The following is a 71,098-nucleotide window of genomic DNA, read 5'->3' on the forward strand; positions in this document are numbered from 1 at the left end:
CTGGCATTGAATGGACCCCACAGGGGGTGGTACAGAATGGAAAAGGAATAAAACAATCAAAGTAAAGGAGTTGAATTTCCGTCTCTGGCATTGTGATGGATTTTTTTTGTGCGATTACTTGTTTGCTATGTTATAAAGTGGTAGGCACAATTCGTTCGGACTCTCGTAAATGTAGTTGGTGTCAGAATATGGGATCCACCGAGGTTCTTGGAAACCATATATATCTAGAAGGTAGTTGATGTTCAGTCATTGGCTTTCCAAGAACTCGTTTTAGATTACGTTCTAGATATATATGGTTTGATGTATTATACAACTTCTGATAACCCTTGTTAAGATTTTTCATATGCTCTTCCTTGATTTTGTTTTCCTTTCTATTTTCAGTGCTCGAGACGAGAAGAGGCTGCTTTATGCATTAAAGACTTGAACTCACCAAGCTTCCATCCGTCGATGATATCTCTTTGGGTCACAGACTCTTTTGAGAGGAAGGACGCTGAAAGAGATCTCTTGGCAAAGCTTCTAGTCAACCTTACAAAGACCCATGATGGAACTTTGAGTCAATCTCAGCTCATCAAAGGGTAAGGGAAAGTTTACATCTGCATTTGGTTATTGAAACTGACGGTCTTCTGGGTATTGTGCGTTTTTCTATTATTTAATTTCTTCTTTTATCTGCCCAGGTTTGAAACTGTTCTGTCGACCTTAGAGGATACGGTGATTGATGCCCCGAGAGCACCAGAGTTTCTTGGCCTTATCTTTGCCAAGGTCATTTTAGAGAATGTCGTTTCCTTGAATCAGATCAGTCAATTAATACACGAAGATGGAGAGGAGCTTGCAGGCAACATTCTTGGGAACGTCTTGGAGATTATCAAGTCGGAGAAGGGAGATAACGGTTTGAACGAGGTCCGTGCGTCCTCCAACTTGCTGTTGGAGACTTTTTGACCCCCAGATACTCTCAACTCACGGATTCTAGAGAAATTTATTTAGAGATTAGTGATGCTCATTGTAATCGTGATAGAAGGAATTCGTGACTGGTAGCGTTCAGAAACTCATAATAATTTGCCTGCAATGAAGAACTTTTGTACCGAAACTATGATTGCACTATGCATAATATCGTGTATGTATTCTATTATATCCCAAAAAAATGTAACTATACTGCAAATTCATATGTATTTGTAAATTATTAAGACCTTCAAAACTTTGCATTTTCTTTTTGTATTTATTTCGAGTAAGTGTATTTTTTTTTTTTTTTTTTTTTTTTTTTTTTTTTTGAAATTATTGTGAATATAGCAATTGGTTGAATGGTTCGGATATGTATTTAGGATAGTTTATGATGAAACAAATGCTTCCTCCCATCCTTTCAATGAATATGTTGTTTTTGTTGCAAGAGAAAAGTAACGAGTTAATTGTATAGATCTATAGAGTTGATAATTTGATACTCTACCTTTTTTTACGATATATACAACGATAAATTTGTACTAAATGAAATGATGAAGGATAAATTTATACTCTACTTTAAATTAAACTAAATTATAAGATGATTGAAACTCAAGTGACATACGTATTACATGTGCAATTTTGATGATTAAACTTGGGTCAACAATTGCTTGCAAGAGCCTAACACAAAAACAAATCCAACTACCAGAGGCTTTTTTCTAGTTTATTTTTTTGGTATATTTGTTTTTTCTTCTAGTTAGTGGACACTAATTAATCAGAGTAAATACGCATTGATTCTGCTACGGTGCTATTCTCGTCAAGTGGAGGGGTTTCTTAAAAAGGTGGTCACGTGATCGTTTACGTGACAATTTAACGAATTTATTGACAAATTTTTCACGGAATGACCAAAATGATTTACAGTAGACAATAATGTAGGACAAGATTGGGGTGAATTTTTGTGAAGAAAAGTAAAGAAAATGAAGCGCTTTAAAACTGACAAGGAATGACGCATTAAAGAAAATCTCCATTCAAATACCAAATATGGCGTTCAAATAGGAAGAAGAATATTGTGTTGGGATTTTTTGGTTGCTTGAGAAATGGACTGAAGGAAGACAAAAGGACTCGGTGGGAATTTATATATTTGGCGTACGAGCTCCGTTTTGAGCCGATGATACCTTTTTGAAAAGAGCGCGACATCCCAATTCAAACTCACTACTTTGTTGCAATGTATGATTAATTTTAGCCATCCGGGATTGTTTAGAAGTCCAAAACTGCAAAATAGACTTTGTAATAAATTTTGAACTTTTCAATTTCTGTTGGAATTCATGTCATTTTAATTCCCTAAGACCCTTGAGCTTCCCTAAGGCTGTGTTTATGTCTTTTTAAGTTGTTTGGCTTCCAATGTAATTCATCAATTTAAGAATTAATCAAACAACCTTTTCGGTTTTCTTTCAAAATCTAGTGGACTCCAGAATCCTTTGTTCTTCAAGATTTACGTTTGTAATCCTTCACGCTCGTGATGCGTCAATTAGTATCAAAGCAAGGATTTGCCCTGTTCTTTGGCAATTGATTATGGGAGAAGCAAAACCCTAAGCGGCGTTGTTCATAAGGAAATGACAATAGATGCGGTGTGTGCAAAGAGAATTACCCCAAGCCACCCTCATCTAGTTGATGTTGAAGATATTCCTATTTTCTTGGGAAGTGATTGCATTGAAGGTTTTCTCTTGTGGGTTGAGGACGTAGAGAAACTTTTCAAGATACAATCAATTCCGGAAAGGAAGATAGTGAAGATCGTTGCTTCTTGTTTTGATGGTGATGTGCATTTATGGTGGGATCAAATGCAAGAGTCTAGGCAAAAACAAGGTAAAATCCTATCACTTGGCGTTGGTTGAAGTGACTAATTGTTAAGCAATCCTTTTTTTTTATTTATACAAATTGTATTTGGCAAGTAAGGGTCAAGCAATCATTAGAAAATAAGCTAAAGTGATGAAGAATGACATTTCATTATGCCAAGAAACGGTGGAGGTCAAGGTGGAAGAAATGAACAAGTAATTTTGGTTATTGAGAATCTTGTTGAAGAATATCTCCTAAAACATGACAACAAGTGCAGACTCAAGAAATTCAAGGTATGGGTGATTATAAACTGCTATGACTTTTGGAGAATCAACAATCTACTAAATAGGGGTTAAATTCCATTGTTTACCAAACAAGAAAATTGGGAAAAGAAAATATTTTGATTATCGATGGCATATTTCAATTTGATGATTATTTCACCTACTTTCACTAAAAGTTGGGCTTCTCGAGTTGAAGAATTTATTTGCTTATTCTTTCTTAGGACTACACCCGCGGTTTGATTCTCCTTTTCAGAGATATGTAGACAGTCCTATTCGGGTTCAACCACACCCCCAATCAACACTATTCTCCCCTCACTGAAGATCATGGGCAAGTCCGACTTGATTTTGCCTCGATCCTTGGATGTGCGCAAATTTAATTCCAACAATTGGTGCTCTCGTTGACAGAGAACTCATATTTCCCAGACCAGCGTCCTTTGCCCTGAGTAATAACGAAAGCCGAAAGATCCTGGAAAATAAAGAACTTTGACCGATGTTCTAGAGACAACCATGAAATCCCAAAAGTCAATACGAAGATTAATTTTCTAGGAAGGAAATCGCAAAAAAGTTACAACGTCTTACACATATAATAAGGGAAGGATATCCTACATGACCTGCGCATTTTGATTAATTTTAGAGAGATGTATTTAATTGGAAATTTGAGAGATTTAAATAAATTTATAAATCCATGGATTTTTATAGATTTTAATTTATTTGTAGAGATTTTATTTAATATTTGGATTCAATTCCTTCGAAATCTATGAAATCTCTCCAATTCCTTCTAATTCCTTAACTTTTTCTAATTCTTTTTGTTTTTTTTATTTTTTATTTTTATGAAACAAACGAGAGAAGATAGGGTAAGCTTAGCCTCACAATAGGCTAGTAATAATGTGGTTCAAATTCGCTTTGGCGATAATCGAATCTAAGTCTTCTTACTTACAAGCTAAGAGGAATACCACTGGACTGTAGTACTCAATAGAAAAATCAAATTCTAAAATACATCAAGAATGCTATAAACTTCTTTAAAGTCCTAATTGAATACATCCGGATTTCTAAGAATTTTGATATACTGTCTTAAATTCATAATTGAATACACATTGAATTTCATAGAATCACTTAAATTCATGATTGAATACACCTAGATTCATTAAATGAATTAAAATCCCTCAAAATTCCAATTGAATACACCCATTTAAATGCCTTGTGCTATTTTTTATTTTATTCTTACAAGAACTGAACATAATCTTAGGTAGAACCATGATGATAGACTAAATTCACTCTCTCCTTCTTTTTTTTTTTTTTTTTTTTTTTCCGTCAATAGTTTTGTGAGTCATTGTAAAACTAGGCCTGGTAGACAGACTTTCATGGTGTAAAAACTACCTCATGGAAATCGAGAAAACGATATCAACTCCAATTCGGGATGAAGTTCATGCTAGTCATAGAAACGAACAGAAAAAGGAGGCATCGAGTCGATCCCTACTAAATCAAATTGCTCCGTCTGCAAGAACATCGCCAACCCTATAATCCTCGACGCCCATTCGTACGCAATTCGCCATTCAACCTGCAAGCTCAACCTGACTTAGAACAGTAACGTTTGACGAATTTAGGTACACTCCCTACTCTGCCGAACCCGCGATCCACATCGTCATCCTATTTCGCAAATCAAACTGGAGCCACATTGTGCTCTATCTCGGTCCAACAGGGCGACCCAGATGTTGGAAGCTAAACAGCTTTTGAAGTCAAGAGATCGAAAGCAACAAGGAATTTCTAAGCTTGGATTCGGTCTACATCGAAGAAGAAAGAAGAAATGAAGGGTTTTAGTCACCAACGGCTAGTTTCAATTTAAATGTATGTGTGAGTGTATGAATGACAAGTGTACACTCCAGATTAAATCACTTAAACCTAAATGAAGGGCTAGGATTCAATCTGGGGTAGTAATGCTAAAATGGTTGTTAAGCCTATTGTCAATCACTTTCTTAAACAAGTATAGGTCATGGCAATGCACTATACCCTACAAGATTTTCTTTACTTAATGAAATCAGTGATGCTGCATTTTGCACAGCCTTGAAGCCATCAGTACCAACTCCAAGTTCTCTCCATTCTCTGTTATTCTAACCCTAAGAAACCGATCCAAAACGATCAACCAAAAACATCAAAAACAAACAAACTTTATCATGGCCTCAAAGCCTAGTTTCTGATCTTACAACTTTCTGGGCGCAATATGTGCAAAGTTGAGATCTCTGGAAACACCTATGTAGTGTCCTTAACAACAACAACAACAACCAGCAAAACAGAAGGGATCCAGCAGTAGCAGTGAGCTAAAAACTCCAGTCTTTGATGGGGAGAACTATGATTTTTGGAGAATAAGAATGACAACCATTTTCAAGTCCTATGATTTATGGGATATGGTTCAATACGGGTATGAACTACCTAAGATAGAGGTTGATGCTCTAGAGGAGGATCTCACAGAAACACAACTCAAAACACCGAAGCAGAACCGAATTGAGGATGCCATAGCACTTGGAATCATCCAAGGTGTTGTCTCAGACACCATTTTCCCGAGAATAGCAAATGAAAATACTACAAAGGGAGCTTGAGAATTTTATAGCAAGAATACAGAGGAGACACTAAAGTCAGAAAGGTAAAACTTCAATCCCTTAGAAGAGATTTCGAGTATACAAGAATGACGGAAAATGAGCTCTTAAAAGACTACTTTACTAGGCTATTTGATGTTGTGAATAAGATGAGAACATATGGTGAGGAACTGCCTAATGAAGGAATTGTCCAGAAATTGTTGATTAGTTTGACTAAACCTTATGATTCAATAGTGAGTGTCATTGAAGAAACCAAAGACACTGAAACTCTTAGTGTGCAAGATGTGATGGCATCTTTAAGAGCTTTTGACCAAATGCTTGAGAGGCATGCTGATTTTGCACCTGAGAAAGCTTTTCAATCACTCAATGTTGGATCTAGTAGTCAAGCTAGTGCAAGCAAACAAAAACCACAGTGGAAGGGCAAGAACAAGAAATAGGAAGGAAAGGGGTATCAAAACCCTAAGCCTAACCAAGGCAACAACTCAAATGAAGGTCTAAGAACCAAGCAGCAATGCAAGCACTATGACAAATTCCATCTTGGAGAGTGTTGGTTCAAAGACAAGCCTAGATGCCACAAATGTAACAAGTTCGGGCACCTCATGAATGATTGCAGATCAAAGAATGTGCAGCAAGTGAACTGTACCAATCAAGTAGAAGAAGAAACAAATATGTTTTGTTTTTTCAGTGCAAAAGTGGAGAAAAACAATGAAGTATGGTACATTGACAATGGCTGCAGCAACTATATAACTGCACATGAGTCATTACTCATTGACCTTGACACAAACTTAACTGGAAAAGTGAAAATAGGAGATGGAAACATTGTCAAAGCCACTGGAAGAGGAACTCTGGTCATTAACACCAAGAAAGGAAGAAGATGCATAAGGGAAGTGATGTTAGTGCTTGGATTGGATGAGAATCTACTCAGTGTGGGTCAAATGATGGAGCATAGTTATTTCCTACTTTTTGGCAGAACTGTGGTTGAGATGTATAATGACAGGTCTCTATCAAACATAGTGACTAGAGTAAAAGTGAAAAACAAAAGCTTTCCATTTTTATTGAAGTATCTAGAGGAAGTGCAAGAAAAGCAAGTGTGACAGGTTCTATGAAGCTATGGCACAAGAGGCTTGGTCATTTAAACATGACAAGCTTACAAAATCTGCAAAAGCATGAAATGGTGCAAGGCATACCAAAGATGGATCAATGCAATGAAACTTGTGAAGGATGTGTGTTTGGCAAGCATCACAGAGATCCATTTGAAGCTGAAAAGGCTTGGAGGGCAACAAAGCCACTCAAATTGATTCACACAGATATGTGTGGACCAATGCAAACAACAACAATCAGTGGAAATAGGTATTTCCTAACCTTTATTGATGACTACTCACGGATGTGTTAGGTGTATTTCATAAGGTTCAAGTCTGAGGTATTCACGATATTTAAGAAATGATAGGGGAGGTGAGCACCTAACATGAGTTCAATGTATTTTGTGAAGATTTGGGATTGGAGAAACAACTCACAGTGGCATATTCACCACAACAAAATGCCATTGTAGAAAGGAAGAATAGGACTATAGTCGAAATGGTTAAGTCTATGATGCATGAGAAGAACATACCCTATACATTTTAGGGTGAAGCAGTAAATATTGTAGTATACCTATTAAATAGGTGTCCCACTAAAGCATTGAACAAGAAAACTCCATTTGGAGTGTTCAGTGGCAAAAAGCCTTATGTGAGGCATCTGAAAATGTTTGGCTCAGTATGATATACTCACATTCCTCAACAACTAAGGCATAAGTTGGAGAAATCAAGCAACAAGGGTGGTTTTATGGGTTATGGAACCAGTGAGAAAGGGTACAAAGTCTAAAATCTGTCAACTCAAAAGATAATCCTATCAAGGGATGTTATCTTTAATGAAGACTCAACATGGAACTGGGAAACAAGGGTAGAAAAGAATGACAGTGTCTTTCTACAACTTAATCTCAACGAAAGGCAAACAAGGGAGCCTATGGAGACCTCAATTCAAGAAGAAGTCACAGAGAATAATGACATATAAGGAACTCCACAGTAAGTAAGCATGAGTCCATAACCAACTCAATCATAGATCACAACACCAAGTTCAACTCTAGTGAGGTCGAGAAGTTTGGATGAGATCTATGCTACATGTAACTACTGTGTAGTGGAACCAGAATCATATGAAGAAGCTGAGAAAGACAAAGCTTGGAAGAAATCAATGAAGGAAGAAATTGAAATGATTGAGAAGAATGACACTTGGGAACTTGTAAATCGACTAAGTAACAAGCCTATGATAAAAGTGAAATGAGTGTACAAAACCAAGCTCAACCTAGATGGTTTTGTGCAAAAGAATAAGGCCAGGTTAGTGGCCAAAGGTTACTCACAGAAGCCTAGTGTAGACTTCAATGAAACCTTTGCTCCAGTAGCAAGGTTAGACACCATAAGGATCTTCATAGCCCTAGCAGCCAAGAAGGGTTGGAAATTGCATCAATTAGATGTCAAATCTGCATTTCTAAATGGAGTGCTAGAGGATGAGGTGTTTGTGGAACAACCTCAAGGGTTCACAAGTCAAGAGTTTCTAGCAAATGTGTACAAGCTAAGGAATGCTCTCTATGGCCTAAAGCAAGCTCCAAGAGCTTGGTACAGTAAGATTAATTCCTATTTCACTGAGAAAGGACTTCAGAAAAGTCCTACTGAAGCTACACTCTACACCAAGACAGAAAGCAACAACAAGACACTCATTGTCTCAATCTATGTGGATGATGTTGTCTACACTGGAAATGATACTGGAATGATTGAAGAGTTCAAGAGATGATAATGAGGTATGAAATGACTGATCTCGGCGTCTTGCATCATTTTCTTGGCATCGGGATAATTCAAGAAGCAACTAGCATTTTCATTCATCAAAGGAAGTATGCTGAAACTTTGCTTGAAAAGTTTGGGCTGAAGGGATGCAAACCAGTCTCTACACCCTTAATTGCAAATGAGAAGCTTAAGAATGATGATGAAAGTGAACCTGCAGATGCTAGCTCTACAAAAGCATTGTTGGCAGTCGATTGTATCTAACTGCAACAAGGCCGGATCTAATGTTCTCAGCAAGCCTACTTTCTAGGTTTATGCAGAATCCTAGCAAGATACACATGGGGACAGCAAAAAGAGTTCTAAGATATGTGCAAGGAACACTTGATTATGGCATCAAGTATGAAATGGGGAAGTCAACTATCTTAATTGGATTTTGTGACAGTGATTGGGGTGGCAATGAAGATGATAACAGAAGCACATCTAGCTATGCTTTCACTTTTGGTTCAGGTGTTTTCTTATGGGCCACTGTGAAGCAACAAAGTGTTGCACTATCCACAGCTAAGGCAGAGTATATGAATGCATTAGAAGTTACAGCTCAAGCTATTTGGCTAAGGTTCATACTTAAAGACTTTGGGGAATTACAGGTTGATGCCACACCACTTCTGTGTGACAACACCTCTACAATCACCATAACCAAAAACCCAGTATTTCATCAGAGCAGAAAGCACATCAAAAGGAGATATCATTTCATCAGAGAGGCATTACAGGATAACACAATCAAGCTACTCTATTGCAGCATAGAATATCAGATCGCAGACATTTTCACAAAAGCATTATCGAATGAGAGATTCAATTACCTGAGGGGATTGCTTAGATTGACTCCCAGAAGCAGTTTAGAAAGAAGTGTTGGAAGCTAAACAACTTCTGAAGTTGAGGGATCGAAGGCAGCAAGGAATTCTCAAGCTTGGATTCGGTCTGCATCGAAGAAAAAAAAATGAAGGGTTTTAGTCACCAACGGCTAGTTTCAATTTAATGTATGTATAAGTGTATGAATGACAAGTGTACACTCCAGATTAAATCACTTAAACCTAAATGAAGGGCTAGGATTCAATTTGGGGTAGTAAGGCTGAAATGGTTGTTAAGCCTCTTATCAATCACTCTCTTAAACAAGTATGGGTCATGGCAATGCACCATACCCTACAAAAGTTTCTCTACTTAATGAAATCAGTGTTGCTGCATTATGCACAGCCTTGAAGCCGTCAGTACCAACTCTAAGTTCTCTCCATTCTTTGTTATTCTAACCCTAAGAAACAGATCCAAAACGATCAACCAAAAACATCAAAAACAAACAAACTCTATCACAAATTACTCTGCGAAATCGACTCTATTATGACACACTGGATTTGCACTATCCGTTTCATAATCCACCTCATTTTCTCTATCCAATGCAGACAGTACAATCTGCAATGCTTAGTTAACTTGTGTGCTCTACTTCAGTGACGTCATTCGCCAAACTCATGGCTTACATCATAAACTGAAACATGCAACTCTCACCAGACCCGTGACAGAAATCTAGAGAATTCCGCTCACTCGACCCAATCTAACTATTGTAAGGCAAGTTCGATTTACAACAAACTTGGCTCTATGCAATAATTTTGAACAAATAACCCATGCACTAAGTCTAATGCAGTTTGGCTACTCCATTTATCCTATTATAGGGTGCTTAGCTGTTATCCATCCAGAAACCAAATTTTTATTTGAATAAAATGGTAAGGAGAAAGAACTCAACAGAGGGATAAGGAGAAATAACTCAAAAGAACAACATTTTTCTCCTTGTTCAAATCCCAATTCAATACGTGTGGACCGCCACCTCTTTCTCTTAAAATCCTAATTGGATGAGGAAGAAGTCCCAACCCAAGAAGAAGAAGAAGAAAAGCTTCGGCAAATGTATAGGATAAGGATTTCCCAATCTTAAGCGACTAAGTCATATGTCTTTCTCCATTGTGGTGGGATCCATTAAGTGACGCATGGGCTTGATGTACAACAAAATCCATATTGTGAAGGCACATGATCTGTGGTACACTATAACAGGTAATAAGGTTGGGAAAGTGAGCAGCTTCTACTCCGACAATGACACAACCATTTTGACAAGCATAGCAGAGTCTCAAAACGGAAATAAATTCATTGGTGGCAAGCCATTCCTAAAAGAAAGTTTAAGTTCAACTTTGAAACTAAGTCTCAAGTTCCATCAAAGTTCCGAACTCAAATATAAACCGTGATAGTTGTACAACGCAGCACAGTGATCTTGCTACGACACAAAGAATTACAAAAATAGAAGTCTCATTTCTCTACCATTATTATTACTTAATTTTCAATTACCGTCGCTTAACTTTTTTTGTTTGAGCTAGGACTAATTAGATTATTGGTATATTTTTGTTCACCACTCACCTTATGATTCCAAGATGTGATATTCCCAGGATTTAGGGAAAAGCATGTCCATACAAATTCGCCCAAAACAAACTTGGTTCGCTAATACTTGCAAGTAAGAAGCGAAGACAAGTTTAACTCTGTGCAGACCAACACCTCATCACAAGTCTAATTCGTAAAACTCTCGACTGAAGTATACATGCAACTCAATTCGAGTCCATCAACACTCCAACTGGGGCAAGTGCTCGCAAAGCTCTGGGGCAATGTAATCGTGCCTGAAACCAATTATGCACACTTAAATGATTTTTAATGGAAAGTTGATTTCCCGGATGAATTTCAATACAAGGCTAGTTAGAGACGAAAGCTAAGACATTGAAGATCGTTGTATCGAAATTTCATAATTTTCTACAAAACCAATCTTCCAGGTTTTGGAACAAAGACAGTGGAAGCTGCATTTCCGTAAGAACTGCACAGCTATGGGAAAACGAAGATTTCAAAGCCTTCCCGATTTTTTCTAGTAACATGCTATATATTCCTTAAAAGATAAGAAATAAAGCTATAATTTTCCACTAAGACAGAACAGTATCAAATATGGTATGCAAAGCAGCTGAACAGCAGACCAGCCCAACCAGCACATTACAGCTACATAACCAGTTTGCCAGGTTAAACTATACATGCTCGGAAAAAACTGAGTTTTATGCAATACATCGTCACGAAGATATGGATGTAAGCTTTATGTAGAATTTTGTAGAAGGCGTTATCGCATTTTTACCACCGATAGCATAAGCTGGAATTCTTTGAAGGATTTTCTAAGTTCTTCCTCTAAACTCATATCAAACGAGTTACAACGTGCCACAACAACATATGAGTTCAAGATGCACACAGTCATCAATGGCTAACCTAAGGGTTCCAACCAATACAAGTCAGCTCTGACAAGCTAAAACAAAAATCACCCGCAAAGCACTGCGTGACAACTCCACACTTGTCCACCTCTACTACTAGCTTGTAATGGAAAATGACAATGGGCATGCCAGAGTAAGAAGAAAAAAAATCTCATGAACCTGAATGACCCCTACACCACATGGAAATTATGGACCCGAATTCCCACACATGAAGAAGTCCGAACAACATATTATTCCTTTTTACTCTAAAACTATTTAGAGTCAAGTGGATCAGAGTAAGAATGCCCTTGTAGTTTGGTTAGGGACAAAATAACTTCAATCTCAAAGCTGCACAAATAGAGCCATGATGCTACCATCATTCTGTTTTGGAGCCTCGCTGATGTTGAAACTAAATTCGAGCAATGCCGTGTATGGATAAAGTGCTCAAACTCGACTACCTGTAAAACAATAAACAACCGTAAGCAGTCGACCAAAGGCTCTCCGACGGTCAAGTTAGTGAATAATTTTAAACTCAGGCAGTGGGCAAGAGAATTCAAGTGTTTAGGTTACGTCACTAAAGATAAACCTAGACGGATGTATTTACACCGTGGGGAGAGAAACCTTTTTAGGATAGAATCCTTGTTCTAAGCTGGGAGAATTCTAAAGGATATCTAAAAGTTTGCACCCTCTTAAGAGGTATGATTACTTGTGATGCACACCAATTCCTATATTGTAAGAACTTCAAGACTTAAAGATCTGATTGTGTCCATATCCAGATAGAATCCTTGTTCTAAACTAGGAAAATTCTAAAGAATTCAAGTGTTTAGGTTACGTTACCCAAGGTCATGCCTTTCGGAGTAAGCTTGAATACGTACTGTTTGGTCTTCTACATTTGTGTTAATCTGACCCTTGGCGTTAAAATGAGGTTATTGAGTCGCTTTGGTTTATGTCACGCAACCCCTAGAATCATGCAAAATCAACTATAATGATGATAGATGCCTCCATTTCGTGTGCACGTTTCACAAAAACCAATCACTTGTTTCTTTAAGTGGCTTCGATCTTATACCCATCAATCCCAAGACTAAAGACTTTTCACATTCAATGGCGAGATCCTTTAGTGACTTACTTTAAATAGTTGCTTCCCCTTTGAGATTTCTGGTCATTTTCACTTTCACACCATGGAACCTCTGCATTTTAACCAAAGCTTTCTTTCCACACTCATTTTCCTCTCTGATCTTTCGATGTTCGAAATCCTTCAACCAAAAACCTTCTTCTTTTTTTTCTCAACAATCTCTGCCAAACGAAGCTAAGTAATACCCAATTTAGCCATAATTCCATGCTAATAGCCTTCGCTTTTTGAGATTTGTTCCATAACATTCACCCCTCATAGTACCCTCCATGCAGTCTTTGCATGTGGGTGGAATCCTAAAAACATGTTGAGATTCTTTATAGGGTTCTTCGTCACTGCTTTCTTCATATCTTCCATTTGTGGACGACGTGGGGTATCTCCATCAAAATACTTGCCCTCAATGTAGTATCTTGCTCGGAATGCAGCAAGATAGGCATAACACGCAATTGGTCCTATGGTAAAAACTCCATTAGCGTCAAGGATTCAAGCCAAGTAGCCTTCAAAAATTTCATTTGCCAGGGGTGAAAGCTTGTCACCCCAAAATTGTAGAATTTATTTGAGCCCTTTTATTGGGACCTTGATAATAAACATGTGCTTGTGCAAACTTTTTACTTGTCTTACGCCTTCTTATTTAAATCCGATAAAATCTTTCCAAAGTAAACAAATTTTAAGAAATAAAATAAGCAATTGAGCAGAAGAAGAGTAAGCTTGTGGATCCGGGACAAAACTCAAAAACCCCATCGATAATGTTGATTCTAAGAAACATTACCTCCCAAACTTAGCATCCATAAAGTATTCTCATTGCGATATCCGGAGTACCACCATACTCCGATACTAGAAATTAAACATTAAACCAGTCATGCCCCGATCCCGACATACGTCCAGGATCAACACGCGACATCACCAAGTACCTGTATATATAACATAGCCCACCTCCGGGATATGTACCAAGTACAACTCAAGCCTCGAATTACGTAGTGATTATTCGTACTTTTATGGCCACATCTAACCTCGTCGTTAGACTACCTACATACCCTAAAAAAGGATCAAACAATTCGTAGTTCATCATACACTACACTTGAACAATCATTACATAATTTACTTTATTTTCAACATGCTACCTCCATCCACAGCATGTAACATATCAAATAACCAATGAAGCATAGTATTATTCTCAAGCCACATTGATCAACTAAGATAATCATAGTAATAACAATCACATCCAACGTCATTCCACAATCCCATTAATTAATCAATTCATGACTCAAGGATGTCAGATTTTGACTTTTAACTTAGTCAATCAAAGATATAACATATCATTTCACGAATTTATTTAAAGAGCTCTATATAATTCCCAATTTGGATTTTTAGTAATAACATGATATATAAATTCATAAGGTCTATTGTGGGTAATTCTCATTCACTTGAATCAAGGGTTCTAGACTAACCTTATGGAAATGAGCAAGAGCAAGGATTCCGAACTATTCAACGGGACCAAAATATCAATCGGTTTCTCATAATCTACCCAAACCTATACTATGTATAATTAATGCCTACATCATGGAAATGGCACACTGGGCAAATCAGGCACTCGGATAAGCTGCGACGCTTGGGTGAGTGACAATAATACAAGTATGTGATATCCAATAAAAAACAGACCATCAATCACAATTTATAAACATCAAGTATAGAATCATGCTTTACAAAATCATAATCAAGTCGTTGAAAACTCCAAAAGAGTCACCCAGACATCCAACGGCTTTTCTAATTTAAACCACAAGATTCCCAAAAACCATTGTTCATATGTACATTAAAAACTAAGGCTAGAGGGACACAGTTCGACCGAAACCTACATAAATAACCAAATAGGAAGTGGCCACCCAAAGCGGATTAACCAAGCAGAGCCACCCCTGATAAAGTAACCAAATAGGCAGTGACCCTCCAACGCGGATTAACTAAGCAGAGTCACTCCTACAGCTGTTAGGAAGTGCTCACCCAATGCAGATTAACCAAGCATGATCACTCATAAGAATACATGGCCATAAGGATTGCCCAACACGGATTAACCAAGCATGATCCATATATAGTATGGTCCCCCAATGCGAATTAACCAAGCAGGACCGCTAGTGACCCCCCAGCAAGGTCAAGATAACCAAGTGGGTAGTGAACCCCCAACGTAGATTAACCAAGCAAAGTCACACCTACATAATAGTTAGGTAGTGATCACCCTAAGTATAAATGGCCATAAGGATAGCCCTACGTGGATCAATCAAGCACAATCCATAAATAGTATGGTCCCCCAACGTAGATTAACTAAGTAGGACCATCTATATACCACTGCTACATGGTGCAAACTCGGTGTCACCTAACCCTCTAACATTAGGGTAACGATCCCCTACTAACCCTCAATTTAACAAGCATTTCAATATGCACTTAAAATCACTTTTTCCAAATATTTCCAATCCATGAATCAAATCACATTTAATAAAATAGATCGATGGCCAATTATAAAAATCACATTTTAATAGAAAACATATTTATAAAACAAACTCATATCCACACAGGATAACAATTACGAAAACAAGGTAATCACCAATATCACATATATTAAAGTCACTCACCGAGACAAGTTCGCAAAGCCTTACTGAGTCTTTAGCAATACTAATTTTAGTAATTCAAATGGTTCCAGACATGTTGACCAAAAATCAACTTTCAGTCAACGGTGGGGTCCACACCCTAGCAATTTAATCCGGAAGATCCACACATCATATTTTCCTAAGGTCCACAATATTCTCATAGAATATCATACTAAAATCTCACCACGATCTGACAATCGGATCTCCGCCAATCATAATTTCATGTGGCCGTCAACGTTTTTATTTTACGAACTTTCAAAACCAATTCAGGAAGATCCGTACGTTAGATTCCTAAGCCCTAAGTTTCTATGGTCCTCAAATATTACATTCTATAATGTATTATAGTTTAGTGTCAATCCAACGGTCGGATCATTGATTCATATAATATTCAAGTGTCGGACCTTAACGAAATTATACCCAAACAATGGAATTTCATCAATCAAAGGTCACATATGGAATCAGGGCATCAAATTAGCTTCAGGTGGTCAGGGGGTGCCTCGGCCTACACGTTGCCGCCACACACCGCAGCACAAGGCGGCCGGCCACCCCGACTCACCGAAAAATTAAACTATTTCTAAAAATTACCAAATTTTACAAGCAAGTAGATCTCAATAAGGGGAGTAATTTTCATACCTGGGCCAAAGTCCAATTCAGCCGAGAAACCCTCTGAAATTCCTTTGATCCGCTGGAAACCCTAAGTTGAGTGCACTTCAATTCGACTCCAATCAAGCTCTGACGCCTCAACCCATCCCTGGGCTTTGTTCCTAGACTCAAGAGGAGTTGAAAATGGGTGGTGGCCGACGGTGAGGCTTTCAAAATTGACCGATCGCCGCCCTTGAACCCGTCGCACCCACTATGCGGATTTCACCAAATTAAGGCAAAAAACTCTCAGATTTTTTTGTGGAAATGGAAGAATAGAGGTCAGGGTGGAGTGTGCAAGTGATGGATGAGGGAAATTCGGCAGAAAAACCTACAAAAATCGTCGAAATTTCTACCTAGAACCAGTGGGGTTCGCGGGTCAAAGACGACCCGGATTTGGTGGTTTTCTTTCTCCCTCCTTTTCCTTCCTTGCTTCCTCTCTTGATTGGGCCTCCCTTCCCTCCTCTTTCCCACATCTCACCCTTTCCCTCTCTCTTGTTGCCATCTGGCATCATCCAATCCCTTTTTTTTGTTCCTAAAACCCTTAGTTAATTTCACACTTTGTTGTAACTATATAGCTAAAATTCTAAAATTAATGACTTTAAAATAAAGTTAAAAATCACGAAAACAAAACATGAATTTGAATAACGAAACACATAATTAATTAATAAAATTCCGGATACGGGATTTCACAAAACCCATGAAGAATCTTTTGCTCTGTGCATATCAATACATTTATCGATCTTAAGAATTTCAAACCATATTTGAAACAACTTGCAAAAAACAAGCCAATAAAAACTTTTTTCCTTGGCCCAATTCTTGGATCAAGGATTTCAATACTTGCAATGTAGTACTAGGAAGGGATTTCTTTCCCAGACTGGATCGCATGTCAGTATCCAATGAAGCTTAAACAAAAGTTCTATGGAGACTTGGTTGTTGGCATGTGGGTTGAAAACACTTTTTGAATCCTTTTGTCGGACCTTATGCATCGAACCTGATCGTTTTCGATTGGACTACCTTGACTAGCTTAGTTAGAGCATACCAGAGCTCTATTGGAATAAAATTCCTCTTGTGGATTTCCTTATTTGGATGCCCCCTTCAAACCTACTAACATACAATGTTGCAGAATATACTTGACTTAGTATGTTAGTCCAATATAGAAGTAGTCGTACTCAGGGTCGGAGTTTAGAGCCACCTTCAGATGATTTTGGATCTGCCCCTTTAGAATATTCCCTTAGATGTCATAGAGGTCAGGTTTGAATGTTATAACCTATAACTTTGCTAGTTGTATAAACTTTCAAGATGCTGGAGGCAGGGCCTGCCCTAAGAGGGTGCAAGGGTTGTGATCGCACAAGACCCCCGATTTTTTGGGACCCATGAATTTTAATAACCTTTATAACGTATACATATAGAAAGGGTATGAACATTGTTCACAATGTTGCCTTGGGGGAGCTGTCAAGCGCTGATTCTTACATTTAATTGTGCACGGGTTTGACTCCATGTGGAATCATTTTGGGCCTTTTTGAGCGACATTTTTTTTTTAATATTTATAGTTTAATTTCTATCATTTTAAAAGATAACTTTTGAAATAAATCTATAATTAGGAATATCATAATTAATTAAAATCCTACAAGGTTTGAAGATATAATCTTTAAAAGTCCCCCCTTTCCATATATGACATCATTTAATCGAATATATATATATATCATTCATTTACTTTTGGTCACCATTTAAGGATCATCTATTTTCATTCTATTTGAAGACTATTTAGTCATCCATAAAAAGGTAAAACAATAATAGTACAACTTTGCTCACAACACTAAAGTGGAGGTGAGCAAGTGATGCTCACACCCAATTGGTTACCGTTAGATTAATTTGGTTTAATTGATTTAAGACACAAATCTCAAATTTTAACCAATCTAACAACAATCAACCAAGGGAGGGCTAGAATCATCCTCATTTTAGGGCGTGAGAAAAAATACAATAAAAAACTAATAGCTCGTTATAAGATGCTAGAAATATCATAACTAGTGATTTGTTTAACTAGTTGATAATAATGAACATAAGTGGTTCTGATTATGATATATGTACCGTGATATGATAGGTACATAGCCACCACACATGCTTTTTGTATTTAAAAAGTAAGGAGTTTCAAACCCAAAAACATAGAGAATGCAGATAGGTACATAGCCACCAAACCATGCTTCTTTTTATTTATTTTCTTTTGCGTTTATATCAATTTATACAAAAGAAAAAAAATATATAAATGAAAATATAGCAACCAAAATTTAGACTATATAAGGGCCTCTGTTTGAGTCTCGCACAGGGGCTCCAAAATCTCAGAACTGGCCCTGGTCAGAGGGTGTACGGAACTTCCGGGTCAGGGGGCCATGTGTCCATACCCATAGCCCCCCAATCATTGACACGCTTATTACGGTTCGAATCTCCCAAGCCGCTAACTGTTTATCATGGGAAGGGCTAAGAGAGACTCTTCTAACAATGCTACTTTGAATTTTAGACTTGCATTCATGCGCGAAAGTTTTCAAATTTATGCTTTGTTCGAAGAGTGTGGCGTATTCCCTACATCACTAAAAAGAGAAAGGAAAGAACATATAAGATAAATAAAGTTTCTTTATTTATGGCAAAAAAATAGGTTTGATTGACAAGGGGGTATGATTGAATTTGATAAGGATTGCCTACATATCTCCGAGAAGGAGAATCAAATCGATGTAGTTCTAAGAAAAAGATGATATAATGTAAATGTTGGAACCAAACCTGCTCCGTTAGCGGTGGTTGAGCACAAATCCAAGTAATCCTTAGCAATATGCAAAACAGTAAAACAACCGTAAGCAAACCTTAGGCTGGGGGGTGTGCTGGCCAAAGGCTCTCCGACTGTCAAGTTAGTGAATGATCTTTAAACTCAAGCAGTGGGCAAGAGAATTAAAGTGTAAAGATTGCGTTACCATATATGAACCCTAGATGGGTGTATTTATACTGTTAGAGTTTGAATACTTGCAGCACGCCTATCCTTAGATTGTAGAAACTCCAAGATTTGTAGGATCTGATTGTGTCCATATCCAGATCAGATGGCTTATCTTGCAAAACAAGCATGGTCATCCAGCGGAGTCACTAGGAGTGAAAGATTTATAGTGTTTTTTAGGCTTTACGAAGTGAAGCCTCTCCCCTAAGATTTTGAATGAATTCCCTTAAACTCACATGAAGTCTATGAAGCCTTATTAAATTTCATGGATTTATAACTCTTTTAAAGTCCTTAAAAAACTCAATAGAATACACCCCCTAAAAGACACATAGACGAAGATAAAGATTAAAAGTTAAAAGAAATTCAAACTAAGAATGAAAAATAGAAAAGCATCTTAAAAAGGAGAAATTGGCTAATTAGTAATTGAGAAAGACAGAATTAAGATAATTAAAATTCTAAAAGAGAATCGGTAAATAAGAACAAAACTCCTTAGATTACCTGTGCATATGATTCAAAATTATTGACACATGGTAACCAAAATGCCACGTAGGATCCATGCACTAAGGGAGGGATATGTACATTTATTTCCGTTTGACTAAAATGCTTCAATAAAACACCATCAGAAGGTACAATGGACAGCTCAAAATGGTCCATTCGAAACACAAACATAAAAGCTTCAAAAGATATTGTTGCATGAAAACTATCACAAACAATGGCGAAATTAGGAATGGTTGGGAAGAGCAGTGAAATTTGAAAGGGTAAAAGGTTCTAAAAATATTTAGACAACCAATTTCTTTTAGATAGTAAACAATATTAATTTGATCATATTTTATCAATGAAAACAAGTTATAACTGTTGTTGCGTGAGGTTTCATGTCATGAAACCATGGCACAATAAGCCAATTACCAATAACAGTAAAAACATATCTCTCAATGTAAACAACCATGCCGTTACTTAAGCATTGATCTATCATTTTGTTACGTAGTTGTTTTTCACAATATATGAGGTTTTAAATAACATTTTTGTTGAAAGCTTTTGATAATATTTCAAAATAATAATAAAAAAGAAGAAAAAAAAAATAGAAGTGGTTTGCGTTTGTATCATTGCTAGCCACAACAAAAATAAAACATTGTGTTTCAACTAAAATAGCAGTAAACCCAAGAACCGTCACCTTTTTCTTCCTTCGACTCCTTTAAACCACCGCTTCTGCAACAGTTGTGGCTCGCACCGGAAATGCCAATATTTAGACTTATTTCCCAGATATTCGCCGGTAAACCGATGTTAAACAGGCATTCGCTTATATCGGCGGGGTAGATTCTCGCCTATAGTAAAGATTAAAAAAAAAAAAAAAAAAAAAAGCAGCGTGTAGAGGAGAACAACATTCTCTGCAAGTTCCGTGCAGGTTTAGAGGAATCAAGGGGGCATATTCTCCCTCTTAAGGTCGATTTCTGACGATCGGAGATGCGGCCGCACTCCTTGGGCCTTTGTTCACCAGTGATCACGAAGCAAAACAAACAAAAAAACGCAAACAAAAAAAATCATAATCATAGAAAGATATAAAAAGTTAAAAATCAAGAAAATTGACAATAAATTTGATATATATTGACGAACTACATTTCTTAGTTTGCACTATAAGGTATTAAAATTGTATCAATTTGACCTTTTACTGAACTAATTGTTAAAATTTCATTAAATATATCAAATAGTGTGCGTAAAATCTTTATATGGACTAATGTGTAAGTCATATTGGCACTAGATTGACAGACAAGAAAAACTCTGATTTAGAAGTGAAAAAAAAATACTATTAGACTGGTTGCGGAATGCCTGGCGTTGCGGGATGACCTATGGTTGGCTAAGGCTAAAGGCTTGACTCGTATGGACTAATGTGTAAGTCATATTAGCACTAGATTGACAGACAAGAAAAACTCTAATTTAGAAGTGAAAAAAAATACTATTAGACTGGTTCCGGAATGCTTGGCATTTCGGGATGGCCTGTGATTGGCTAAGGCTAAGGGCTTGACTCGTATGGACTAATGTGTAAGTCATATTGGCACAAGATTGACAGACAAGAAAAACTCTGATTTAGAAGTGAAAAAAGTACTATTAGACTGGTTGCAAAATGCCTGGCGTTGCGGGATGGCCGGTGGTTGGCTAAGGCTAAGGGCTTGACTCGTATTGTGGTGGAGGGTGATTCAAAAATGGTGATTCAGTCTATCAGTGGAGCTTATAACCCCCCTTGGAGATTGAAGACCATCTTAGAAGATATTCTCTGGCTTGTCGGGTTGTTTGAGGAGATTTGCTGGAAGCATGTCCTTAGGAAAACAAATTTTCTGACGGATGCTATTACCAGAGTGGGTTATTCGGTATCTGATTTTCATGTTTGGGATAGAACTCTTCCTTTAGAAGCCCATCGGGCATTCCTCTTTGATTTTATCCAAACCGGATGCCTCTCTTTAATGCAGTCTTTTTCTATTAAAAAGAAAACGAAAAAAATAAATAGGAGCGACTAAGCTTTTTAGGTTTTTGTTTTATTTTAGGTTGCTTAGCGAGGTGGGTTATTCTCTATACTCTTGGGTACTGAGAGAGAAAAGGAGGAAATAATAAATGAATGGTAAGAATGAAAAGTAAAAAGCAAAAATAATTAGAAAAGAGGACAATGAACGGTAATTAAAATAAAAATACGAAAAGAGAGGGATGAAAAAAAACAAGACCCATTCGATTTTGTGATTTCTGATCTCCTATAAACCCTACCTTTTGACCACTTGACGGGTCAGTTTGTTACCACAACACACACTCTCCCCCCCCCCCTTCCCCTTCTCTCTCTTACCAAAACATCAAAACAACTCTCCTTTCTCTTACCAAAACACCAAAACAACTCTCTCTCTCTCTCTCTCTCTCTCTTCAAGGTTTTCTTTCATTTCACTCTGCGCTTTCTCATGGTTTCCCAATAAAACCCTAATCTTTCTCCTCACTCACTCTCCAGGTACTCCAATCAAACCCTAATCACTCTCTTAATCACTCGCTTACGGTATGATTTTCGGATAACTGGGTTTGATTGATTTGATTTGGGGTTTGTGGATCTGCGTGTTTGGTTGCAGAGAAAATTTGAAGGAAAAAAAATTGGGAATCAAGCGTAGGAATATATGTCCTTCAATCAATCAAGGTCGGATAAGAACGAGACGCAGTACCGGAAAACAGGGCGATCCGCAAGCTCTAATCAGCAGCACAGGGGATACTCACCATCTTACCCTAAGGGCACCGGCGCCGGTGGGCCCGGCCCTTCCATCTCCTCCAACCGCAGGTGTGTTTATATATATATATATATATATATATATATATATATCTGTGTGTGTATCGTATCTACTCATTGCATATGTTTCTTTGTGTAGAGTTTGTTTCTGATCAGTTTTACTTGAATTTGAAGTTTTAACAATCTATGCAATTATATTGCTTTTGATTGTAATTTCAAATTGGGGTTTTTTTTAAATACGTTTTGGAATTTTTGAGATTGTTGGAAGTTAGGGTTTGATGATTTTTATTTCAAATATTCAGTTTTAGGAAGAATAATAACAATGCACAAGGAGGACAATCCAGGGCAAGTGTAACCACTGTAAATACTCAGGATTCCGGTATTGCTTTTGCACAACGTGGCGTTGTACAAAACGGAGCCCATGTACAGCCCCAATTACATGGTACAGATTTCGAACTTTCTGTTCTCTTTCAGTCTAGAAATTTATATGATAATGTCGTGATTGTTTTGATAGACTTTTATGGGTAGTTGAAGGAGTTTGCGAATCTGAGATAAATGAGTTTTCTTTTAAAATCTTTGTTGCCCATTTTGTTTGATTCTCATTTCTTGGCAATGTTTTCCTGCGATTGATCTGATGTAGGAGGTTCTGATGCACCTGTTGCAAGCACAGCTTCCCGTACAGCTGAAGCATCAGCCTCTCAGAGAAGCTCCCGAACTGTTCCAAAGGCTCCCACTTCTCAATCTGCCTCCGCGACTTCTGACACAAGAACACCCACAACACCAGCAAAGTGTAAGTTCACACTCTGGACCATGGATTTTGTTGTACTCAATGTTGGGGAATGTCGGCGTATTTTCGCTGTCATATAGTAATGTTGTGATGTCAATGCTAGATTCTCTTGGCAGTGTTATCCCAAATCGGCGATTTAGCAATGATTTTAACATGCTGATATATGATTTATGGTATATTAGTAAATGCCAATAATCAGGTTTTAACTTTTTCTGTTGGTTTTAGCCCCAGGAGATGCGTCCAAGGGCTTTGCCTTTCAGTTTGGGTCTATAAGCCCTGGCTTCATGAATGGGATGCAGGTATTGTTATATGCTAGCGAACTCTTGATTAAAATTCTCTAATTTCCTGTATTTCTAAGCGCCGAACAAATTATAGCATGTTTTTGAAAGCGGAAAGGTTGTGTTCCTTGTAGATTCCTGCTCGAACCAGCTCAGCTCCCCCAAATTTAGATGAGCAGAAACGTGATCAGGTTAGCTTGTTTTTCTTCTCTCTCATCTTCCTGCCTGTTTTTTTTTTTTTTTTTTTTTTTTTACTGAATAGTCTGATTGGTTCAACTGCACATGATGTTTTTTGACAGAAGTGTGTGTATACAGTAGTTTATGTCTTCCTATCATGTCCTTCTGTTTACTTGTTTAATGAAATATTATTCTTTGTATTTGAATTTAAAGGTGACTTAATTTCAATGAGTAATTTGGTGTCATTATGCTTTTCAATTTTGTTTATTAATTTGTGAAATCATTATGTCATGCTTGAATATGCAGGCGCGCCATGATTCTTTTAGAGCTGTGCCTTCAGTGCCAGTCCCTACTGTTCCTAAACAGCAGTTACCAAGGAAAGATTCAGTGTCCATTGATCAACCTAATGCTGCTGAGGTTCATATGTTACCGAAGGTTAAAAAGGATGTGCAAATCTCACATGCACCCCCTCCTAGTCAAACTCAGAAACCTTCTCCTCATCCAATGGCTGGGATGTCCATGCCAATGCCATTTCATCAGCCGCAGGTTCCATTGCAATTTGGTGGCCCAAACCAGCAGATCCAATCTCAGAGTATGAGTGCCAGTGCAATTCAAATGCCAATGACTATGCAATTACCAATTGGTAGTACTCAAGTACAGCAGCCAGTGTTTGTTCAAGGTCTCCAGCCCCATCCAATGCAGCCCCAAGGAATTATGCATCAGGGCCAGAACATGACTTTTACCCCCCAAATGGGTCCTCAAATACCTCAGATGGGCAACTTGGGGATCAGCATGGCATCACAATACCCCCAACAACAGGGTAGGAAGTTTGGCGGCCCTCGTAAAACTCCTGTCAAGATTACACATCCAGATACACATGAAGAGTTGAGGCTTGATAAAAGGACAGATTCATATCCAGATAGTGGGTCAGCCCCCAGGACTCACCCAAACATTCCTCCTCAATCCCAGTCTATTCCATCATTTGCACATCCTCATACTACCACCTATTATGCCAATTCTTACAATCCCAGTTCCCTATATTATTCTGCTTCAAGTTCTCATCCCTTAACTAGTAGTCATATGCCACCGAATTCACAAGCACCGAGGTTCAGCTATCCAGTCAGCCAGGGATCCCAACCTGTACCTTTCATTAATCCGTCATCGCATAGTACCCTGCCTGTTAGCAAGTCTGGGTCCCTTATGCACAATGTGGTGGATCCACCTAACCTGGAACATGCACGCGATGTACATAATATAAGTGCCTCTGTTCCATCAGCAACTATTCCTGTTGTAATTAAACCACCTGCTGGAACTGTTGGAGAGAAGGTTGTCGACCCATTGCCAAACAGCTCAACTGTTGTTGAAAAAGGTGAATTATCGAAGCCTGTGAGACAATCTGGAGAAATTATCCAATCTGCTGGTGACCAATCCATCCTCAAATCATTGCCGGTGATGGAAAAAGTATCTGCAAATGCTCCTGCCACTGCTTCAGTTGAGAAACAGGTTTCAAATCTTTTGTCCTCTTCTTCAGCTGCCCCAACTGAGGAGTCTGCACCAGTTGTGATCATCACTGAACCCAGAAAAAAGGAAACTCTTAGTCGGTCAAACTCAATTAAAGATCAGCAAAAGAAGCCAGGGAAGAAGGGAAATGGTCAACCACAGCTTCAGGTACTTATTTTCAGTACTTTTAGATAACCTTCTATTTTCTTCTCTTTAACGGTAGCATTTAAATTTGTGTCATCATTCTACATCCTTGATGACAGGTTGTTGGGCAGTCTAGCTCTACATCAAGCGTTCTGTCTCAATCTGCAGAGCATGGTATACCTTCTACTACTGATGTTTCTGGCACTGTAGAAGCTAATACAACTCTTGCTCCAGTAAGTAGTGCATCTGTTTCAAAGGCAGCGAAGGAACCACTGTCAGATGTTAGTGCTCCTACTGATGATTGTTTGGAATCAAAGACTGAAGGTATTGGGCAATGCACTATTCCCATCTCTTCTGAAATATCTGCTCCTGGGATGGTTGTTGGTACTTCAGATTCCATTCATCGTAGTCAACTAGACGGTTCTTTACAACCAGATGAACAAGGACAGCGTGACTTGATGGGGGCAGAAAAACAGGCAGAACAAAGTTTGTCTGGAAATTACAAACAGGATACTGAAGGTCATGGTATTTCTGCAGAATCCATCTCCGAAAAACCTTTGGAATCTGCTAAAGTACCTGCAGAGCATTCTGTTGTGAAGGAAACAGCTAAAGGAAGTACTGTTGCGATCTCAGACACTGCACAAGGAGGGCAGGGCCATTACGAGTGTCTCCATGCAGAATCTGGTGGAATGGATGCCTCTTTAAGCAGAAGTGATAGTATGGGGGGCAGTGAAGTTTTTTTTTCAAAATCTAGCAAATTAGAGCAGCATTCTGCTTCTGTTCAAACTACCGAACTTTCAGGTAGAACTTCAAAACCTGAAACTGAAGGTACATGTGAGGAGAATATTGGTGGTGGTGGGGGAAATATTGAGAATATTGGTAGTGGTGGGGATTCTCTTACAGTGTCAGACTTCAGGGACAAACCTGAACTGAGTAGAACTAAGAGTAGTTTTTCAAAGGGGAAGAAGAAAAGAAAAGAAGCTCTTTCTAAGGCAGATGCTGCAGGCGTGACCTCTGATCTTTATGTGGCATACAAGAACCCTGAAGAAAAGAAGGGTATTGAAAACACTGAAAGTATTATGACCAGTATAATTTCAAAGCAGGTAGCTGCTGATGCTCCTCAGCAAGATGCTGTAGGGAGAGAGAAAGATGCACCGGTTAAAGCTGAGCCAGAGGATTGGGAAGACGCTGCTGACATCTCTCCCCCAAAACTGGAAACCTCAGATACTGGAGAGCAGGTATGTGGAGTGGATGATTTTGACAAAGATGGACATGAACATGGGGCGAAGAAATATTCCAGAGATTTCCTGTTGAAGTTTACTGAGCAATTTACTGAGCTTCCAGAAGGTTTTAAAATTGAGCCTGATATAGCAGAGATCTTGGATGCTAATGTGAATGCTGCTCCTTCTATTGATTATGATTCGCTCCCTAGTCCGGGAAGAATTGTTGATAGGCAAGGAGGGGCCGCAAGACTTGACCGTCGTGGGAGTGGAATAATGGATGATGATAGATGGAATAAGGGAGGTGCTGCCAATTTCCGAACTGGCCAAGGACCAAATTTTGGTGTTTTGAGGAATCCACGTGCACCGACACCAGTTCAGCAGCATGTTAGAGGGATCCTGCCTGGGCCTGGTCACTCTGTTGGTCATCAGGGAGGGATGCAAAGAAATAATTCTGATGCTGACAGGTGGCAGAGAGCTACAAATTTTCAACCTAAGGGCTTGATGCCTTCTCCTCATACTCCATTACAGGTGATGCACAAAGCTGACAGGAAGTATGAAGTGGGTAAAGTGAGTGATGAAGAGCAGGCCAAGCAAAGGCAGTTAAAGGCTATACTGAACAAGTTAACTCCTCAAAACTTTGAAAAACTATTCGAGCAAGTGAAAGCTGTTAATATAGATAATGCGACGACTCTAACTGGTGTCATTTCACAGATCTTTGACAAGGCTCTTATGGAGCCTACTTTCTGTGAGATGTATGCTAACTTCTGTTTTTATCTAGCCGGAGAGTTGCCTGATTTCAGTGAAGACAATGAAAAGATAACTTTTAAGAGATTGCTTTTGAACAAGTGCCAGGAGGAATTTGAGAGGGGAGAAAGAGAGCAAGAGGAGGCCAATAAGGCCGATGAGGAGGGTCAGGTGAAACAGTCTGAAGAAGAAAGAGAGGAGAAAAGAATCAAAGCGCGAAGACGAATGTTGGGTAACATTAGATTAATTGGGGAGCTTTACAAAAAGAAAATGTTGACTGAGAGAATAATGCACGAATGCATTAAAAAGTTGTTAGGTCAGCAACAGACTCCAGACGAGGAAGATATTGAAGCTTTGTGCAAACTAATGAGCACAATTGGGGAGATGATTGATCATCCGAAAGCCAAGGAGCACATGGATGCATATTTTGAAAGGGTGAAAAGCTTATCGAATAACATGAAATTATCTTCTAGGGTTAGGTTCATGTTGAAGGATGCAATTGATTTGAGAAAGAATAAATGGCAGCAGAGGAGGAAAGTTGAAGGACCAAAAAAGATTGAGGAAGTACACAGAGATGCTGCACAAGAACGACAGGCACAGTCTAGTAGGCTGGCCCGTGGTCCTGGAATCAATCCATCAGCTAGAAGGGGGCCTCCTATGGAATTCAGTCCAAGAGGATCGACTATGTTATCTTCACCTAATGCCCATATGGGTGGTTTCCGTGGGATGCCTGCTCAGGTTCGTGGTTATGGCAGTCAGGATGTCCGTACAGATGAAAGACATTCTTATGAGAGTAGGACCTTGTCAGTTCCCTTGACACAAAGACCGATTGGTGATGATTCTATAACTTTGGGTCCCCAGGGTGGTCTTGCCAGAGGAATGTCCATCAGAGGACCACCATCAATGTCGGCTGCTCCTTTGGCTGAGATGCCTCCCAGTGCTGTCGATTCTAGGAGGATGACTGCTGGTTCGAATGGTTTCAGTTCTCTTTCAGAGCAGACAACTTACAACGCAAGGGAGGATCCTGTGCCAAGATATATGCCAGATAGATTTTCAGGTCCAGCTGCTTATGATCAGTCAAGTGTGTCAGAGCGTAATTTAAGTTTTGGTGGTAGGGACATGAGGAGTTCAGATCATAGAACTCTTCCAACTTCACCACCCACACGTGCACATGGAGCAACTTTAACACAAAATGTTCCTTCAGAAAATGTATTGACAGAAGACCATCTTAGAGATATGTCTTTGGCAGCAATTAAAGAATTTTACAGGTATATTCTTATTTTTGAGAGAGCAGTCCTTTCTTATTACTTTTTTCTTTTGGGTTAAGAAATTCTTGTCTCATGCATGCTTTAGAGTGTTCTAATTTGTTTATGTTATTTTCTTAGTTCAATGCATCTTTCAGATGTGATAGTTCTCTGCATGCTAAAATAATCTGCCTATGATTTGCTTAATGTGATTTTGTATTCGTTCTGTGTCTATGGGGAATGGATAGGACTAAGGAGCAATGGTTGGTCATCTGTCAATTTTTTTGGTCAACTTCAAGTTGCATAAATAGAATCGGGATTGTTTCTCTGGCATTGAATGGACCCCACAGGTGGAACAGAAGACAGAAAGGAAAATAAAAAAAACAATATAAGTAAAGGAGTTGAGTTAGTTGTGATGGATTTTGTTGTGCGATTACTTGTATGCTATGTTGTAAAGTGGTATACACAATTCGTTCGGACTCTCGGAAATGTAGTTGGTAGAATATGGGATCCATAAGCCAAGCTCAAGTGGCATGGGATGAGTGAGGTGTACGTAGAGGTCCTAATTTTAAATATTTGTTTTGGAAAAGAAAATAAAATAATGCAGGCGGTAAGATTGATTACTATCTACTCTTAACATTCCTCCTGATAACTAACTCATCTGTAATTGTTAGAGCTCAGTTGGAAAACTCACTTCTTATGCAGTTGACCAGTTGTTTTAGTTAAACCATATGATTGCAATTGTTCAAATCGTTATGTTTTTTCACATCTGTTGAAAAATATACTTTAGGGTTTCTCTGCATAAATAATGCAGATATGGCAATAAATAAGTTTGGATCATTTTATGCTGTTGAAGATGAAAATCTTTTTTTATCTTTTGTCACGGATGTCTTAATTTTTAGGAGGGGTATCCTCTTAATTTTTTGCTGAATTTATTGTTGTGCGTTCACGGATATTGAGAAACCTTGGGAAGTTATTTTGGCATGGAGAATTGTAGACTTTGTACAACATTTGACCTGCTACTTTGGAAACTTCTAGGTTGACTTGAATGCAGTGAGTGCAATGACAAGTAATGTGATATCTAAATGTGTATGGTTTAATTGTGGCCGGTCATGTTTCCCCGGGTTCTTCTTTCTTCTTACCATATTAAAACAACTCATTCTCTTTTATTTCTTCTAAAAATAAAAAAAAATAAAAAAAAAAGAACTCATTCTTGCCCTGATGCATCCATTTGATGTCAGAATCAGACCTATGTATGGTGGATGATCTTAATCTTTGGCATTTAAAGATTTAGTATATATTGTTGATGTTCAATCATTGGCTTTCCAAGAACTCATCTTAGATGGTGTTCTACATATATGGTTTTTTATTTTAATTATATAATTACGGGAAAGCAAGCAGAACTGTTCTAAAAGAATGGATCCATTTTGGAATAGGAGGTCTGCAGTGGTTTATTATTATTTTTACGCACCTCATATGTGGTTTATGTTGTTGACAGTAATAACTGTAGCATTGTCTTTACATGGGTGTGATGTATTATACAACTTCCTAAAACTCTCGTTAAAGATTTTTCATATGCTCTTCCTCAATTTTGTTTTCCTTCATATTTTCAGTGCTCGAGACGAGAAGGAGGTTGCTTTATGCATTAAAGAGCTGAACTCACCAAGCTTCCATCCGTCGATTATATCTCTTTGGGTCACAGACTCTTTTGAGAGGAAGGACACTGAAAGACATCTCTTGGCAAAGCTTCTAGTCAAGCTTACAAAGACCCATGATGGAACTTTGAGTCAGCCTCAGCTCATCAAAGGGTAGGAAAAGTTTACATGTGCGTTTGGATATTGAAATTGACGGTCTTCTCGGTATTGTGCGTTTTTCTATTATTTAATTTCTTATTTTATCTGCTCAGGTTTGAAGCTGTTCTGTCCACCTTAGAGGATGCAGTGAACGATGCCCCGAGAGCACCGGAGTTTCTTGGCCTTATCTTTGCGAAAGTCATTTTAGAAAATGTCATTTCCTTGAATCAGATTGGCCAATTAATACAAGAGGGTGGAGAGAAGCCAGGGCATCTTCTGAAAGTCGGGCTTGCAGGCAACGTTCTTGGGAGCGTCTTGGAGATTATCAAATCAGAGAAAGGAGATAGCGGTTTGAATGAGATCCGTATGTCCTCCAACTTGCGGTTAGAGACTTTTCGCCCCCCAGATCCTCTCAAATCAAGGATACTAGAGAAATTTATTTAGAGATTAGCGATGCTCGTTGTAATCGTGCTAGAAGGAATTCATGGCTAGTGCTTTTAGTAGGGTTCTGGACGAATTTGCAAAAATATTTTTTATGGAGGGCACTGGGAAATTTATGTAATGGGATGGGGTGGGGGGGTTAATCATTCTCCATGTTTTAATGTTATTTCTTAACAATATTTCTGCAGTGACGAAAGGTTCAATTGAGCATCATTTTCTCGTCGCTTGTCAATTGTTCTTTCTAGCAATCTTTGTACATCTCAATGCTCCGTTTCTCTTCTTCCGTCGGTTTCTGTAAAGTCTTAGACTGAATGATTTGACTACTTTTGAAGCCTTGGAGTAGGTTCGGTTTTTGATTCCATACAAAGTGAGAGCGAAAGGAGTTTATGGTTCCTCAATAATGTTCAATTGCCTGAAGATCCTCTGATGTTGTTGCTTTCACTCAGGAACAAAGTATGACCAGAATGCCTCGTACCTTTTGCATATGCAATTCATATCATAGGCAGAATCTGTTTATTGTTCAATTTATTTCCTGTCTCATTAGAAAAGAAAATTGCAGTATTAGTCCTTGTATTTGACCTAATTGGAGCTTTGATCCAGAACAATATTCCTTTATGATGTTATTATAACTTCTGTTCAAAAGAAAAAAGTTTTAAGAAGCATTAAGGGACACAAGTTCTAACAACCAACGGTGTAACTTGAAGTACTTGCTCCACATTTTAACAAGTTTGTGGCCAATGCTCATGAATTTTTAAATTAAAGACCAAAACTCCAGTTGAGTCAAATTTTTCAAGAACCAATGCTACATCTCTTATCTCATCCATGCTTTAGGAAAAAGATTAGACTCTTGTGGCCACCATTACTTCTTTCTAGTGTTCCTGCTTGCTCGTTGGGAATGAAATGCGCAACGGCAAACTATTGAGTAGCTTGGTATTGACACATTCCGGGTCTTGATAAGAGTAACTCCATCGTAACTTATTGCTTTGCCTATTGGCATCCAAATCCACTCCCTCCCCCTCCCCAAAACACTCCAGCCCACTCGGGCGAGAAGTTAGACAACAATTGCCTAGCCCAGCACCCTGCTTATGTGACGCAAGGCTGACGTCAACCACAATCTAAAATATTCAAACTATTAGAAAATTATAAAATAAAATAAAAACTAATTAAAAATATTAAAAAATTATAATTTTTTTAGAGGAAATTGTAGCAATGGTCCCTCAACTTTAACCCAATTGGAGCCAACTTTATTTTCATGACCATTGATCCCTTAATTTGTCAAAATGTGTAGTTATGATCATTTTCCTTAACACCGTCAATAAATCTATTAAATTCAATCATGTGCATGGCACATGAGATTGACTATAGGGGCAATTAAGGAAACATATTATTTCCCAGGTTGAAGTCGATACCATCCCCCAATTGAAACTTCCTCCATGCCCAATTCTCAAATTCCCAACCTGTATTGCAGTAATCAGCTTTTAATGAAGGAAAACAACCGCCGAAATTCAGTTTCAAAGCGGTTATGGACGATGTGGTGTGGAAGAGCTTTACTGCATTAGTATAGAGGAGAAGGGAGAAGGCTTTATTGCACTGGCATAGAGGAGAAAGCACGGAGGAGAAGGCAATTCACTCAACCCGAGAGCAACATGAATAATCTGGAAGCCACTGCCAATGAGGAAAAAGGCCTAGAGGAAAAGCATGGATGTGTTATAGTAGTACCAAGAAGACAAGATGAGGAGGAATGTAATTCCATCGTTGGCAATCTCATGACATCCGACAACTCCATCGTCCTCCGCTAAACTAACCCTGAAATCAAACCTTAAAACACCCAAATTTCCGATTGCAAACCCAAGTGCACTTAGTATTATCAGTTTTGGAGGGATTGAACACTCAAACAACTCAAATAACCCTCCTCGCAAAACCCTATCCAGCCCCCTTTGCTGCGTTCAATCGACTCCAACCCAAGGGAAATAATATTTTTCCTTAATTGCCCCTACAGTTAGACTCATGTGCCACGCACGTGATTGATTTTAACAGAACTATTGACGGTGTTAGCAAAAATGACCATAGCTACACATTTTGACAAGTTGAAGGACTAATGGTCATGGAAATAAAGTTGAGAAACCATTGCTACAATTTCCCCCTTTTTCTATAAATACCTGACCATGTCCTTTCACTTTTACACTACATTTCAATATTTCAAATACTTTCTACCAATCTTTTATTATTATCCAAAATTAATAATAAAGTTAGTTATCTTTTATTATTTTATAAAATAAAAAATGATAATATTTTAATACAACTTGTCTAAGGTTATTCAGCTTATGAGTGAAGATGCACTTAAATAGTTACTGTGCATTTAAGAAGATTGAGTTGCTTATTTTCCAAAGAGGCCTTGCTACACTGGAAGTGTTCGAAGAGAGCGAGAGGTAATATTGTAGAAGTGCTGCTTGCTTGGAAGACGAGGGGAGCATGTTTGGTAACAAGTAGATTCAATGTCTTGCATTATGTACGATATTCCTCTAACAAAAGCAGTGTTTTCTCTTGCGTAGCAGCAATTTAAGTGCTTAATTTCTTTCTTTGACAAAATTAAAAAAAATAAAAATAAAGTGGTTAATTTCTTTCATTTCTATTCTTTACAGTTTTGGACTCAGCTAAGAGAACTATAAAACTTTAATAAACAAAAATGCCGAAAACTCCAAGGATCATAAAATGTTCAACTAAGAAGATTTGCAGTAACACTGCCCAACACAAAACACATTAACACTAGTGTTCCCTTCTTTTTCTTCAAGAAACCAAATTCTGGTAGAATCGGAGTGTAATTGTTTCTACAATCTAATGCAAAACAAAGTTCTAAAGTGATTAGCCAAAAACACAATACAAGATTTTGCTTACATACTAACCTGTTAGGAAGAGAACAGTAACAAGTAAACGGACACAAAATCACAATTTACAATTGCCATTGTTTCACCACAACAATAAAAAAATGTGTTCATCTATTTATTACTCATCAAAGGATTTGTATCCTCCCTCCAGAATCTAGACCTAAATTACCTTTTCTTTTCGCAATATATATATATATATATATGTTAATCTGCATGTAGACAGAAAAGAATCATAGGGAGAAAGGTTTAGTATACACATCAAATGGCTCGCAGGCAGTTAGTTGCGGTTCCTACCACAAAGCAAACCAAAGCGACGCATCAGGCTGTTAGTATCGTATGACTATAAACCAGCATTTAACTTGAAAACCTAATAAATGTTACGCAAGACAATACCTGTTTTAGCCCGCCAGCAGCACTGCCTCCTGTCAGAAGCATGCTGACTAGGGATGTCACAGCACCACCGCCACCACCACCACCACCACCACCAAGGAGAGATGTTAATCTGCCGCCACCAAGGCCTCCACCACCACCACCACCCGTACCTGTACTTCGAATAGTAGAGCGCATAGAATTGAGTATGCTTCCATAGGTACTCGCTTGTCCACGCTCAATTGCTTGGATGAAGCAGAAAGTCATAGCACCTGTTGATGTGATCTTCGATAGAGCCTGTACCCATAAAGCATTTGATCAGATAATGTTCTAGTAGGAGTTTAAACTATAGTTTTACCAACTCTATGTTTTCCCCCAAACTTACTGATGTATCAGCAGACGTCTGATCATCATCACAACCACTGAAGGAAATGACTTCTCCACCGCCTGATCCTTTCCACATGCCCGATGAAGGGCGATGATCCTCCCATACATATCGTCCGCCCCTAAATCAAGAAGTGAAATTATCTATCATAAGAAATCCCATTTTAGATGAGGGGTAATCAAGTAGGTAGACACATTGAAAATCAGGGGAAGAACACAACAGAATTCGAGAATGATGACAATACTCATAAGCACCATGTTTAACTGGACATTATAAGATCATACATGCATAAGTTCAGACAATAGCGAAAGTTCTGCCTTTAGCATATGGAAACTGGCAAACTCACTGGACTCAAACTATAACAGCAGGAACTTAAAGAAAAGACTTTTTAAGGATTTGGTTCCCCATTTCTTTTAAAATACGCCCAAACAAGAATTTAATAGTTTGAAGTCTTCGCTCGAAAGGGGCTCAAGGCAAATGCCTTAAGTGTCTAACCTCTGAACTGGCCATTTTTCGGCAGGTCTAGCATGATTACTAGATGGAAGTCCATCTCACCAAAAGTATAATGTTCAGAAATGGAAATTGTTGATTTTTCACATGGTTCCAGTTACTAATGAGACGATACATATGCATACCTGACAAATGTTAATCTACATATCGGGATCAAAATTACCGAAAACTAACCTGTCCATTCTGCAAAGGAAGGGCAAATCTAGTACGGTGCCACTATGACAAGCATCAATTATTGCATGAAGCTTAACCCCGGGTGGAAGGGGCCTTACAATTGCTGCATTTATCTCATCATCAACAATCATACCCTGAGTTTCGAAGTCAAGGGGACAAAGGGTTTCATCAAAACCATCAATTTCATCACCATTATAATTCCTCTGCTGTGAACCATGACCAGAGTAATGAAACAGGAGGGAGTCTCCTGGTTGACAGCCTTGTACAAGCCAATGTAATGCCATTCTAATGTTGTATTTGTTCGGAATCTTGGAAGGGTGAGTTTCTTCTTCTGCAGTTCAGAAAATGAGTACAATTTAACACTACGTGTATTATTAAAAACAAGAACTTGAGATACAATTCACGAAAGGGTTCATAAGGTGAATGACAGCATCTGAAAGAAGTGCAAATGACTGTGTACTTGAATGTTTATAGAACATTGAAAGGACAAAAACTTTGGAAAAGGAAATTGCAATAAAACTAATCCTCCTAAACTATTAGCAGTTCAATCCCAACATAAACATTTGCTTTGTCATTTGGTTAACCTCAAAAAGGGGAGAAGCTTCAATAGATATCAAGGGGGCAAAGGTTATCAAGAAAGAAACCACCAATGATGATCAGGGTAAAGCTACAAGAATGAGTGATTTTTGTGCAACTCAATGACAACAATCCGGAAGTTGCAATATTATCCCGCAAGTTCTGATATAAAATAATCCTGCAAGTGCTAACACAGTAAATGTTCTCCATGTACATATCTACGGTTCTTGACCTAAGGTTCCTATGGACTGTAAAATCTCAGTATGAAAGTCACACAAGCTCCATAAGTCTGATATAGAATAAGCGCATTGAGGATCAAACAATCAAATCAAGCACAACAATTTGTTGCCCAAGTTCCCTGACAGCATTCCTTACGTTGAGCTAATTGTTGGTAACCGTCTTGTTCAGCTAGTGTAGTTGGGAGAAGTAATGTCTTTTATTGTTCGAGGAAGAAAATCAAGAGTCATAGGTGAATACCAATAGGATTCGCCTAATCCGCCCACGAGACCAATGTAGGCAGTTATGAATCTTGTAGAAGTTGGTGACCTACTTCTCATTTCCTGATCTGAGATCGATCATTCAGATAGACGGGGCTAGACTAACAACCACAGGTCACCGTAATACTCATGACCCCTCCCTTTAGCCAGATTAGCTATTGACAATCTTGATAATTAATTGCCAAAGATAAAGCACACATTGCAAATTCAATACCTAGTAGTTCAAAAAATCTTGGGCCATTTTTCCTTTTATCATCAGTGATTAAATCCACACCTTTAACATCACTCATATCTTCCCTTCTCTCCTACCTAAAACTTTTACTTCATCGTAAGATTCTCAGCTGTTTCTTTTCTCATCCGAACCTTCTCACAAAAACTATCCAAATACATAGGAAACAATCCATTTTCCGATTCAAAACTGTCACCAACTAAGAATATTCAGCTGCATTTCTCATCCAAACCTTTTTTTTCTCACAAATCCTACCCCGAAAGCCGCAACCTTTACGGTCCAAAATATCAAATCAGAAGTCTCTTTTTCACTAGGGCATCTTCAAAACATACTAATTCAAATCATATCACCAGAAACCAAACCAAATCACATCGCAAAATTTGCGCCCAACAAAAACAGAACATGTACATGCACACCAAGAGCAAATATTCGGAATTACACACAACATGTTATCTTATGCAAAATCAAATTGCATGCATGCATGCATATACGTATACCGGTGAGCATGACAATGCAATCGTCTGGAAACTGGAACTTGTTGATGAGGAGATACCGCATGCACTTGGCATCATTGATGCAACCCTTGAGCTCATGTCTCGAGTACTTATACGAGATCCCGCAGATCACAGCCTTCTTCCGCCCGTGCACGTTGGGGGGAGGGCCTGGAGGCGCGTGACAGTAGGGGGAGGTAGGTGACGGGGCGTGAGAGTAAGGAGCTGGAGGTGGAGGCGCGTGGGAGGCTGGAGGCTGATGGAGGCCACGTGAGTCCGCAATTATAGTGACACCCTGGCAGATTGCGCAGCGGATGGAATCGGCGCCGGGGGGCAGCTGGAGAGGGGTGCGGCAGTGGCAGCAATTCACCAGCATATTATACATGGTGGCGGGTCAAACTGGAATTTGGAGAAAAGGGCAGAGGTAGAATGGGAAAAAGTGGGAGCTATGGATTTCTGTGATTGTTGAGAGAGAGAGAGAGAGAGAGAGAGAGAGAGAGAGAGAGAGAGAGGGAAACTGGGTTTGGATTGGGATTGATGGAAACTGCGAAATTGGATAAATGGAGGGAGAGAGATGCGTGTAAGCTCCCTACGCACGAACTAGAAGAAAAAAAAAAAAAAAAGCTGGAAATACACGTATTGAATTCAAGTAGGGAATTCGGTTTTTTTTTTTTTTTTTTTTTTTTGTAATGGTCTTTCGTTAATGATACAATTAGGGAATTCTTTTTAATAAAATAAATAATTAAAAGACGCAACCGTGTATACAAAATTACAAATTGTAATTTTAATAACAATAAAATTGTTATAAATAAGCAAACATTTGCTATAGATTGAATTGTAATGAAATTAATGTATCACTTTGTTTATTCATTTTATACATGTGTCAGACATAGAAAATAAACATAAAAGAAGAGAGATGAGGGAAACTTGTATTATTATTTTTTTTTTTTTGTACTACTGGTATGATACAAGCATACCTTTATGTATAGAGGTTTTAACCCGACATCTCTTTTAATGCATATAGAAAGCTTACACACTAAAATAGTAAAAATCAAACTTTTACTATTGTATGTTATGTATGTATGTTATGTTATGTTATGTATGTATGTATGTATGTATATTATGCTATGTTATGTATATATGTGAAACCTTATGTTCGAATCTCGAGAATAATAAGTTTGATGTTATTTATTTCTCTTAATCCTTATTGTAAATACATCAGATTATAAAATATAAAAAAACTAGCAGCCAACTAATTAAGTTCGTATTTTTAAGAGAAACTAATAAAAAACAAGGAAATTAAATTTCAAAATTTAACAAAAAATACTTAACCAACTTTACTTAATAGTTAAGACAAAAACAACACATGCCACATATTCCACACGCTGCAAGACACATTTTGTAAATACTGCCTAGGACTTTACTTTAGGCTTGGCTTGTGGCATTTTTACAACGAATGGGCTTCAAGATGTAGTTGGACTTGTACGTGAGGTTTTTGGGCTGTAACAATTGGCATGATATGTGGAATTAGACTTTATATTTGGATTGAAAGTAGAGAAAATATGGTATGAACTTATTTTCATGAAATTTGTTGTTTAAAAGTTGAAATTATTTTCATGAAATTTGCTTTGTGATGGCCAAATCGAAAGCCCTTAATGTTTATACCGAACTTCTTTCATTAAAAAGTTGCAAATTAAGCTTTACAAATTTCATAATTAGGGCAAAATTGACCGGGAAAATGTGGAGAAGGGTGTTTTTGCTATTTGTGTTTTATGACCGATGAAATGACGCTTTTACCTTTCGAATGCATCATGCTTAATTCACATGACTTAAGTTAACAAAGAATTGAATTGAAAAGCTTGAAATCTAACAGAAATGATGAAATAGGAGTTTGTAATGAGTTTAGGAACTTATATTTATAAAAAAAAATAATAATAATTTAGGGTCTCTTTGGTACTCTACTTGAATCCAACCTTTTAAACTTAAAAATAATTTTCAAGTTTTAGGCCTTCCAAACTTGTTTGGTAGGACAATTTTCAAAAATTGAACTCAAGACCAACTCAAAAATATAGTATATCCTCTAAAAACATAAAAAGTGAGTTTTTAGAGTTTTTAAACTTAAACTTACTCCTTTCTTTTCTCTCCCTCCTCCCCTCTCACTCCAAATATATCTCTCTCTTTTATTCTTTCTCTCTCCTCTTTTTTTACCTTTTTCTTCTCTCCTCCAATCCGTTATCTTCATTCTCTATGTTCTTTCTCTCACTCCTCTTCCTCTCTATCTCGTCCAATCCTCTCTCTTCTTTCTCTTTTCTTCAATTATCTATTACTTTCTTTCCTCCTCTCTCCTCTTTCTCCCTCTTTTGCTACCCCCTCTTTTTAGATCTCTTTGTCTAGTTTAAGTTGTAAGATTTAAAATTTTTAAATCTCAAACCAATCAAGTTTTGAGTCTTAAAGAAAATTGTTTTCAAGAAATATTTTGAGAAATGATAAAAAAATTTAAATAAGATACCAAACTAACTTAATTTCACTCGAAAAAAATTTATAGACTAAATCGACAATTCAGCATATTTATCTCTTGGACTGTAACTGGACCACCAAGGAAAAGGCCCAAGACAAATAAAAAGCCCTAACGCATGCTGAAGGATAGTCTGCGGCCGGGGAAGGCACCATATATAAAAACCAACCAAAGTAACGAGGGTAAACGTCGGGCTGCTGAGGTGACAGAGATTATTAGGGTTTTAGCTCCTCCGTCCCCATTTCCAAAATGGTACGTTTCCTTTACCCTGCAAAAGTTCTGGTATTGCAAAAGTTTGTGCGTCTGCAAATTAGATCTGCAAATTGGTATTCGAATCTCATATTGCTTTACTTATTTTCTTTTTGTTCGATTTTTTTAATTTTTGGGTTCAAATGGGAATTGTAAGACAGGAAGATTCAGAGACCCATAAAGCTATTGAGTTAGATTATTCAGTAAAAAGTGTGAAATGTCTAAATGTTCTGGTGGGTTTTACATGATTTTTTTCCCCCAAAATTTGTTGTAGATATAATCTGTGGCTTATGGAGTGTGAATGTCAAAAGGGTTTTCTTTGTGTTAAACTGCGGGAAATTTAAGGAAATTATTACTTGTAATTTTTTCTGTCGAATGTTATTGCTGATTGTATGTGTTTTAGTTCAAGCGATTTCGTAAGATAGTCGGTCCCTTGCACTCGTTGTTTGTTGATTTCTGGGTACATCATTCTAGGTAGAGACTTGGAGTCAAAAGGGTTTCTTTGTGTTGAACTGTGGCAAATTTAAGGAAATTATTCCTTTACATTTTATGGGTATTGTTATTGCTGATTGTATGTGTTTTAGTTCAAGAGAGTTCGTTAGATGGTCAGTGCCATACTCTTTTAAGCTCCAAGTGTTTACCTACCTACAACGTTGTAGGTAGGTACTTGGAGTTAAAAGGAGTTGTCGCGTTAACCCTTTTATGTGCCTTGTTCTTTGTGTTCTATTATGGTTTCGAAGAAATTCATTACTTGCAGTGCACACCTTAGTGTTATCATTGTGTATTGTATTTTTTTTTTCTTTATCTAAATCATCCGAGTGTGAACTTGAATTTGTTGCCTTACTTTTCCACTTTTATTTCCTCGTGTGTATTGCAGACTAAGAGAACCAAGAAGGCGGGCATTGTTGGGAAGTACGGTATGTGCATTTTGCATTTTTTTTCCCTTCGCCCGTATATTTTTTTGAATTTGTGGTGAAATGAAGGATTATGGGGAAACGGTATAACTTGTGTGTGTGCACGCTCACACAAACAGGGTGGCGGAGGGTACTTTTCAATGATTATTTGTTCGATGTTTATAATCTTTGTGAAACACAATCACACAGTTCACAAAGAAAATTTTGGATTTTGAATTGGTGGGGTCCTATTTCTAGAAACTATTTAGTAAACAGGGATGATTTGTTGTTGGCATGATCAAATGGTTACAATATTTTACATGTTTATGTTATAATGGTGAATTACTTATTTTTGTATGGGTTCAGGCACCCGATATGGTGCTAGTCTGAGGAAGCAAATCAAGAAGATGGAAGTCTCTCAGCACAGCAAGTACTTCTGTGAGTTCTGTGGGAAGGTACTTACCCTACCATCTAAAGTCTGGTTTTCTTGTGAAAAGTTAGGTTTAGAAATGCAACCCTTCTAATAAAAATGCATGGTTGCAGTACGCGGTGAAGCGTAAGGCTGTTGGAATTTGGGGTTGCAAAGATTGTGGCAAAGTGAAAGCCGGAGGCGCCTACACACTGAAGTAAGGACTTTGTAGGGATAAGTTCTGTTTGTCATGTCTCTGTAACTTTCTATGCTGGGATTATAATTGTGTTTAATGGTTATATTTTGCAGTACTGCTAGTGCTGTGACCGTTAGGAGCACCATCCGAAGGCTGAGGGAGCAGACCGAGAGTTAGAGCTGCATTATTCCCTTGTTTTCGATGAAACCATCTATCATTTTCTTAAAGTTTGACTCATGTTTTGTTATGTACTTGTATGCGGAGCTTTAGTTTTGACTAAGCGGCGTAATGGTTACTGAGTTAAATGATCTTTGTTTGGGTTAGTTACGTTTTCAGGTGATATTGCATTGGTATGTTTTAATTAGCAAATTTGTAGGTACGATATCCACACCCCGAACCCTGTTCTATGATTTGCTAGCAATACAGCCATGGACGTCTATGAATTTTCATGGAAAGTCTGTACAAGTGATCTCGAAGTGCAATGCCCGCAACAATACTCGTCAATTAAAGAGTATTTCTCTTGTTCGATATAAATTTTGCAAAACTTAAGTAACCAAAATTGAAGGGACCGGACAGGATCCGTTTTTGTAATTACAAAATCCGTACCCGAACCTGCTGGACCCGCCCCGCCCCGCCCCTTGGGTATCTTTCTATATCTGTAGGTTTATTAGTTTCCTTGGTTTTAGTCTTTTGACCCTTTCATAAGTTTAAACAAGTTACTTTTTTACACGACTGTGATTCCCTCGAAACAAAACAAAATCTCGCACACATCTATCCTCTTTTCATTCAACAATATTAGAGGAGAATGCGAGCTAAGTCGCGCAATATGTCAGTTATATTTTTAAACCGTACTGCTAGTGGTAATCCATTCTTACGTAAAAGCAAATTTACGCTTTTAACTCTAGATTGCGCAATACAGCCAAACAGTGCTTGGCCCTACACGTTATGAGTATGAGTCTTTCCTTCGTACATGCAAATGCAAAAGTAACTCGTTCAAATCACAAAATGAAAAGTTTATACACAAATGTCAAACTGAGAAACCGCCGGATAATTTGACCATCTTGAATCGAGATATATAAGATTAAATGACTCGCTTTGTGCTCATGTTCATGGACAAACAAAAGAAAAATGCGTAAGTAGAATGGTTATTGGTTACTGAAGATTTTATCTCCTTGTTAAAATACTAAACAGTAAACATACAACACTGGCTGCGTCGAGGTTTTACCTGGACACAGAACTTATATATTACATCTACCTCATCTATACACAACACGCGCTAAGATTGCAGAGCGAAAAATTAGTAAAGTACTCGGATGCCGACCAGCATTCCCTCTTCTTTCTCCCTATATGCATACACAACCTAACAAACAACATAGATGTAAACTCTGATACTCCCCATAAATGAGTTTAAAGAAGGATCATCATCTCAACACAAGATGCCGAAGAGAACACGAACATAAAACTTGAAGCTGCCGGAGAAGGGAAACCATAAAACTTCCTCTTGTTCTCACACCTCGCAAACTTGCATGGATAAGTCAGTCCTCATTGGGATTTTCATACAATTTGAATTGGCATGTGGTCACTGCTACTGTTATGCTGCATTTGTTTCTGGACAGCTTTCACTGCTGCTACTCTAGCTGCATTTGCTGCCCTATTAGCTGCCGTTACGGCCCTGTTCACTCTTTCATCCACCTTGGCTACATCATAGGCCTTCTCGGACACCATTCTTGCTTCCTGATTGTAAGTATAACACAGAATAATAAAACAGATTAACAAGAAATACCATTGGCTATTCAGTGTTATAATAATTGTCAACCCGATTTCATGCTTCCCTAAGAACGTGATTACTGGAAATAATCAAGGATTATTTGAAGTTGCAGAGTATGAGTGCTACATGTGTTTCTTTCATTGCCAAAAAGTATGAAACATAATCATGCAAAAATTCATTAAATATTACAGGTTACAATTATGAGCTAGAATGAATTCTACGTCACGCCAATTGTAATTTTTTTTCTAGGATCCTGGCTTCAGCAGTCTTCTTTAACTTGACAAAAAGTGATATGGTGAGCACCAAAAACTATAAACATCTTGACCTACAATACTGTTCAATGGCCAAACCAACTAAGGGCACAAAATTGTTACACATCTGCTACGATTGCATGCCACAGACAAATGCAGAGGGTAAACACAAATATTCTATGTAAATAGTATGTACCTGAACCGCATTAAGTACTTTGGAATGATTAACAGCAACGGGAGATACAGGATAAATTGCATTCTGTGTGCTTGGAACATCAAGGACTCCATTTTGCCAGTGACCAGCTTGAGTTTCCCCATTTCTAAACGTGTACATACCAAGCCCTTGCCTTCTACCCTCATGCCAAGCTCCCTCATACCTATGCCCATTTGCAAATCGATAGACCCCAAACCCATGCATTTTATCCGCAAAATATTCTCCAGCATACGTGTCACCATTTCTGAATTTTTTTAATAGAAAAAAAAGCAGAAATTCTGTCAAAAATCAATTCTGAGCATTTACATATAGATTTCTATTTAGCCACAACAGAGATAGCCGTACATATATAAGGTCGAAACCAAACACAAAAATAATTGCCCATTTATAAAACATGTCTGCATCTCAATATCTGATGAAAGGTGAACTAAAATGATCTCAGTATATAAGTTTTCATTATCAACATATATCACTGTTCTCCTTAAAACACATGGTCAAAAACAAGCAAGGAACAGTTTAGCGTCCCATGCCAAATAAAGGTTATAATATTGTTCACAAATCTTATCTTGGGGTGAGTTCCGTAATTCAAGCACTAGACAGTATGTTTTCCACCACTTATGCCGTTCATTTCTATAAGTGTTAAGCGAACAACCCTAGTACTACCTTGAAATCATCTCCACTTTCATGATCTTTTGGAGTAATATGTTGCACTCCCTCGAGCATCACCCACATCCGTTTATTTAAGCTATTCACATCCTTTCTTCTTTTTTTCCCCAACAGTAAAAATCCTAACACCCAATGCCTAAAGTACTTGCTGCCCAGAATATCCAGCAACAATCACGTACAACAGAGATGAAAGCCCATTATTTTTTTAGTCCTACTACAAACGTTAACCGAAAGAACTCAATCCCGTTGATGATGTTTATGAATCCAGAAATCTACCTACATCAAGTGGCACAATCCATAATTAACAGTTTTATAATCTTATCACAAACAAGGAACAGACCAACCAAAAAACTTCAGAGACAATGCGGAAACAACATCAATAAGACAATATTGGTATCGCAATAACAAAATACATAAGCAACAAAATAATAGAGCAAAAATCCCGAAAATCAGTGGCAAAGTTACCTGAAATGGTAGTGACCAAGGCCGTGCTTGACACCCCACTTGAATTCCCCAACATATCTACTCCCATCCTCACAGGTATGAATTCCACACCCATGACTCTGCCCATTAGACCATTCCCCTGCATAAACATCCCCAGTGTAAAACCTATACACCCCAAAACCATGCCTCAAGCCCTGCCTATACTGCCCGCGATACCGGCTTCCTCTCGCCCACGTCTCGACGCCATAACCATCATACTTACCATCAACCCAATCCCCCTCGTACCTCCCACTCATGTAATAGTAATACACCCCACTTCCTGAACATTTCCCCTTGTGAAATTCACCCTCATACACGTCTCCATTGCTGTAAACCTGAACCCAACACCCCGAATTCCCTCTCTTTTCGGCTTTGGGCCGCGACCCGATTGACCAAAACACCGGGAGCGGCGGCCTAGAGGAGGTCTTGAGCTTGATTGGGAAAGACCTGGCGAGGAACAGCCGTATGGACGGGAGGCGAGGGAGGGCGAGATTGAGGGAGAAGAGCAATGCGGCGGAGAAAGCGAAGGCGGAGAGGAAGTCGAGGAAGAAAGAGTGGCTAGGGTGAGAGACCAGGAAGTAAAAGAAGGGCAAAGAAAGCAGTAGGAGGAGGCGGCGAAGGCGGTTAACGCGACGGAGGAGGCGAAAGAAGGCGGATTTGGCAGCGATGGATGGGGAAAAGAGAGGTGGTTTTTGCGGCGGAGGTGGGAATTTGTGGAGGGTCGGGGATTTGGAGAGGGAGGAGGGGGCTTGGGTCAAAACGGGTCGCTTGTAAGGTGTGGTTTGAGGGATTGGGGGGTCATGGTGGGGAAAATGTTGAGATGGGTAACGAGGGAATTGGGAGATGTGATTGAATTGGTGGGAAATCGAGGAGAAGGAAGAATAAGGCGGCGATGGCGGTGGTGCGGCGGCGGCGGCGGCGGCAGAGGCTGAGATTGGGTTGTAATCGGAAGAGACGCCAATGCTTTCTGTTCCGATCTGAGCTTCTGATTTCTTCTGATGCATTACATATGGAAAAACACAATACAGTGAAGAAAAACACCAACAATTAAATCCAACAAACAACAGGAACAGAAAGAAGAAGAAGAAGAAGAAGAAGAAGAAGGGTTTTTTTGTGCGTTGGATTTGGTTGTGGGGTTGGGAGAATGTTTCTCTTAATTTTTGTTAGGGTTGAGATTATTGGGAGAGAGAAGAGATGTTGGGAAGAGCGGGGCGTGCGCAGAATTAATGGCAAAAGAGTGGAGTGTTTATACAATCGTCAATTTCCAATTTTGAAATATCAGAGAGAAAGACATGAAGAAGAAGAGAGAGAGAGAGAGAGGAGTGAGAGAGATAGAGAGGGGTCCATTGGCTATATCTGACAACTCGAAGCGACAAATAAGACGGCGAGGGTAAAATAATTATTTGTCTGAAACAGTAAATACGCGTATTATGCAATTAAATATGGGTATTTATCATTAATAGCCAAAATTTAATATCCAATTTCGTAAATATCATTATTTTAAAAAAATTTCAAATATAGCAGAAAACTCACGTGAATATACCTAAATACCATCAAGATCCAAAACCCAACACTTGAATAGATCTCCTAGGCATTGTTGTTCAAAGTGCGAGGCCGCGCCAGAGAAGGATCTTGAAGGTATGGACACTACAAACAGTAAACATCCTCTACAATCAAACCCAATGTTGTGAGTTCCACATAGAAGTGGTCGAGTAGGTTGATTGTTTGACATGAATCGCTTTCTAATTCAACTAAAGCGAACCCCATTCTCCTTACAGGACTAATACCTTCAAGTGTTGCTGCCATTTCAATCTTGGGCAACAGACCTAAATCCTACCTTGTTCCATACACCAGCAGCAACAAAAGCACCTTGCCAATCCCTTATAATTACATTCTCTAACCTTGTAGCTCCATCCACGTTCACCTTAACCCAACCCTATCTCGGAGTCTTCTACTCATGCTACAACAGTTGCAACGGTGACGACGAGCGAGAGACATTTGCCATAAATTCCTGTAACCATGTAGTAGCCCGCTAAACAACAAGTGGGTGACCGGTCCTGCCATTCCACACTCTAGAATTTCTCTCCAACCAAACAGTCCAAAGAATAATGCAAATTGAATTAAAATTCTTTGGTTTTGGTTTTAATTTTAAGAGTTTAATTCATTGAATTTAGTTCATGTTTATTTGGTTTTAATTTTGAGGGTACTTAAGTCTATTTAAGTGAATTTCTGTTATTTTTGAAAGATTTTATAATATATGATATTTATGAAATCTGGTGTTAAATTTTGGCTATTATCGATAAAAACTCATTAAATATGTTCTTTAAATTGTCGAAAGATTATATTCACATACCCCCAATTAACTTCTCCCACAATTTTTTTAATTTTTTAATATTTTCTACACACCACTAACACTTGATAAAAAAATATTAAAAAATTAAAAATATGTGGGAGAAGTAATTTGGGATGTATGAATATAATCTCCTTAAATTGTCAAGGGTCTTTGCTGCTTTAAGAGTAACCAAAGTTTATGGAAAACATGTGCCGCCTTCTCCTCCTCAGACTAATTCAAAAGGAGTTTATACAAAAGCATGTGATTTTCTATATAGAAGAGGAGTTCTTGCATTCGTTTATTTTCAACCATAGTTAGACAATGCCTAATTAGATTATTAGTTCCCGGAATGATAGAGTAGTTGGAAGATAGTTCATGTGGTAAAAAAAAATTAGGATTTAAGCCTCTATGGTGATGTCTGTTAGAATTTAGGCCTAAAATTGAAAATTTCATCAACTATGCTCTAATTGTTAGCACGTGGGGATACATATGAGGCTAACTTTATCTTTTTAAATCTCACATATGAGTCTTTATGTGTTAATAATTAAACGGAGAGTTGATAAACTTTTCACCTTTTGACTTAAATTCTAGCATTTTTACCGCATGGGCTATCTTCCAACTCCTCTACACGAAAATAGTCATTCCCCTTACATGTTAGCGAAAATCATTGGTGACAAAGGATGATTTCTACTAAATAAACATGGTCTCATCTAATAAATTGCTAAACCTCACTCTTGAATGTTAAAAATAGAGAAAGACGTGGGTGGTAAGTTACAAGACCGAGGGGTAGTACCAGCTAGGAGACAAAGTCTTTTATTTTCTTTAGGAGAGGAGACAAAGTCTTTGCTATTAATTTTCTTCCTTATTACAAGTTATAATTTTTTTTTTTTTGTACTAATCGACAGTAAGAAAAGGGGAGAGAGTTTGTATCGGGAGTCCATTTAAGAAAGTGGTCCTCCTGAAGGAAATGTGGTGATTATTCTTGGATGATGTCATAACCACCATAGCAAGTATCTAATTTCTCGTCTTCGAATGCTTTATTTCTGAACCATTCGAAGGGTCTAGCACACCAATGTGAAATCAATTCCGATGGTATCCATGCTTTTTTTTCTTTTCTTTTTTAATATTTGGGGAAAATAGGTCTTAACAAAAGATTGCTCCACAGCCCGTGTACCGAATCAATCTGAGACTGATAATATTCATTTCTGAAAGAGCTACAAACTCTTGTGATCACTTAGGGTTAGGGTTTTCCTAATTGAAGAATGAACTGGTTTAGGGTTATTTCCGATTCTTGGCCTATCCATAATTTGACATGAGATGACAAAAGGAAATCTCAACATGATTGAAGTTGCCTTTTGCCCAACAAAGGGGCTTAGCTTTGTTCGAAAATAGTTCTTCATCAATGACGTGTCATATCAGTCGAAAGTGAAAAAGCCATTAGCCAAAAGGTACTCATTTTTTGTCACTTTGTACTACGGTATAGTATGAGGTTTTAAGTTCGAAAACCTTGAATGATCAATTTGATATCAATGTATTATACTCTTAATGTAAATGTATAGTTATATCAAACAATGTTTCCTTTGTTCTTTAGTCTATTTTTTATTTCTATGTTCAAAAATTAATTCAAATGTGTGAATTTAATTATATTTCAACTAGTACTGTCATGGAGGAGCTAGGATTTTATGTGCGGAGGTTCAAACCCTTATACAAGTTTTTTTTTTTTTAAAGATGGAATGGATGATATACAGAAAATGGAAATTGCATGGAAATTATAGGCTTTAAGAAAAATTCTTCGGGGGAAGGCCACGTCTGGTTGTAATGTAGCTCTATCACTGTTTATTGGTCTAGTGGTACTTTTATTCATATAGTTAAAGAGAGATTCTGAATTCGAATACTTCCAGTACCCATGATAATCATCGACAAAATAAAACAAAACTACGAATTTTTAGAGTAAAACTGGTCAATTGATAATTTTGCTAAAATAAGTATTCATAAAAGAAATAGATTATTGATATTGTTTAAATTCACATAAATTTTATAGTACGCTTTAATTTGAATGTTGATAGACTATCGCTTGGATAAAAATAAAATAAAAATTGTCACAAAAGGGTAAACATATAGAATGAAATGTCACCATGCTTTAAAAAAATGCGCTCCGCAATTTTTTCCCGACATACTTTAGGCTATGTTTGGGTTAGGGATTTCAATGTCTCAAGACATTTCCATATCCAAAAGGAATTAAGATCGAAAAATGGATCACCAAATATTAGATAAGAAAATTAGAAATGCTTGTCACATTTCCTTTGAAATGGTCATGAAAGGATTTTTAATATCTCATATCTAACGAATACTTCAAATTAAAATCTCTTCAGACTTGAAAATCCTCCCCCTAAGCATAGCAATGATCTTGTGATTCGATTTTATTTGACCAAACATATCCGTCCTGACTTGTTCATCAAGAAAAGAATGCTTCAATGATTTTGAAATTCATGAACCATATAGCATACATATGTTTAAGTAGATAACACAATTATTTTGAAGTCTTGACCAGACAAATCTATCATTTGCTCCGTCAAACCCGGCTCTTCCCTTTAACCACTTAATCACGAGAGATCTTTCATTGTGACGGAAATACGGAGTGGTACATTACGTGTCATTATACAAATTGTGGGATATATATATTAAAAATTTCATAACTTAAAGATAAAATTTTCCACCACTTATATAAAAACACGAGGTGTACCATCCTTGTACCAATCATAATAAAAAATTTCTCCTTAATCACAACTTAAAAATGTGGGAAATGGATCCTCTCCGGATTCCTTCCTCCTAATCCACCAAATCAGGGGATCTGTACTGTTGAAATTGATTCAACGGCTGAAGTTATTATAATTTTTAAAGTGGGCTCATGTTTGTAACCGTTGGATTAAATTTCAAAAGCACGAATCCCTTGATTTGATGAATTAGGAGGAAGAGATCCGAAGATGATCCATTTCCAAAAATGTGCATATGTTTTATGTTTTTTGGATCAAACCAACCAGTTGTGTGTGTTTGTTTTTTTTTTTTTTTTTTACAAATTTGGAGAACCAAGGTCGAAATTAATGAGTTGAACTTGTCCAATCATTGGAATTTGTCTCAGACAAGAAAACCATTACAATTAACTGCAATTACAATAATCTACTAGAGCAACAATAACTATTTCCTCTGTTTGGAGTGCCAAGTGTAGTCTGCGAACGTACTTCGTATTTTCGAATTGGTAGTATAATGCAATCATCGTTTGTATGTGTAATTAATTATGAATTACGATTGTTATGTAACTTGGAACTGTAAATTCAAACGATTATAACTTTACATCTTTTGTAATACTGATGTTGAATGTTAACGTTATAATGTAACATTGTTATACGTTATTGTAATATAACATTGTGTGATTTTGTGACGCATTCTAGTGAATAATTTATTACATACTGTAACAAGACGTTCATGGTGTGATCATAAACATTGATTTTGTAATCCAATCATGTCTAAGTATAATAACCTACATTAACAGTGTAATAAGACGTCCACAACGTAACTACTGACTTTGTAGTAGTAATAACAGTTTGTGTTAATCAATGTAACCTTAACATGATTGTATAGTGTGTAAAGGAAGGATATTATACTTGACGTGAATGCATCACACTACCAACAAATAATATGCCTAAAATTCAAAAGGAGAAGCATGCAATTCTAACCAACTTAACTTAACAAAATCCAAAGTTACTGTGTTTGAAATGCAAAATTTTAGAAATTCCATTTACTTAGAATATCAAGTAATAAGAATGTTGGTGGTTAATTACAATCGAGGTTTTTTTTTTTTTTTTTTTTTTTTTCTTTCTCTCTCTCAAAAATTTACAATCGAGGTCTATGTGTTCGAAGAGTAAAAATGTTGGTGGTCAATTGCAATCATACCTTATATTCTTCTCACTTTGAGGAAGATTTTTGACGATCACAAGTTGTATATCTGCTTGTGTCTATTTCCACATTCGGCTATAATTACTACCCATTTCTCCCGCTATATAATAATAAAAGTTTTACAGTAAATAATTACATTGATTTTTGTTTAAGGATTAAGAACCAAAACTATAAAACAAAGCCCATTTGGTGGGATGAATGAGATTTAGCTTTAGGAATAGGATTAGATTGGCGTGGATTTGTAAGACATGACTTGGAACTCATGTATAAAGATAAATTAGATAATCTACTCTATTATGAACTCATATAACTCATCATGTCCAGTCATATCCATCTCACATTTGACATAACAAACATTGGATTGAACTCACATCTATTTTAATTGATCACAACCTATCTCATCTAACCCACCAAACGGAGCCTTAGAGTCTCCCAATCTGCTATGTTCCAAAAAAGAACAAAAAAGAGAGCCAAAGTTGCATAGTTTGTATGTAGTTACACATTTTGGCCATTTCAATAGAGTCAACGAGTTAGATTGTTCCAAAGGTTGCAAAACCATAGACAAAATAATAATGTCCACCAGTTTGTATGAATTTCATTAGACAGTGAAACAACTTCACTTTCAAACTAACTAGTATATGTTCACATACAAAGTGCTTGAAATTTTTTACTTTTGTATTTAAAATTAAAGGAGAGAGGAAGAGAGAGAACATGGGAGTGGAGAGAGAGGTTTGGTTTTTTTTTTTTCTACTTTTTACCATTTTATTTTTTAAATTAGATACGATAAAATCACCTGTGAGGATTAAACAAAAAACAGCAAAATTTTGTTTTATAAAATTACGTTACCATCTTGAACTTTTTATTGTGACAAAAAACAAAAATATCTTCTCTCTTTTTTTATTGACAAAAAGAGTTCCATCAATACATACTTTAGATAAGTTTAGCCGTACCAGTTCCAATCATGTCTTCAGATGATCCAAAGGAAAGTTCGCATCCCTTTCGGACAATGACCAATTTGTTTCTGTAGTTCGAGTGTTTTTTTAGCTTTATTTTTCAGGTCGGACATCTGCGGTGAAAGTTTTGTTTACATCAAGGAGTAACTGAAAATTTCATATCTACTAAACAGAAATTTCACAAAAGGCACGCATGGAACGGTAATTGAAAGGTAAATTTACCTATCAATTTCCACGCGTGCCTCGTGACACTTTCGTCCAACAGTGACAAATTCTCAATCTCTTTGATTAAAACAAAACACGACTACAGGGACCTGGTTGAAAAACTAATTGTAAAAACAACAAAACTACAGAAGCCAAATCCATCACTATCCTTGTAAAAACATGCAAACTACAGGGACCCAACACCACCTTGCATGAACAAAATGAAAAACTCATGTTCTAAGTGCGATTTAACTTCAAATACTACCGTTCTTGGCATTACATCCATCAAGCAAATGATAGTAGCACATTAAATATATAAACAGGAAAGTTGTGTCAAAGGGGCATAAGATCGGAGCATGATTAATCATAGTAAAAGGAATGATAAACACGAACCCCTAATGCAAAGCACATCAATCTCAATAAACAAAATGAAATAACTTACAAGCGCTCCGTTATCTCATGATTAAAATTCAAAGAAAGGTTTGCTACTTTGCTCTGCAAATAGGCCAACTTGCACATTAAGCATTTCCAATGGTAGATCACTTGTAGTACTTTCTGAGCTACTGCATCTTACCTCACTTGTCACAGCCAGTCCTTCTACCAATGGAGGCATGAAGCAAGATAAGAACCAAGGCTGGTTAATAGTAAACCTCATCACAGGTTTTGCTGCTTGCACTGTGGTTACGGCTTGTGGAGCTTGAAACCAAAAACTCTTGGAACGTAACTCTGTGTCGCCTTTTGTGGCTTAAGGTGTCCATACGTCATCAAGAATAAGTGCGGAAATGTGGTTCCAAAATACGCTCCGTCAATATCTTCAAAGTGTTCAGGAAATTGAGATATAAAATCAGAATGTCAAACAAAACTCGAATATGGTAAAATAATAACCATGAGAGAGAGAGAGAGAGAGAGAGAGAGAGAGAGAGAGAGAGAGAGAGAGAGAGAGAGAAATGAAGTGATTTCATAAGCAGAGTTATGCAAATCTGATATTTGTTTATACTACCAGTCTCAGGAAAGTCATTACACCCTATTATTGATTTATTAAAGCTCATTATAACCACCATCAGACATTCAAGTGCCCGCAAATTCAGTTGTTACACCACCCACTCAATGATCAAATAAAATCCATGTCCAAATTTCATGATCCTGGTATTGACACTTGCAAATGAAAGACGTATTGTTGACCAATCAAAGTAGTTTTTTTACAAGCAGTTGCACTAAGTCTTGACCCCAAGCATAATATTAGACTGTCAAATGATATTTACAAGAGAACAACACTGAACTTAAACACAACTTCTACAAAAGACCAAAAGGGGTAAATTTCTTTCGTCAAAATTTGTAAGAAGACTCATCTGGTAATTGAAAACCCAAAACTGGAAAGAGAGAACTATGAAAAGAACTTCAGTGCAGATGCAAAATTTAAGCATTAAAGGATACTGCCTTGGTACTTCGATCGAGGGTAATATATATCTTCACACTTGGGGCAGTATATTTTTACAGTGCTTGAACGAGGAATGTCCGATTGACCAACTGGAAGGCAAGGTTGTCCACAACAGTACACTCTTGGGCATCTTCCAAAGTCATAGTTCTTGTACTTCTCCAACTGTAGAACTTTAAGATCAATATTCTAACAAAAAAAAAAAGGATATAATAAGAAACCAAAATGCAAATGTACAATAGTCAGATTCTTACCATTGCAGACATTCCCTTGCTAGTCAGTATGTATCGAACATGAATAAGACCGTATAGCATCTCCGCTGCTGATTCAACCAACTCATTCTGCTCTTCAGTGAACATATCACCTGGACACAGTCCCCATTTATTAAGTGCCTCAATCTCAATGACAAAAAGGAAAAACGACCACAACCAAAACAGATACACAGAGAGAGACAGCTGTTCAGACAGACGGATAGAGAGGATATTAGAGCATTAGCTCCTGGGTATACTTTATTTCATCGTACCTTACAAATCCAAGTTTCAACCCCAACATCATCCTTTTCATACGTTATTTGGAGTTCTACCCCAGTTTTATCTAGGTATTGCATGCTTTCACTTTTGATCTCAGAGTCCCACGTTGATATTTCAAAATTAAGTATTCATATTTCATACCCATAAAAACTTTTAGTCCAAAAAACCATACCAAAACCTAATTACGAATCTTTATTCCTCACTATAATGCTAAATGCAGAACCAACTCAAGAAAATAACAATATTAATGGGCTGCTGCTGTCCACTGAAGACAGGGTTGAATGTTGTCACCCAATATCCAGCAAGATGTCCACCACCAGTAACCATACTACACATATCAAGGCCCCTTGACTCAGATCTCACATAGGGCCACCATTACCAATTGAAAACTCAATAGGGTGTCACCAATCTTATTTTTCACCAACTACTTCATAAGTTTCATATCAATCTGTGATCCACTAGACTACTTTACTTATATTGACTAGAACTGCACCAATTTCTTTTCATGGAATATATTTTCAAGAAACTTTCCAACCAACTAAACTACACATGCAAACCCCCTACATTAAGTAACATATTACCTGGCTTGTCTCGAAATCAGTTTATATAATTCAAGCAGACAATTGATTAATTTCCATAAAACATTAATAGCCTTTCACTCCAAGGAGATTTATTAAAAGAGAGTGGCCTGAATTTAACAATCAAATAGTATGCAATTTTCCTTACCTTTACTTTAAAAGATGTAAAAAAGATGGTTTTAAAGGGGAAAAATATGCGCATGCATTCACACACAACAAACTAAAAGCCCCATTAGCATAGACAAATTCTTACCATGAGAAGACTCAACATCCAAAATCAGATCAAGTGCATAATCATAATATGGAACTTGACTGCTCAATCCACAGAGATTAAAATCATCTTGGATGTATTCATCATCAACTTCACAAAAAAATTCATTCCCTCGCAAATTGCAGAACCATGAAATCCAAGAAGTGTCATCTCCATCAGAACCACTGACATCTGATTCTTCACTGTCTGTTTCAGATTCCTCTGCAATTAAAGCAAACTAACTATGTAAGAATGACATGACAATTTCCAATGCAAATGTCTACCAAGTAGATTTTTAGTCCTCTTCTACGAATTTCATGTGTATTCATTAGTCAAACACTAAAAAGATGTAAAGTTACACAAGTGTGAGACTAGAATTTGGAAAAGAATTAAAATTGAAAACTTTTAAGACTTGGAACAGCTAAGAATCTTTCCATTTCAAGTAATCACTCTACTCCGAACGAGCAATAAATGAGTGAACTTTCAACTTAGTAATATCCTAGTTTTTGCAAAAAATAACTAAAAGTAGCATATTACATAATCAGGGCTCCTTTGCCAAACATAAACTCAGTATACAATAACATTAGACCCACATTCCATATATTTTCGGTGACTAATCCGTAATCATAAACATAAAGGACATTGAATTACAAAATTAGCATGCGAAAACGAGAAAACCATTTATACATGGAACAAACCCAGATCATATAAGAAAGTTTGTGCTAATAATCTTAGTCCTAAAACACATTACTAGCAATCAACTCCCAATAAAAATACGAAAACAAAAACCATTAAACCAAAATCCAACAAATTTAGAAAACAACTAGAGAGCAAAAACAAGACCAACCATCAGAGCATTTGTTCTTGGCGAGCGAGGCGGCCGTGGCTGCCGCCGCACGGTGATCAAGCTGAGATTTACCAGCGGAAGTGGAGGGCACAGAGAGCCTCTCTTTGTCTTTACTGTTAGCCAAAGCTCTCGATGTGGATGGGGTGGACTTCTCTAGGTGCTTGTCCAGCGCATCATTGATGCGCTTGCGGTCTAGCGACCCACCAACAATCTCTGTTTTCGACGACCCGCCACCGCCTCCACCGCCACGTTCCCTATACATGGTCTAATTTCGAACCCCTTTGGATGAATTTTGGCTCTTGGATTTGGAGCGAGGGAGAAGGGTGGGTGTCAAGCCCTGTGGTGGCCTTCCATGGTGCGGTGGAGAGTTTGAATAAAACCCTAGATTTTCGAGAGCGGGGTAAGCGCGGTGTAGGTGTTTTGGAGGTTCTGAGGATCTGAGTGAGATCGAAGATTAGAGACACAGGGAGCCGGGGGGAGGGGGGGGGGGGGGGGGTGGGGGGGGGTGTGAAGGAAAGAGAGAGAGCTAGGGTTTGGGCGGGGAGGGAGAGATGGGGCGAGGCCGCGAGAGGTACACGAGCTGTTGAGCAAAATGCTCTTTGGTTCCCTCTGTCTCATCTTTGTTTTCTAGTCCCACCTTTTTTTTGTTTTTTATTCACCGTCTTCATTTTCTTTATTTTTTAAAAAAATGTTTTTTTTTTACCAGAGTTTAGCAGTATTCTTCTTTACTATTAAGCAAAATGTCATATGTTCAAATCTTGTAGACAAAGTCAATGTCAAATTAGGCTACTCATTAATGGCTTAGTCGAACTCCTCCTCCTTTTAATGTAAAATATATCGTTGTATTAAAAAAAAGTGCTTTTTTTCTACCAAAAATGCTACTCAAACTAATTTTTACATTTCACGCACACTTGTTAATTTTGACTCGTTAATCTTCTTCAATTTATTTGATTCGATGACCTAAAATTGAGAAGAATGTGTGAGAAGTAAAAACAAGTTTGTAGATGACACTACCTTTTTACCAATAATTTAAAGGGTAAAGTACAAAAAACTATCTAAACTATTGGTGTCACGACACTTTCATACCTCATCTTTTAAAATTGACAATGTCATACCTCATCTTTAGAAATTGTGTCAATGTTATACCTTCCGTTAGTTTGGCCGTTTATTTTTCAGTTAAATGATGATGTGGCTTGATCCATGACCCATTTTTTTATTAAAAAACTAATAAACTATTATTAAAAACAAAAATAATCATTTAATATTATTTAAATATTAAAATAATAAAAAAAGTACATAAAAAAATAAAAAATAAACCTCTCCTTTTCGTCCCTCCCTCCTCTCTCTTTTCACCATCTTCCTGCAATCCAGGAAGAAGAAGAGGAAAAAAATAAAATAAAAAAATAAAAACCCCAAACCAAACCCAGTTCGTCTCCTCTTCCCCCACCACAAACCCAGAAGAAAAAAAAAAAAAAAACCAACCCCAACCCAACCCGAAGGAGGAAGAAGAAGAAGAAGAAGAAGAAAAAGGAAGAAGGAAAAAAAAAAAAAATTGAGAAACTCTCGTCCTCCCCCCCCCCCCCCCCCCCCCCCCCAAAAAAAAAAAAAAACCCACCTGCAAAAGAAAAACAAGAAGCAGAAGAGAGAAGGAAGCGAAAAAAAAAAAAAACCAACCACAACCCAACCCGAAGGAGGAAGAAGAAGAAGAAAGAAGAAGAAAAAAAAAAAACAAAACCCAGTTCGTTCGGATCTGGTTTTTTTTTTTTTTTTTTTTTGTTTTTTTGTTTTTTTGTTTTATGGGTTGCAGGTAATGGGTTCGAGGTTGGGTGCAAAGGGTGGGTGCGAAGGTGGAGAGGTTGGGTGCGGAGAGTGGGTGTGGGAAGAAGAGGGGGTGGGGAACGGGGAAAACAAATTGAATTTTTTTTTTCTCTCTCTTCTTTTTTTTTGGGTTGCAATTGCAGAAAGAGGGAAGAAGATGAAGATGGGGAGAAGAGAGAGAAGGGGGGAAGGGGACGACTGATGTTGTGATGTTGGTTTTTTTTTTTTTTTTTTTTTCAAATAACTTTTTTTTATTATTTTAATATTTAAAAAATGTTAAATGATTCTTTTTAGTTTTTAATAATTTTTTAATAAAAAATGGGTCTCGGATCAAGACACATCAGCATTTAACTGAGAAATAAACGGCTAAGCTAACGGAAGGTATGACATTGACACAAATTCGTAAGATGAGGTATGACATTGTCAATTTTAAAAGATGAGGTATGAAAGTGTCGTGACGCCAATAGTTGAGGTAGTTTTTTGTACTTTACCCTAATTTAAATTTTGAGATTTATGAAGTTGATGTACTAAATCAAACTCATCCAACGGTAATCAATTAAGCAATGAGCATTACTATTACTTTAAGATGGTGAGCAAATTTTTCTTTTTCTTTTTTTAATTCAACTCTGAAATCTTGGCTAATGTGTCTCATGTCCGGGCCTTGAGTTTGGATCTGAGTCATGCGATTTTAAGTTCCAATTCAAAGTATTACATCTTAAATCTCAAGTCTTAACCAAGTTTTTAATCAATACTTTTAAAGTGTAGACATTTAATTCGAAAATAAGATGTAGGATTTTCGCTCTTTATTGAGTGCAGGAACATAAATTTGTGCTCATGGTCTCGAGTTTGAGGTCTATGCCGTATGTTTTTTTTATTTTTTTCAAGTTTCGAGCTCTGCAATTAATTATTGACCTAATGCGGGTCCAAGGTTGAGACATTGTCATGTCTGAAGTTTAGGTTTAAAGGGGAGATGGCTAAAAGGTTAAATGCTAAAAAATGGTCCGTTTTGAGAGCAACTCTAGCGTGGGAGCCCTACCCCCAGGCTATTTATTATTCAATCCACGTAGTGAACTGTAACTGCCTTTAATGAACAGTAACTACCTTTTGCATCTTTACTGTTGCACTTGAATAACCCTTGCAATAGACAATAAAATAATAGTATTTTTTTATTTAAAAAATAATAGTACGATCCAGCAAACGTTAACCCCAGAGGCGGCGAGCATCTTGAACCACTCGATTGCCGAAGTGTGTCAACGGAACCATGGCCAAACGATGCCGCTACACGTGGCAGCAACCCTTTTGTCCTACCCCACCGGTTTCCTCTGCCAAGCATGCATCAAATCTCACCCCAATTCCTCCCACCCTCTGCAGTGCCGAGCTTTGGAGCTCTGCTTCAGTGTGGCTCTGGAGCGGTTGCCCACTGCCCAAAACATGAGTCCCGACATGGAGCCCCCATCTCTAATGCTCTCATGGCTGCCTTGAAGTGAGCTCAGGCTCACCAGCACCGCGGCTGCCCCGAACAGTAGCAGCAACCTCTATTAGCTGTCAAATTCGGTTTTGTCAGAACCCACGTCTCTATGACCCTCAAAAAGAGTGGAGACGTCGTCCTGACGTCAGCCCACGTCAGATTGCCTTCAGGCGCTCGGCTCGGCATGAATCGACGGGCCTGGCGCTTGAGCCTGCTCGGGCTCCCTTGCCAGCCAACACTGGACTTCCTCCCTCGGGCAATCCAACCCTGTTCCGGAGCCCGTCCCTTGAGCAGGAGCTCCCGCTGGAGCTGCTTTGATAAAAAAAAATCCATCTCCGATAAAAAGCTGCGCAAAAAGTAACCCACCATGTCAAAAATTGTCCAAAAGGAACGGGCTGGCTACTTTCAGCCCCACTCGAAGCCCGATTTGCCATCCTCTACAATGTTTTCCAATGGATGAGATGGACCCAAGCATGATCAACATGCTAAAACTATTTCCACATAATGTTTTACAAAAGAAGCATCAGAGTGGGCTGCTCGAAGGCATCAAAATAACATTTTCAATTTCATAATTGATACCTTTTGGTTTTTGTAGAAGTTAGCTGTCAGAAGGAATTAAAAAAAAAAAAAAAGAGTTAAATTTTTATTAATTTTTTTTCTTCTATAAATGCCTATGGTATTTCTTGACACACCCCGTCCCGAAGGAGGGCATGCTGGCCGTCACGTGAGAGTGACGTAACCATTTGCACAGTTCGGAAGCTTTAAAATATACAACTTCTAAGATGAAACACCCGAAGGTGAGTCCTCATTTTTGGCCATTCTGTCAGAACACCGTTGAATTTCCTCGTAGTCACCACACCTTTTCAATCCATGAACCTGGAGGGGCGCAAAACAAAGTTGAGTGGGTCAGCAAAGCAAACTTATTCAAAACCTTCTTTTCTCTTTTGAATATACTAACCCCTCGCCGTAAAACAAATATAGTTTCCCAGAAAATGAACATATATACGTATGTATAGATATGTCAATCATGCTCCATGATATTCCATTCATGCTCACAATATGCCATTCATGCTCACAATATGCCATTCATGCTTGAGAATATGCCACAACAGAATCTCATAATCAAATATAAATGCTCAAGCGTAATTCACATCAATAACATATAATCTAGCAGCCGGGAGTCACCTAACGTGACCTGTACGGCTGCATCTAGAGCTCCAATCTCAACTCAATATCTGAATCTGCACACGAGTCGGAACCACCTAATGTGGTCTGTACGACAGGACTGGGTGTAATATATACGCTCTAGTGCTACGATCACGTGAAGACTGTGCGAATAATCGCGGGTCACCTACGAGTCGGAACCACCTAATGTGGTCTGTACGACAAGGCTTGCACCTAACTTGGATCCAAGGCGAGCGTGTGGTGCTGGTGAACATCACGTGAAGGACTGTGCCCTGGCCCTGGGCGGGAGCACTAACACCGGGGTGCAGATTATGAGCTCTCTAAACATCTCAACTACTACTATTGCATACAAACATGAATACCACTTACCTGGCACTTACCTGGGCCTCCTCAGCACCATGCAACAGTATGCATAATTATGGTAATGCACATATTAAAATATGATGCATATATGACAGGATATATAATTCGTATTTCTTTTAAAATACGTTTTCTGGGAAATACGTCAAGCATACGTATATATATATATATATACTGAAAAATAACTGCCCACTCACATATCACATCGACGTCTCGTAGGTCCCTGAGCCTCCCCTAGATTGGTTACATTCTTCCTCTGTATAATTTTCACCTATACAAAAAGTAACCAAATTGACGTTATTTAACGCGCATACACCAAACATTCGTCCATAACTTTCTCATACGTTACTCAATTTGGGTGTATGAATATACCACGGTGATCTACACGACGTCACGAACGCGTGACAATTTTCAGAACTCAATTTGGAGCTCTCACGCGCCCCCACGCGCACTGTTCACGCGCTGCCCACGCGCGCGTCTTCTTCCTCGCGTCGCCGGACTGGTTTCGCCGGAAATAGTGTTTTGCCGGAATTTCTGGGTAAATTTCAAAGTGTCATAACTTCTTCATTTCTTAACCATTTTCAACGTACTATATATCAAAATGAAGGTATTGACGAGACGAACACATCCATACCTGTCTCGACCCCTAACTCGCCGTGGTTTCGCCGGAAAAAGCCCCGACAGCTCCGGCCAACTTTGAACACGACGATCCCGACGTCCAAACTTCTCCAACGAAGTACTCCGAGGCTCCTTGGGACCTCACTAACACATCTACAAGCTTCAAAAGTCCAAAAACTAACTAGATTAATCTTTCATGAACAGTACTCGAAATCGGAATACCTCGAATCGACACGAAAACGAAGGATTTCTCACCTGAAAATGGTATGGTTGCACTCGTACGAGCTTCACGAGTTCGATGGTGTCCTTAGTTTCTTCGATCCATCAAGGTTTGGGTGATTTGTGTGTTGTCCGTACGTTTTTGAAGAAAGAAGGAGGAAGAACGGAGCTTGGGAGAGAGAGAGAGAGAAGTGACAGAAAAGAGACAGAGGGAGAGGAAAACACGGGAGAGTGAAACGGGGTGTATGAGTGTGTGTGTGGTCCTACAACACCACACAACACAAAACTACACGTAAAATAACGAACTAGGGGTAAAATTTGTAATTTCAAATGTACGTTTCAATATTTCCGGGACGGGATGTCACAACCTACCCTCCTTAATAGAATTTCGTCCCGAAATTCAAAACAACCAATCAACAACCCCTAGTGGTCAAAGAACAATCTAGAATACAAATTCCTCGTCTGATCTTCTGTCTCCCATGTAGCTTCCTCGACTGACTGATTTCTCCACAAATTCTTTACCAATTACACTGTCTTAATTCTCAATACATTCTTTTTCCAATCCAAGGTCGTCCTTGGTTCCTCAACCAGTCTAATCCGGATTAATTCTCAATAGTTGCACCGGAACTCCATGTGACGAATCTGCCACCTAGTGACAACGCATCGAAATATAATACATTATGCACCTTAGCCAATTCTGAAGACATCACCACTTGTATGCAACTTCATCGATTCCTTTAGTGGTCAAAAATGGTCTGATGTGTTTAAGACTTATTTTGTCTCCTTTCCAAATCTCACTATTTCTTTTCGTGATGAAATTTCTAAAAATGTTGAATCATGAAACACATCATGCTCTTACAATAACTCTGGAAGTAATTCAAGCAACTTCACCTACTCTTCGATGATCACATAAAGTCCGAGGTACTTAGGACTTAATTTGCTTTCCTTTCCAAGCCGTATCATACTTTTCTAAAGTGAAAACTTCAAAATTATAAGATCATCTACGTTAAACACTCGATTAGTGACATGTTCAACTATTAATCTCTTTTGCCAGTCTTGGCTACTCTCAGGTTAAACTTAATCACCTGACTACTTTGAGAAGACTCATCCATAGTTTCAGGGCCTACCAAAACTCTTTCATGATCGAATCTTCTCTATCCAGAAGTATTTCTTCCACAATTCAACAAAAATCGACACATTTCATGGTCCTTATGGCGTTACTTTGGAAACTGTGCAACCAACATACTTAAGAAATTCAGCAGTTCCGTAACCCAAATCTCTTCTCCATAAAACATATAAGTACTGTTGTACTGTGGTTGTTACTCAACACTGGAGTAAATGTACTAACTTAGTACATTGATCAACTATCACTTCAAGTTCAATCATAACCATCATATTCTCGAACTCAGCAATCTTTCTTTTTCCCTTCTTTCTTTGCCTTGGTTAATTCTTAATTTTCTTCGTCAACCATTTGAGTCTTGAGTACGACCTTACTAAAAAGACTTAACTTGAAAATTAGCAATTACAACTTCTTCTCAAACTTCCATTCTCAACTTTACTTCAGTTGATTTCCAATCCACAAGAAGATAATCTTGGCAAGCGTGCCAGACATCAACTCCTACCACAGTCTTTTCACCAAGTGCATCAGCTAGAACAATTTTACGATCACCCTGGTCGTACATTTATGTTCATTAAACAATTCAATCCATCTTCGCTGTCTCATATCAAAATCCTTCCAAGTAATGGATATTGGAGACTTTTTGGATTCGTAAAAATCTTGCATTCTTACCAAATATAATGTCTTCATAACTTCACAGCAAGAATGGTAATCATGACTTCCAAATCACCAGTAGGGTAATTCATTTCATGAGGTTCCTTTTGTCGTGAAACGTATGTAATCACCCTAACATTTGCATCAACATGCATCCAATACCATTCAAGAAACATCACTAAAATTTATGATTACCACTATCTTCTGGGAATACTAAAATACGTGCATGAGTGAGGAAATACTTCAGTTGTTGAATTCTTTGCTCACAATTTCCTTCCCACTCATACATAACCTCTTTTCTCAACAATCTTGCCAATGACAAAGCAATGACTGAAAAATCTTTCACGAACCGTCCATGATAGCTTGTTAAGCTAGGATAACTCCGAATCCCAATCACGATTCGTGGTTGTTCTAAATTCTCAATTTCTGCTTCCTTTTATGGATTCACTTGAATACCTGAAGCAGATATAATATATCTCAAAAATGCTACTTGATTCATCCAACCTTGGCATTTGCTAAACTTAGCATACAATCGAAGTTCCCTCGATCTTTGCAATACCAATTTAAGATGTTTAGCATACTTGGCTCTAGTCTTATCAATCTTTTCAATAGCAACAACAACAAATCGGTCTAGATATCATTGGAATACTTTATTCATCAAATTCATAAAGTAGTAGATGCATTCGTCACTCCGAATGGCATCACCAAAACTTGAAATGACCTTAACGAGTCCTGAAAGTTATCATAAGGGCATCCTCACCGATAATCTTCAGCTAATAATATCCAGACCTCAAGTCCATCTTAGAAAATATACAACCACCTAGAAGCTGATCAAACAACCATCAATGTGAGGTTACGAATAACGGTTTTCAATTGTTACTCGATTCAACTGCTTATAATCAAAGCACAGCCTTAACGTCCATTTTCTTCCTCACCAATAACCTGGGGTTCCCCCAACGTAATGTACTAGGTTGAATAAAAACCTTTATCAACCAATTTCCAATTCTCTTAGTTCAAAAGGCAACATTCTATAATATAAGGTTTGTACCTGGAGACAAATCCATAGTGAACTCTACATCTTTAACTGACAACAATCCAGGTAAATTCTCAGGGAAAACGTCAGGTAAATGTTTGACTACTCCCACTTCTTCCACGCTACTAGAAGTGACATCTTTTAGCACCACGTGAGATAAGTATCCTTGGCAGCCTTTTAATAATAATCTCTTTGCTCTCACAACATAAATAACGGCCTGCCTCACTCCACTTTGCATACTTACAAAAGTAATCTCTAGTCATCCAGACCGATGGAAAATAACATATAATCAATTCAACATTCGGCTATAAACATAGCTCATACTCTTTCATTCTAATCAACTCAGCCCTCGGCGGCATATATAACTCATAATCAACTCATCATATCATGTATATCTTGCACACATTCAGTACCACCTCGCGTGGTCTGCAACTCGTCACTGTATATAACATAATATGCTCTAGAATAACATCGAATCTACAATCTAATGGAACAAAAGTAGCTAGCAACGATACATACTCTACTAATATCGAGCACTCTAAATAAGTACGATACTAACATAGGATAACCTACCGGTTTGCTTGCTTAACGAATCCACGAATAAGTTATTAATATTACGGTCTGCAGCCCGCAATACTGATAAATCATCGTTGTCTCGATAAGTAAGCAACAACTCTCGAGGGTGTAATATTACTATTTTGCCACTCATTAGGAAATACATACACACATCTCAACCGCGTTTATTTACTACTTTCAAGGCAATAACATTAATAACGTAAAATTTCTACATTATTAACAAATAGACTCTAGCTAAGTCATTAAGAATAATTATCGTACCCTTAATCAAATCCAAATAATTCTGAGTATCTTGCAGTGATGTGTGGTTAACACATCCCTGGGCTTGTTGTTGTCTCCCACAACCTCTATTAGTGTAAATACTTCTTTCATGTACACCACGGCCTAACTGACCATAATTAATAGATCCAGGAACTTGCTGGATCGGCGCCAGTTGTGGCAAAGAAAACTGCTAGGGCTTCTGTTGGTTTTGGACATAATTTGCAGTTCTATGTCCCATCTATCCACTTGTAAAGCGTCCAATGCTTTCTTACCTACATTCTCAAAGGTGTCCATTATTGTACCTACAGCCCAAAGGTACATTTCTTTTACCAAAATCACCTTGTCTTTGAGATCTGGGATTACCAATACATCTATCACTTTGACTTTGACCAATGGCATTAAAACCTTTGCCAAAAGAACTAGAATCAGCTTCACTTCTTTTGAAGTTCCGAATCTTTCTATATTCTTGATATGACGAATCATTAACTTTATCGTCCTCTTTTGATTCCCATTCTTTTATCATTCTTCTTTACTCTCGCTGAACATGTTCTCAGAGTCCTCAAGGCTCAACAACATCTTGTATACTCCTGGTAAGAATTACAATGGATAGTGGTCACCCAAAGTACCACTGCCTTATGCCACCCAGCCTAAAACAATATAACACTTCAATCAAAATAGCAGCAATATTCGAATGGGACGAGGCAAGTCTGAGAACTTTCTATAATACTCATTGATCGTCAGCTTTCCTTGTCTCACATTTGCAAACTCTTGCTTTCTACCATCATAAGATGCCAAAGGAAATAATTCTTTTCTTTAAACAAGTCCTTAAACAATTCTTAACCGGCTGTTTCCTCCGGTGACAACGAATTATACTCCTGTTTCCACCAGGATACAAGTTCATAACTCAAACCAGGTAGTCATCTTGACTTACCTTCAAAAGATAGATTTCCTTAACTTGCATAATCCAAAATGTCTTTTCCAATCGGTTAATCCATCACTTTGTTCCCTTAGGTTCATCATTTCATAAGGTGATTCAAATTCAACTCATAACCCATCTTAAAATGTCCCTTTTTGATAATATACTGAATCACCAAAATAATAGTTTCCCCTAACAACTAAATCAGGGAGACTAAATTCCTCTAACTACGTGGTTTGCTACGAGGCGGTGTAGTTCTGACAGAATTCACTAGAACTTCTCAAGATGTCCAAGATTGAAACTTAGGCTCTGATACCAACTTGACACACCCCGTCCCGAAGGAGGGCATGCTGGCCGTCACGTGAGAGTGACGTAACCATTTGCACAGTTCGGAAGCTTTAAAATATACAACTTCTAAGATGAAACACCCGAAGGTGAGTCCTCATTTTTGGCCATTCTGTCAGAACACCGTTGAATTTCCTCGTAGTCACCACACCTTTTCAATCCATGAACCTGGAGGGGCGCAAAACAAAGTTGAGTGGGTCAGCAAAGCAAACTTATTCAAAACCTTCTTTTCTCTTTTGAATATACTAACCCCTCGCCGTAAAACAAATATAGTTTCCCAGAAAATGAACATATATACGTATGTATAGATATGTCAATCATGCTCCATGATATTCCATTCATGCTCACAATATGCCATTCATGCTCACAATATGCCATTCATGCTTGAGAATATGCCACAACAGAATCTCATAATCAAATATAAATGCTCAAGCGTAATTCACATCAATAACATATAATCTAGCAGCCGGGAGTCACCTAACGTGACCTGTACGGCTGCATCTAGAGCTCCAATCTCAACTCAATATCTGAATCTGCACACGAGTCGGAACCACCTAATGTGGTCTGTACGACAGGACTGGGTGTAATATATACGCTCTAGTGCTACGATCACGTGAAGACTGTGCGAATAATCGCGGGTCACCTACGAGTCGGAACCACCTAATGTGGTCTGTACGACAAGGCTTGCACCTAACTTGGATCCAAGGCGAGCGTGTGGTGCTGGTGAACATCACGTGAAGGACTGTGCCCTGGCCCTGGGCGGGAGCACTAACACCGGGGTGCAGATTATGAGCTCTCTAAACATCTCAACTACTACTATTGCATACAAACATGAATACCACTTACCTGGCACTTACCTGGGCCTCCTCAGCACCATGCAACAGTATGCATAATTATGGTAATGCACATATTAAAATATGATGCATATATGACAGGATATATAATTCGTATTTCTTTTAAAATACGTTTTCTGGGAAATACGTCAAGCATACGTATATATATATATATATACTGAAAAATAACTGCCCACTCACATATCACATCGACGTCTCGTAGGTCCCTGAGCCTCCCCTAGATTGGTTACATTCTTCCTCTGTATAATTTTCACCTATACAAAAAGTAACCAAATTGACGTTATTTAACGCGCATACACCAAACATTCGTCCATAACTTTCTCATACGTTACTCAATTTGGGTGTATGAATATACCACGGTGATCTACACGACGTCACGAACGCGTGACAATTTTCAGAACTCAATTTGGAGCTCTCACGCGCCCCCACGCGCACTGTTCACGCGCTGCCCACGCGCGCGTCTTCTTCCTCGCGTCGCCGGACTGGTTTCGCCGGAAATAGTGTTTTGCCGGAATTTCTGGGTAAATTTCAAAGTGTCATAACTTCTTCATTTCTTAACCATTTTCAACGTACTATATATCAAAATGAAGGTATTGACGAGACGAACACATCCATACCTGTCTCGACCCCTAACTCGCCGTGGTTTCGCCGGAAAAAGCCCCGACAGCTCCGGCCAACTTTGAACACGACGATCCCGACGTCCAAACTTCTCCAACGAAGTACTCCGAGGCTCCTTGGGACCTCACTAACACATCTACAAGCTTCAAAAGTCCAAAAACTAACTAGATTAATCTTTCATGAACAGTACTCGAAATCGGAATACCTCGAATCGACACGAAAACGAAGGATTTCTCACCTGAAAATGGTATGGTTGCACTCGTACGAGCTTCACGAGTTCGATGGTGTCCTTAGTTTCTTCGATCCATCAAGGTTTGGGTGATTTGTGTGTTGTCCGTACGTTTTTGAAGAAAGAAGGAGGAAGAACGGAGCTTGGGAGAGAGAGAGAGAGAAGTGACAGAAAAGAGACAGAGGGAGAGGAAAACACGGGAGAGTGAAACGGGGTGTATGAGTGTGTGTGTGGTCCTACAACACCACACAACACAAAACTACACGTAAAATAACGAACTAGGGGTAAAATTTGTAATTTCAAATGTACGTTTCAATATTTCCGGGACGGGATGTCACATTTCTACACTATTCTTCACATTCTTTTAGCGATAAATGGCACCCAAGATATGTTTGGATAACTTTTCTTAATGTGATAGTTTAATTTAATTAACCAATAAAGTTAAAGAAAAACTTAAAAATAATAAAATTATTGAGGGGCTATGTTTTAGCCAGTTAGAGATGATATATAAATATGGTCTGATACTATTCATTTAAATATAATTTTTTATAGAGTTATAATTCTGAACAGAACTATATTTAGCCTCTTTCAGTTGGAGATTGCTTAAGGGCTCGTTTGGTTCGCATATTAGAGTCTAAAGAATGGGATCAAATTTTTTTTTTCATGTCTAATGAGTATAATTATGAGAATGATGATAGGCAGGTAAGAAAATTCTAATCGAGTATAAGAAGCCACTCATAAAGATACAATGAGTTTAGAAAGCGAGAAAATAAAAAACATGCCTCAAAGGCGAAGTTTTAAAAGGCGTGCATGGCCTAGGGCCAAGACATTTAGGCGGGGCGCGTGAGGAGACTTAGGCTTTTCTAAAAATAAAAATTTAAATAAACTTATTATATAACATATAAATAAAGGTGCATTTATACATAAAAAAATGGAGTAATTAAGATTCCTCACATTTTTTCATACCGACTCCATTTTTTCTACCTTTGTTTAGACTAAAACATCTATTTATTTAATATTTATCCATAAAAATGGAGTAATTAAGATTCCTCACATTTTTTCATACCGACTCCATTTTTTCTACCTTTGTTTAGACTAAAACATCTATTTATTTAATATTTATCCATTTTTGTTCAAATACACACACACATATATATATATATATATCCATTAAGTTAGCTGACAAATTTTAAATTCGTGGCTTTATTAAAAACATTAAGTTAACTAATTCCTCATTATCATTAAAAAAAAAGTTTAACTTTATGTTTCTCTTATTATATTTAATTAGTCTATTCTTTCATTAAAAAAATTTATTAACACTTTCATAAGAAAACTTCTTTAATTTGATAAAATTCTACGTATATAACAACAATAAAGCCTTATCCCACTAAGTGGAGTCGGCTGTATGAATCCTAGAATGCCATTGCGCTCGGTGATGTGCCAAGTTTTCCTTTAGATCCAAGTACTCCAAGTCTTTTCTTAGAGTCTCTTTTCAAGTCTTCATAGGTCTATCTCTACCTCTTCGGCCCTGAACTTCTATCTCGTAATCGCATCTTCTAATCGGAGCGTCTGTGGGCCTTCGTCTGGGGCCGTAGAGACTTCTTTTTGAACGACTCCACTCAAAATTTTACGTATAGTTATATATAAAAATGTATTTAAAACTTATGGTACATTTAAAAATCAATGTATCGATTTTTGGTACGTTTAGATTTTAAATGTACCAAGAAACAAAATTTACCATAAAATCAAATGTACTCATATTACAGTTAATCAAACTTACCAATATAATCAAACAATCATAAAATCAAACGTACCACAAATAAAATTGTAGAAAAAAAAAATGTTTAATCAAATTCTTGAAAGGAACAAATGTTTAATCAACAAAAATGAAAAACGAGGCGCCTACATCAAAACGTCCCTAAAAAATTATGTATTATATTGGGATACATAAATTGTAAAATAAAATGACATATAGATTATACAATATCATAACATATTGAAAGTACAGGAGACAAGAATTTAATGAGTGTTCATCCAATTATTCAACAAGTCTTGTACAATTTATTAAAAAATAAAAAATATAATGAAAGTCATCTATGTTATGTCTAAGTTAGAGTTGCAATCTAGGCGGGTCTAGACGAACACCTAGGTTGGTCTATGCCCCTTTCGTAATTTTTAAAAGTTTAGGGATTAATCAAAGCGGTGGCTAGCTGCTTAATGCCTAAACGGGGATTTATATAAAAAAAAAAAGTGCTAAATATGAAATCTTAGATTATGATCATCAGCTTGTTATAACATATATATACTACTAAATAGTTACTTAGAAGCTATATCGCAATTACAAGCAACTAATCATTAAAGATAGGTGTTAAAATAGCTCTAACTAAAATCCCAAAAATAACGAGGCAATTCTTTATATTCGGTAATATCTTTTGCAATCTCATGCTAAGGTTGTTATAGAATGAGATTGTTCATAAGATAAGAAAATTATGCAAGGTGATGGCAAAAAGAAACTAAATAAAGAAAAATAAGAATTGAAATTTAGAATTCATTATCTTTTAGTGCGAGGAGACATCTAAAATTTCCAAAACCCCAAACAATCTCACAAGAAAAAGGCACTAAACACAGAAAAAGCAGTCTAAATATTTCATTAATCAAAACATCCAAATTCGACCTTACTTCCAGCAAGAAGTGGGATTTATAGCATTTATAATTTACATTCAGAAAAATTGAAAAGACAAAATGAAATAAAGCTTCAACTAAAGCCCTCAGAAAACTGAAACTACAAAAGTTAATCAGAAATCTGAGCAGCACCGTATTTTACACACCACTTGGTTTATTGAAATACTTAAGACCCTTTCCAAATACTCCTCAAGAGTTATGTGTATCCTAACGATCCATGAATGTATTGCCAGCACATTTACATCCTTTTCCAGGTTAGATAAAATTCGCCCTCGAATTTGGAGGTCTGTTCTCCTCAGTGTCACCTTTGAATGGAACCTGGTGTTTCATATTGAATACACTAAATGTACGAATATGACTCGGTAACTTTAGGCGATAAGCGTTTGGGTTATTATTTTCAAAATTCTCATATGGCCCAATTTTTCTTGCAGACAAATTGTTGTAATTTCCAGCTGACAGCCCAAACAAAATCTTCTACATCAAACTCGACCATGCACCTTATGGAAATCGTATGAGCTTTTGTATTTCTAACTTGATTCTTGAGGGCATTTATGAGCCATGCTGTAGGCCTGTTTTGACGTTAT

General features: G+C 37.7%; 7 protein-coding genes across 8 annotated transcripts in view; 4 read left to right on the forward strand and 3 right to left on the reverse strand.

Annotated features, from left to right (window-relative positions):
• LOC137733410 (eukaryotic translation initiation factor 4G-like) overlaps positions 1-1,208 on the forward strand; it is a 3,497-nt gene extending 2,289 nt beyond the window's left edge. The window contains exons 2-3 of the mRNA XM_068472561.1: positions 382-575; positions 675-1,208. Coding sequence (XP_068328662.1) covers positions 382-424 — 43 coding nt within the window. The 3' untranslated portion in view covers positions 425-575; positions 675-1,208. The remainder of the gene's footprint in view (positions 1-381; positions 576-674) is intronic.
• Positions 448-936, forward strand: LOC137734204 (eukaryotic translation initiation factor 4G-like). The gene is made up of 2 exons (XM_068473506.1): positions 448-575; positions 675-936. The coding sequence occupies exons 1-2, from the start codon at positions 448-450 to the stop codon at positions 934-936; spliced, it is 390 nt and encodes a 129-aa protein (XP_068329607.1).
• Positions 1,209-21,959: 20,751 nt separating the features above from the next.
• On the forward strand, positions 21,960-30,950 carry LOC137733412 (eukaryotic translation initiation factor 4G). Its single transcript, XM_068472562.1, has 10 exons — positions 21,960-22,120; positions 22,236-22,438; positions 22,690-22,829; positions 23,028-23,177; positions 23,400-23,473; positions 23,587-23,643; positions 23,936-25,297; positions 25,393-28,508; positions 30,098-30,292; positions 30,391-30,950. The coding sequence occupies exons 2-10, from the start codon at positions 22,281-22,283 to the stop codon at positions 30,719-30,721; spliced, it is 5,583 nt and encodes a 1,860-aa protein (XP_068328663.1). The 5' UTR covers positions 21,960-22,120; positions 22,236-22,280; the 3' UTR covers positions 30,722-30,950.
• A 2,695-nt stretch (positions 30,951-33,645) lies between these two features.
• LOC137735536 (metacaspase-1-like) lies at positions 33,646-37,303 on the reverse strand. Its single transcript, XM_068474964.1, has 5 exons — positions 36,841-37,303; positions 35,042-35,372; positions 34,358-34,478; positions 33,997-34,269; positions 33,646-33,893 (listed from the first exon to the last, which is right to left on the reverse strand). The coding sequence occupies exons 1-5, from the start codon at positions 37,217-37,219 to the stop codon at positions 33,834-33,836; spliced, it is 1,164 nt and encodes a 387-aa protein (XP_068331065.1). The 5' UTR covers positions 37,220-37,303; the 3' UTR covers positions 33,646-33,833.
• Positions 37,304-39,490: 2,187 nt separating this feature from the next.
• LOC137733793 (large ribosomal subunit protein eL43) lies at positions 39,491-41,419 on the forward strand. The gene is made up of 5 exons (XM_068472977.1): positions 39,491-39,601; positions 40,476-40,515; positions 40,858-40,946; positions 41,035-41,117; positions 41,210-41,419. The coding sequence occupies exons 1-5, from the start codon at positions 39,599-39,601 to the stop codon at positions 41,271-41,273; spliced, it is 279 nt and encodes a 92-aa protein (XP_068329078.1). The 5' UTR covers positions 39,491-39,598; the 3' UTR covers positions 41,274-41,419.
• An 810-nt stretch (positions 41,420-42,229) lies between these two features.
• Positions 42,230-45,814, reverse strand: LOC137734654 (uncharacterized). The gene is made up of 3 exons (XM_068473911.1): positions 44,461-45,814; positions 43,312-43,573; positions 42,230-42,830 (listed from the first exon to the last, which is right to left on the reverse strand). The coding sequence occupies exons 1-3, from the start codon at positions 45,480-45,482 to the stop codon at positions 42,651-42,653; spliced, it is 1,464 nt and encodes a 487-aa protein (XP_068330012.1). The 5' UTR covers positions 45,483-45,814; the 3' UTR covers positions 42,230-42,650.
• A 6,329-nt stretch (positions 45,815-52,143) lies between these two features.
• On the reverse strand, positions 52,144-56,051 carry LOC137735002 (putative casein kinase II subunit beta-4). Of its 2 annotated transcripts, none has more exons than XM_068474353.1 (5): positions 55,634-56,051; positions 54,718-54,936; positions 53,611-53,720; positions 53,356-53,521; positions 52,144-52,733 (listed from the first exon to the last, which is right to left on the reverse strand). In XM_068474353.1, the coding sequence occupies exons 1-5, from the start codon at positions 55,821-55,823 to the stop codon at positions 52,603-52,605; spliced, it is 816 nt and encodes a 271-aa protein (XP_068330454.1). In that variant the 5' UTR covers positions 55,824-56,051; the 3' UTR covers positions 52,144-52,602. The 2 variants fall into 2 exon arrangements, with proteins under 2 accessions (XP_068330454.1, XP_068330453.1); XM_068474352.1 differs by having other exon boundaries at positions 55,562-56,051.
• Between the last annotated feature and the right edge of the window lie 15,047 nt (positions 56,052-71,098).

Source organism: Pyrus communis, chromosome 5 (genome assembly GCF_963583255.1).
Source record: "Pyrus communis chromosome 5, drPyrComm1.1, whole genome shotgun sequence".
NCBI classification, from domain to species: domain Eukaryota; kingdom Viridiplantae; phylum Streptophyta; class Magnoliopsida; order Rosales; family Rosaceae; genus Pyrus; species Pyrus communis.

What these genes read in the sequence shown, in the direction of transcription:
- LOC137734204 (XM_068473506.1), top strand. Translation starts at nt 448, where the DNA reads ATGATATCTCTTTGGGTCACAGACTCTTTTGAGAGGAAGGACGCTGAA. An exon ending in CAATCTCAGCTCATCAAAGG is followed by an intron (nt 576 to 674) that starts GTAAGGGAAAGT and finishes TTATCTGCCCAG; the next exon opens with GTTTGAAACTGTTCTGTCGA.
- LOC137733412 (XM_068472562.1), top strand. Translation starts at nt 22,281, where the DNA reads ATGTCCTTCAATCAATCAAGGTCGGATAAGAACGAGACGCAGTACCGG. An exon ending in TCCATCTCCTCCAACCGCAG is followed by an intron (nt 22,439 to 22,689) that starts GTGTGTTTATAT and finishes TCAAATATTCAG; the next exon opens with TTTTAGGAAGAATAATAACA. An exon ending in TGTACAGCCCCAATTACATG is followed by an intron (nt 22,830 to 23,027) that starts GTACAGATTTCG and finishes GATCTGATGTAG; the next exon opens with GAGGTTCTGATGCACCTGTT.
- LOC137735536 (XM_068474964.1), bottom strand. Translation starts at nt 37,219, where the DNA reads ATGTATAATATGCTGGTGAATTGCTGCCACTGCCGCACCCCTCTCCAG. An exon ending in TTGCATTGTCATGCTCACCG is followed by an intron (nt 35,373 to 36,840) that starts GTATACGTATAT and finishes TCTGAACTGCAG; the next exon opens with AAGAAGAAACTCACCCTTCC. An exon ending in AGACGTCTGCTGATACATCA is followed by an intron (nt 34,270 to 34,357) that starts GTAAGTTTGGGG and finishes TTATGGGTACAG; the next exon opens with GCTCTATCGAAGATCACATC.
- LOC137733793 (XM_068472977.1), top strand. An exon ending in TCTGTGAGTTCTGTGGGAAG is followed by an intron (nt 40,947 to 41,034) that starts GTACTTACCCTA and finishes GCATGGTTGCAG; the next exon opens with TACGCGGTGAAGCGTAAGGC. An exon ending in GGAGGCGCCTACACACTGAA is followed by an intron (nt 41,118 to 41,209) that starts GTAAGGACTTTG and finishes TATATTTTGCAG; the next exon opens with TACTGCTAGTGCTGTGACCG.
- LOC137734654 (XM_068473911.1), bottom strand. Translation starts at nt 45,482, where the DNA reads ATGCATCAGAAGAAATCAGAAGCTCAGATCGGAACAGAAAGCATTGGC. An exon ending in CTTGGTCACTACCATTTCAG is followed by an intron (nt 43,574 to 44,460) that starts GTAACTTTGCCA and finishes AAAAAAATTCAG; the next exon opens with AAATGGTGACACGTATGCTG. An exon ending in AAGTACTTAATGCGGTTCAG is followed by an intron (nt 42,831 to 43,311) that starts GTACATACTATT and finishes ACTTACAATCAG; the next exon opens with GAAGCAAGAATGGTGTCCGA.
- LOC137735002 (XM_068474352.1), bottom strand. Translation starts at nt 55,823, where the DNA reads ATGTATAGGGAACGTGGCGGTGGAGGCGGTGGCGGGTCGTCGAAAACA. An exon ending in CAAGAACAAATGCTCTGATG is followed by an intron (nt 54,937 to 55,561) that starts GTTGGTCTTGTT and finishes CTTTAATTGCAG; the next exon opens with AGGAATCTGAAACAGACAGT. An exon ending in GGATGTTGAGTCTTCTCATG is followed by an intron (nt 53,721 to 54,717) that starts GTAAGAATTTGT and finishes GACTGTGTCCAG; the next exon opens with GTGATATGTTCACTGAAGAG.